Source organism: Ascaphus truei, chromosome 6 (assembly GCF_040206685.1).
Source record: "Ascaphus truei isolate aAscTru1 chromosome 6, aAscTru1.hap1, whole genome shotgun sequence".
NCBI lineage: Eukaryota > Metazoa > Chordata > Amphibia > Anura > Ascaphidae > Ascaphus > Ascaphus truei.
The window spans coordinates 48,276,470-48,342,362 of record NC_134488.1 but is presented as its reverse complement, the minus strand read 5'-3'; the positions used below and the strand labels follow the sequence as shown (position 1 = coordinate 48,342,362).

Sequence of the window (65,893 nt, the reverse complement as noted above, 5' to 3'; positions counted from 1 at the left end):
GAGCAGAGCGCCGCTGAGCTGTATTAGGAGCAGAGCGTAGGTGCAGAGCGCTGCAGAGCTGTATTAGGAGCAGAGCGCTGCGGAGCTGTGTTAGGCGCAGAGCGCTGCGGAGCTGTATTAGGAGCAGAGCGCTGCGGAGCTGTATTAGGAGCAGAGCGCTGCGGAGCTGTGTTAGGAGCAGAGCGCTGCAGAGCTGTGTTAGGAGCAGAGCGCTGCGGAGCTGTTTTAGGAGCAGAGCGCTGCGGAGCTGTATTAGGAGCAGAGCGCTGCGGAGCTGTGTTAGGAGCAGAGCGCTGCAGAGCTGTATTAGGAGCAGAGCGCTGCGGAGCTGTGTTATGAGCAGAGCGCTGCAGAGCTGTATTAGGAGCAGAGCGCTGCAGAGCTGTATTAGGAGCAGAGCGCTGCGGAGCTGTGTTAGGAGCAGAGCGCTGCAGAGCTGTATTAGGAGCAGAGCGCTGCGGAGCTGTGTTAGGAGCAGAGCGCTGCGGAGCTGTATTAGGAGCAGAGCGCTGCAGAGCTGTATTAGGAGCAGAGCGCTGCGGAGCTGTATTAGGTGCAGAGCGCTGCGGAGCTGTATTAGGAGCAGAGCGCTGCTGAGCTGTGTTAGGAGCAGAGCGCTGCGGAGCTGTATTAGGAGCAGAGCGCTGCGGAGCTGTGTTAGGAGCAGAGCGCTGCGGAGCTGTATTAGGAGCAGAGCGCTGCAGAGCTGTATTAGGAGCAGAGCGCTGCGGAGCTGTATTAGGTGCAGAGCGCTGCGGAGCTGTATTAGGAGCAGAGCGCTGCTGAGCTGTGTTAGGAGCAGAGCGCTGCGGAGCTGTGTTAGGAGCAGAGCGCTGCGGAGCTGTGTTAGGAGCAGAGCGCTGCGGAGCTGTATTAGGAGCAGAGCGCTGCAGAGCTGTATTAGGAGCAGAGCGCTGCGGAGCTGTATTAGGTGCAGAGCGCTGCGGAGCTGTATTAGGAGCAGAGCGCTGCTGAGCTGTGTTAGGAGCAGAGCGCTGCGGAGCTGTATTAGGAGCAGAGCGCAGCGGAGCTGTATTAGGAGCAGAGCACTGCGGAGCTGTGTTAGGAGCAGAGCGCTGCGGAGCTGTGTTAGGAGCAGAGCACTGCGGAGCTGTGTTAGGAGCAGAGCGCTGCGGAGCTGTATTAGGAGCAGAGCACTGCGGAGCTGTGTTAGGAGCAGAGCGCTGCGGAGCTGTGTTAGGAGCAGAGCGCTGCGGAGCTGTATTAGGAGCAGAGCACTGCGGAGCTGTGTTAGGAGCAGAGCGCTGCGGAGCTGTATTAGAAGCAGAGCGCTGCGGAGCTGTGTTAGGAGCAGAGCGCTGCGGAGCTGTATTAGGAGCAGAGCGCTGCGGAGCTGTATTAGAAGCAGAGCGCTGCGGAGCTGTGTTAGGAGCAGAGCGCTGCGGAGCTGTATTAGGAGCAGAGCGCTGCGGAGCTGTATTAGAAGCAGAGCGCTGCGGAGCTGTGTTAGGAGCAGAGCGCTGCGGAGCTGTGTTAGGAGCAGAGCGCTGCGGAGCTGTATTAGAAGCAGAGCGCTGCGGAGCTGTGTTAGGAGCAGAGCGCTGCGGAGCTGTGTTAGGAGCAGAGCGCTGCGGAGCTGTATTAGGAGCAGAGCACTGCGGAGCTGTATTAGAAGCAGAGCGCTGCGGAGCTGTGTTAGGAGCAGAGCGCTGCGGAGCTGTGTTAGGAGCAGAGCGCTGCGGAGCTGTATTAGAAGCAGAGCGCTGCGGAGCTGTGTTAGGAGCAGAGCGCTGCGGAGCTGTGTTAGGAGCAGAGCGCTGCGGAGCTGTATTAGGAGCAGAGCACTGCGGAGCTGTATTAGAAGCAGAGCGCTGCGGAGCTGTGTTAGGAGCAGAGCGCTGCGGAGCTGTGTTAGGAGCAGAGCGCTGCGGAGCTGTGTTAGGAGCAGAGCGCTGCGGAGCTGTGTTAGGAGCAGAGCGCTGCGGAGCTGTGTTAGGAGCAGAGCGCTGCGGAGCTGTGTTAGGAGCAGAGCGCTGCGGAGCTGTATTAGAAGCAGAGCGCTGCGGAGCTGTGTTAGGAGCAGAGCGCTGCGGAGCTGTGTTAGGAGCAGAGCGCTGCGGAGCTGTGTTAGGAGCAGAGAGCTGCGGAGCTGTATTAGGAGCAGAGCGTGCGGAGCTGTGTTAGGAGCAGAGCGCTGCAAAGCTGTGTTAGGAGCAGAGCACTGCGGAGCTGTGTTAGGAGCAGAGCGCTGCAGAGCTGTGTTAGGAGCAGAGCGCTGCAAAGCTGTGTTAGGAGCAGAGCGCTGCGGAGCTGTGTTAGGAGCAGAGCGCTGCGGAGCTGTGTTAGGAGCAGAGCGCTGCGGAGCTGTGTTAGGAGCAGAGCGCTGCGGAGCTGTGTTAGGCGCAGAGCGCTGCGGAGCTGTATTAGGAGCAGAGCGCTGCGGAGCTGTGTTAGGAGCAGAGCACTGCGGAGCTGTGTTAGGAGCAGAGCGCTGCAAAGCTGTATTAGGAGCAGAGCGCTGCGGAGCTGTGTTAGGAGCAGAGCGCTGCGGAGCTGTGTTAGGAGCAGAGCGCTGCGGAGCTGTGTTAGGCGCAGAGCGCTGCGGAGCTGTATTAGGAGCAGAGCGCTGCGGAGCTGTGTTAGGAGCAGAGCGCTGCGGAGCTGTGTTAGGAGCAGAGCGCTGCGGAGCTGTGTTAGGAGCAGAGCGCTGCGGAGCTGTGTTAGGAGCAGAGCGCTGCGGAGCTGTGTTAGGAGCAGAGCGCTGCGGAGCTGTGTTAGGAGCAGAGCGCTGCAGAGCTGTATTAGGAGCAGAGCGCTGCAGAGCTGTATTAGGAGCAGAGCGCTGCGGAGCTGTGTTAGGAGCAGAGCGCCGCTGAGCTGTATTAGGAGCAGAGCGTAGGTGCAGAGCGCTGCAGAGCTGTATTAGGAGCAGAGCGCTGCGGAGCTGTGTTAGGCGCAGAGCGCTGCGGAGCTGTATTAGGAGCAGAGCGCTGCGGAGCTGTATTAGGAGCAGAGCGCTGCGGAGCTGTGTTAGGAGCAGAGCGCTGCAGAGCTGTGTTAGGAGCAGAGCGCTGCGGAGCTGTTTTAGGAGCAGAGCGCTGCGGAGCTGTATTAGGAGCAGAGCGCTGCGGAGCTGTGTTAGGAGCAGAGCGCTGCAGAGCTGTATTAGGAGCAGAGCGCTGCAGAGCTGTATTAGGAGCAGAGCGCTGCGGAGCTGTGTTATGAGCAGAGCGCTGCAGAGCTGTATTAGGAGCAGAGCGCTGCAGAGCTGTATTAGGAGCAGAGCGCTGCGGAGCTGTGTTAGGAGCAGAGCGCTGCAGAGCTGTATTAGGAGCAGAGCGCTGCGGAGCTGTGTTAGGAGCAGAGCGCTGCGGAGCTGTATTAGGAGCAGAGCGCTGCAGAGCTGTATTAGGAGCAGAGCGCTGCGGAGCTGTATTAGGTGCAGAGCGCTGCGGAGCTGTATTAGGAGCAGAGCGCTGCTGAGCTGTGTTAGGAGCAGAGCGCTGCGGAGCTGTATTAGGAGCAGAGCGCTGCGGAGCTGTGTTAGGAGCAGAGCGCTGCGGAGCTGTATTAGGAGCAGAGCGCTGCAGAGCTGTATTAGGAGCAGAGCGCTGCGGAGCTGTATTAGGTGCAGAGCGCTGCGGAGCTGTATTAGGAGCAGAGCGCTGCTGAGCTGTGTTAGGAGCAGAGCGCTGCGGAGCTGTATTAGGAGCAGAGCGCTGCGGAGCTGTGTTAGGAGCAGAGCGCTGCGGAGCTGTATTAGGAGCAGAGCGCTGCAGAGCTGTATTAGGAGCAGAGCGCTGCGGAGCTGTATTAGGTGCAGAGCGCTGCGGAGCTGTATTAGGAGCAGAGCGCTGCTGAGCTGTGTTAGGAGCAGAGCGCTGCGGAGCTGTATTAGGAGCAGAGCGCAGCGGAGCTGTATTAGGAGCAGAGCACTGCGGAGCTGTGTTAGGAGCAGAGCGCTGCGGAGCTGTGTTAGGAGCAGAGCGCTGCGGAGCTGTGTTAGGAGCAGAGCGCTGCGGAGCTGTATTAGGAGCAGAGCGCTGCGGAGCTGTGTTAGGAGCAGAGCGCTGCGGAGCTGTGTTAGGAGCAGAGCGCTGCGGAGCTGTGTTAGGAGCAGAGCACTGCGGAGCTGTGTTAGGAGCAGAGCGCTGCGGAGCTGTATTAGAAGCAGAGCGCTGCGGAGCTGTGTTAGGAGCAGAGCGCTGCGGAGCTGTATTAGGAGCAGAGCGCTGCGGAGCTGTATTAGAAGCAGAGCGCTGCGGAGCTGTGTTAGGAGCAGAGCGCTGCGGAGCTGTATTAGGAGCAGAGCGCTGCGGAGCTGTATTAGAAGCAGAGCGCTGCGGAGCTGTGTTAGGAGCAGAGCGCTGCGGAGCTGTGTTAGGAGCAGAGCGCTGCGGAGCTGTATTAGAAGCAGAGCGCTGCGGAGCTGTGTTAGGAGCAGAGCGCTGCGGAGCTGTGTTAGGAGCAGAGCGCTGCGGAGCTGTATTAGGAGCAGAGCACTGCGGAGCTGTATTAGAAGCAGAGCGCTGCGGAGCTGTGTTAGGAGCAGAGCGCTGCGGAGCTGTGTTAGGAGCAGAGCGCTGCGGAGCTGTATTAGAAGCAGAGCGCTGCGGAGCTGTGTTAGGAGCAGAGCGCTGCGGAGCTGTGTTAGGAGCAGAGCGCTGCGGAGCTGTATTAGGAGCAGAGCGCTGCGGAGCTGTATTAGAAGCAGAGCGCTGCGGAGCTGTGTTAGGAGCAGAGCGCTGCGGAGCTGTGTTAGGAGCAGAGCGCTGCGGAGCTGTGTTAGGAGCAGAGCGCTGCGGAGCTGTGTTAGGAGCAGAGCGCTGCGGAGCTGTGTTAGGAGCAGAGCGCTGCGGAGCTGTGTTAGGAGCAGAGCGCTGCGGAGCTGTATTAGAAGCAGAGCGCTGCGGAGCTGTGTTAGGAGCAGAGCGCTGCGGAGCTGTGTTAGGAGCAGAGCGCTGCGGAGCTGTGTTAGGAGCAGAGAGCTGCGGAGCTGTATTAGGAGCAGAGCGTGCGGAGCTGTGTTAGGAGCAGAGCGCTGCGGAGCTGTGTTAGGAGCAGAGCGCTGCGGAGCTGTGTTAGGAGCAGAGCGCTGCGGAGCTGTGTTAGGAGCAGAGCGCTGCGGAGCTGTGTTAGGAGCAGAGCGCTGCGGAGCTGTGTTAGGAGCAGAGCGCTGCGGAGCTGTGTTAGGAGCAGAGCGCTGCGGAGCTGTGTTAGGAGCAGAGCGCTGCGGAGCTGTGTTAGGAGCAGAGCGCTGTGGAGCTGTGTTAGGAGCAGAGCGCTGCGGAGCTGTGTTAGGAGCAGAGCGCTGCGGAGCTGTGTTAGGAGCAGAGCGCTGCGGAGCTGTGTTAGGAGCAGAGCACTGCGGAGCTGTGTTAGGAGCAGAGCAGTACCTTTTCGAACATTGCTTTGTACTTCCTGTAGGCCGCGTGGTTGGTTCTGACCCAGTTCTGAGCCAGCGAGAAGGCGATTTCCTGAGCCCTGAGGGACCCTGACTTTGCCAAACCTGCAAGGGGTCAAACGAGACCATTTAACCCCTTCCTGCCAGAGGGTCCCGCATTGGAGCTATAGGGAGCGGGTATATGGGGTAATAGGAGGAGTTATAGGGAGCGGTTATATGGGGTAATAGGAGGAGTTATAGGGAGGGGTATATGGGGTAATAGGAGGAGTTATAGGGAGCGGTTATATGGGGTAATAGGAGGAGTTATAGGGAGGGGTATATGGGGTAATAGGAGGAGTTATAGGGAGAGGTTATATGGGGTAATAGGAGGAGTTATAGGGAGCGGGTATATGGGGTAATAGGAGGAGTTATAGGGAGTGGGTATATGGGGTAATAGGAGTTATAGGGAGGGGTATATGGGGTAATAGGAGGAGTTATAGGGAGGGGTTATATGGGGTAATAGGAGGAGTTATAGGGAGGGGTTATATGGGGTAATAGGAGGAGTTATAGGGAGCAGTTATATGGGGTAATAGGAGGAGTTATAGGGAGGGGTTATATGGGGCATTAGGGAGGGGTTATAGGGACCGGTTATATGGGGTAATAGGAGGAGTTATAGGGAGGGGTTATATGGGGCATTAGGAGGAGTTATAGGGACCGGTTATATGGGGTAATAGGAGGAGTTATAGGGAGGGGTTATATGGGGCATTAGGGAGGGATTATATGGGGTAATAGGAGGAGTTATAGGGAGCAGTTATATGGGGTAATAGGAGGAGTTATAGGGAGGGGTTATATGGGGCATTAGGGAGGGATTATAGGGACCGGTTATATGGGGTAATAGGAGGAGTTATAGGGAGGGGTTATATGGGGCATTAGGGAGGGGTTATATGGAGTAATAGGAGGAGTTATAGGGAGGGGTTATATGGGGAAATAGGAGGAGTTATAGGGAGGGGTTATATGGGGTAATAGGAGGAGTTATAGGGAGCGGGTATATGGGGTAATAGGAGGAGTTATAGGGAGCGGTTATATGGGGTAATAGGAGGAGTTATAGGGAGGGGTTATATGGGGTAATAGGAGGAGTTATAGGGAGGGGTTATATGGGGCATTAGGGAGGGGTTATATGGGGTAATAGGAGGAGTTATAGGGAGGTGTTATATGGGGTAATAGGAGTTATAGGGAGGGGTTATATGGGGTAATAGGAGGAGTTATAGGGAGCAGTTATATGGGGTAATAGGAGGAGTTATAGGGAGCGGTTATATGGGGTAATAGGAGGAGTTATAGGGAGGGGTTATATGGGGCATTAGGGAGGGGTTATATGGGGTAATAGGAGGAGTTATAGGGAGGGGTTATATGGGGTAATAGGAGGAGTTATAGGGAGCGGGTATATGGGGTAATAGGAGGAGTTATAGGGAGGGGTTATATGGGGCAATAGGAGGAGTTATAGGGAGGGATTATATGGGGTAATAGGAGGAGTTATAGGGAGCGGTTATATGGGGTAATAGGAGGAGTTATAGGGAGCGGTTATATGGGGCAATAGGAGGAGTTATAGGGAGAGATTATATGGGGTAATAGGAGGAGTTATAGGGAGCGGTTATATGGGGTAATAGGAGGAGTTATAGGGAGAGATTATATGCGGTAATAGGAGGAGTTATAGGGAGCGGTTATATGGGGTAATAGGAGGAGTTATAGGGAGCGGTTATATGGGGTAATAGGAGGAGTTATAGGGAGCGGTTATATGGGGTAATAGGAGGAGTTATAGGGAGGGGTTATATGGGGCATTAGGGAGGGGTTATAGGGACCGGTTATATGGGGTAATAGGAGGGGTTATAGGGACCGGTTATATGGGGTAATAGGAGGAGTTATAGGGAGGGGTTATATGGGGTAATAGGAGGAGTTATAGGGAGCGGTTATATGGGGTAATAGGAGGAGTTATAGGGAGCGGTTATATGGGGTAATAGGAGGAGTTATAGGGAGGGGTTATATGGGGTAATAGGAGGAGTTATAGGGAGGGGTTATATGGGGCATTAGGGAGGGGTTATATGGGGTAATAGGAGGAGTTATAGGGAGGGGTTATATGGGGTAATAGGAGTTATAGGGAGGGGTTATATGGGGTAATAGGAGGAGTTATAGGGAGCAGTTATATGGGGTAATAGGAGGAGTTATAGGGAGCGGTTATATGGGGTAATAGGAGGAGTTATAGGGAGGGGTTATATGGGGCATTAGGGAGGGGTTATATGGGGTAATAGGAGGAGTTATAGGGAGGGGTTATATGGGGTAATAGGAGGAGTTATAGGGAGCGGGTATATGGGGTAATAGGAGGAGTTATAGGGAGGGGTTATATGGGGCAATAGGAGGAGTTATAGGGAGGGATTATATGGGGTAATAGGAGGAGTTATAGGGAGCGGTTATATGGGGTAATAGGAGGAGTTATAGGGAGCGGTTATATGGGGCAATAGGAGGAGTTATAGGGAGAGATTATATGGGGTAATAGGAGGAGTTATAGGGAGCGGTTATATGGGGTAATAGGAGGAGTTATAGGGAGAGATTATATGGGGTAATAGGAGGAGTTATAGGGAGCGGTTATATGGGGTAATAGGAGGAGTTATAGGGAGCGGTTATATGGGGTAATAGGAGGAGTTATAGGGAGCGGTTATATGGGGTAATAGGAGGAGTTATAGGGAGCGGTTATATGGGGCAATAGGAGGAGTTATAGGGAGCGGTTATATGGGGTAATAGGAGGAGTTATAGGGAGCGGTTATATGGGGTAATTGGAAAGTTATAAGGATTAAAAGGAGGAGGTACAGGGGGGGTACTATGCATCTAATTCCCCCTCCTCCCCCTCCTTAAGTCTGGGGGTTCACACCTTCCATCACCATGTGCTGCAGGGGGGGCCAGGCGTTCGGGAAATCCCACTGCTGCCCCGAGTTTGTTAGCGATGTGGGGATCCCGTTCTTATAGGATAACCCTCCGCTCGTCTGCGGGAAACGCAACAGGAACATTATCCCCTAATGTACCCCCATGTACTTACATAAATACCCCACGCTGCCGCCCGCTCGCATAAATACCCCATCGCTGCCACCCCGCTCACATAAATACCCCCACGCTGCCGCCCCGCTCGCATAAATACCCCATCGCTGCCGCCCCGCTCGCATAAATACCCCAACACTGCCGCCCCGCTCGCATAAATACCCCCACGCTGCCGCCCCGCTCGCATAAATACCCCATCGCTGCCGCCCCGCTCGCATAAATACCCCATCCCTGCCGCCCCGCTCGCATAAATACCCCCACGCTGCCGCCCGCTCGCATAAATACCCCCACGCTGCCGCCCGCTCGCATAAATACCCCCACGCTGCCGCCCCGCTCGCATAAATACCCCATCGCTGCCGCCCGCTCGCATAAATACCCCATCGCTGCAGCCCCGCTCGCATAAATACCCCCACGCTGCCGCCCCGCTCGCATAAATACCCCACGCTGCCGCCCCGCTCGCATAAATACCCCATCGCTGCCGCCCGCTCGCATAAATACAACCACGCTGCCGCCCCGCTCGCATAAATACCCCATCGCTGCCGCCCCGCTCGCATAAACACCCCCACGCTGCCGCCCCGCTCGCATAAATACCCCCACGCTGCCGCCCCGCTCGCATAAATACCCCATCGCTGCCGCCCCGCTCGCATAAATACCCCCACGCTGCCTCCCCGCTCGCATAAATACCCCACGCTGCCGCCCCGCTCGCATAAATACCCCATCGCTGCCGCCCGCTCGCATAAATACCCCATCGCTGCCGCCCCACTCGCATAAATACCCCCACGCTGCCGCCCGCTCGCATAAATACCCCCACGCTGCCGCCCGCTCGCATAAATACCCCCACTCTGCCGCCCCGCTCGCATAAATACCCCATCGCTGTCGCCCCGCTCGCATAAATACCCCATCGCTGCCGCCCGCTCGCATAAATACCCCCACGCTGCCGCCCCGCTCGCATAAATACCCCCACGCTGCCGCCCCGCTCGCATAAATACCCCCACGCTGCCGCCCCGCTCGCATAAATACCCCATCGCTGCCGCCCCGCTCGCAGAGACAGAGAGCGCCAGAAAGAAAGAGCGCACGAGACAGAGAGAGAGTGCGCGCGAGACGACAGACAGAGAGAACGCGCGAGATGACAGACAGAGAGAACGCGCGAGACAGACAGAGAGAGCGCGCGAGAGACAGACAGAGAGAGCGTGCGCGAGACAGACAGAGAGAACGCGCGCGAGACAGACAGAGCGCGCGCGAGACAGACAGAGAGAGAGCGCGCGCGACAGACAGAGAGAGCGCGCGCGAGACAGACAGAGAGAGCGCGCGCAAGACAGACAGAGAGAGCCCGCGCGAGACAGACAGAGCGCGCGCAAGACAGACAGAGAGAGCACGCGAGACAGACAGAGAGAGCACGCGAGACAGACAGAGAGAGCACGCGAGACAGACAGAGAGAGCACGCGAGACAGAGAGAGAGAGCACGCGAGACAGAGAGAGCTTGCGAGACAGAGAGAGAGAGCACGCGAGGGGTTATAGAATTGGGGGTGGGGCAGTAATTAGAGGAAGGGATTAGTGAACCTCCAGGTAGGAGACAGCTCTGTCCAGGTAACCGGCGTCCGGGAAGCACTCAGCCCACAGCGGGGCCAGGTTAGTGGGGTAGAACTGTGGGTTTCTGCGCTGAGTGTCCATATTATAATCCAGCCAGACCCCGAGCTGCTCATCCCACAGCAAAGACTGTACGGCCTGCAGCCGCAGGGACCGCGCCGAGCGGAAACGCTGCGCTTTCTCCGGGACACCTACAGAGAGGGGGGGGGGGGGAATAGGAGGAGGTATAAGGCGCGGTGTATGGGGGAATAGGAGTTATAGGCAGGGGGTATATGGGGTAATAGAAGGAGTTATAGGGAGGGGTTATATGGGGTAATAGGAGGAGTTATAGGGAGTGGGTATATGGGGTAATAGAAGGAGTTATAGGGAGCAGTTATATGGGGTAATAGGAGGAGTTATAGGGATGGGTTATATGGGGTAATAGGAGGAGTTATAGGGAGTGGGTATATGGGGTAATAGAAGGAGTTATAGGGAGCGGTTATATGGGGTAATAGGAGGAGTTATAGGGAGGGGGTATATGGGGTAATAGAAGGAGTTATAGGGAGCGGTTATATGGGGTAATAGGAGGAGTTATAGGGAGCGGTTATATGGGGTAATAGGAGGAGTTATAGGGAGGGGTTATATGGGGTAATAGGAGGAGTTATAGGGATGGGTTATATGGGGTAATAGGAGGAGTTATAGGGAGCGGTTATATGGGGTAATAGGAGGAGTTATAGGGGGCAGTTATATGGGGTAATAGGAGGAGTTATAGGGAGGGGTTATATGGGGTAATAGGAGGAGTTATAGGGATGGGTTATATGGGGTAATAGGAGGAGTTATAGGGAGCAGTTATATGGGGTAATAGGAGGAGTTATAGGGAGCGGTTATATGGGGTAATAGGAGGAGTTATAGGGAGCGGTTATATGGGGTAATAGGAGGAGTTATAGGGAGCGGTTATATGGGGTAATAGAAGGAGTTATAGGGAGCGGTTATATGGGGTAATAGGAGGAGTTATAGGGAGCGGTTATATGGGGTAATAGGAGGAGTTATAGGGAGGGGTTATATGGGGTAATAGGAGGAGTTATAGGGATGGGTTATATGGGGTAATAGGAGGAGTTATAGGGAGCAGTTATATGGGGTAATAGGAGGAGTTATAGGGAGCGGTTATATGAGGTAATAGGAGGAGTTATAGGGAGCGGTTATATGGGGTAATAGGAGGAGTTATAGGGAGAGGTTATATGGGGTAATAGGAGGAGTTATAGGGAGGGGGTATATGGGGTAATAGGAGGAGTTATAGGGAGGGGGTATATGGGGTAATAGGAGGAGTTATAGGGAGGGGGTATATGGGGTAATAGGAGGAGTTATAGGGAGCGGTTATATGGGGCAATAGGAGGAGTTATAGGGTGGGGGTATATGGAATAATAGGAGGAGTTATAGGGTGGGGGTATATGGAGTAATAGGAGTTATAGGGTGGGGTTTATGGGGTAATACGAGGGGTTATAGGGTGGGGGGTATATGGAGTTATAGGGTGGGGGTATTTGGAGTAATAGGAGGGTTATAGTGTGTGGGAGTATATTGCTGTTACCCAGCTCCTGGTAGAATTTCGCCAGCGTCCCCTCCACACGGCACAGGATGGCGTTCAGATCCACAGGGATCACCGAGCTGCTTTTGGTGTCTTGCAGAGGGTCCGCACCGCTGTGCGCCGTCCCCGCGAACCAGCGAGACGAAAAGTCCCACCCTGACTCTGCAGCGGTCTGCAGCTCCGTATAGAGAGACTGCCGGGAGTCTAAAGAGACAGGCAGAGAGACTAAAGAGTAAGGCAGAGAGACTGCCGAGAGACTAAAGAGATACGCAGAGAGACTGCCGAGAGACTAAAGAGACAGGCAGAGAGACTAAAGAGTAAGGCAGAGAGACTGCCGAGAGACTAAAGAGATACGCAGAGACTGCCGAGAGACTAAAGAGATAGGCAGAGAGACTGCCGAGAGACTAAAGAGATACGCAGAGAGACTGCCGAGAGACTAAAGAGATACGCAGAGACTGCCGAGAGACTAAAGAGACAGGCAGAGAGACTAAAGAGATAGGCAGAGAGACTGCCGAGAGACTAAAGAGATAGGCAGAGAGACTGCCGAGAGACTAAAGAGATAGGCAGAGAGACTGCCGAGAGACTGCCGAGAGACTAAAGAGACAGGCAGAGAGACTAAAGAGTCAGGCAGAGAGACTGCCGAGAGACTAAAGAGTTAGGCAGAGAGACTGCCGAGAGACTAAAGAGATAGGCAGAGAGACTGCCGAGAGACTAAAGAGTTAGGCAGAGAGACTGCCGAGAGACTAAAGAGATAGGCAGAGAGACTGCCGAGAGACTAAAGAGATAGGCAGAGAGACTGCCGAGAGACTAAAGAAATAGGCAGAGAGACTGCCGAGAGACTAAAGAAATAGGCAGAGAGACTGCCGAGAGACTAAAGAGACAGGCAGAGAGACTGCCGAGAGACTAAAGAGACAGGCAGAGAGACTGCCGAGAGACTAAAGAGACAGGCAGAGAGACTGCCGAGAGACTAAAGAGATAGGCAGAGAGACTGCCGAGAGACTAAAGAGATAGGCAGAGAGACTGCCGAGAGACTAAAGAGATAGGCAGAGAGACTGCCGAGAGACTAAAGAGATAGGCAGAGAGACTGCCGAGAGACTAAAGAAATAGGCAGAGAGACTGCCGAGAGACTAAAGAGATAGGCAGAGAGACTGCCGAGAGACTAAAGAGATAGGCAGAGAGACTGCCGAGAGACTGACCACTGGGAGATGGAAGGGACAGGCAGAGAGAGAGAGAGAGAGAGAGAGAGATAACCCGCGTGAGTTGCACCTTCTGTGAGGTTTTCAGCCAATTGATAATCATCGGTATAAGACTCCGGCCTGCGGGGAGACAGATTAGAGGGAGGGGGGGACATATTAGCAGGAGGGGGAGGGCTGCAGGGGGTTACGGGGGCAGGGCAGCACGGGGTTACGGGGGGAGGGAAGCACGAGGTTACAGGGAGAGGGAAGCACGGGGTTACGGGGGGAGGGTAGCAGGGGGTTACGGGGGGGGAGGGCAGCAGGGGTTACGGGGGGAGGGCAGCACGGGGTTATGGGGGGAGGGCAGCACGGGGTTACGGGGGGAGGGCAGCACGGGGTTACGGGGGGAGGGAAGCACGGGGTTACGGGGGGAGGGAAGCACGGGGTTACGGGGGGAGGGAAGCACGGGGTTACGGGGGGAGGGAAGCACGGGGTTACGGGGGGAGGGAAGCACGGGGTTATGTTGGGAGGGCAGCAGGGGTTACGGGGGGGAGGGCAGCAGGGGTTATGTTGGGAGGGCAGCACGGGGTTACGGGGGGAGGGCAGCACGGGGTTACGGGGGGGAGGTGGTCTCACCTGGGTCCCCCAGCTTGTACGTGGTAGCGGTTCAGGGTGTGGTTGCTTCCCCCCAGTGTCACGGTCACACTGCGATTCCTCATCCAGAAATCGTACTCTTTCTCCAGGAGGGGGACGCTCTCCCTGTGCAGGGGGGGACATTAACCCTTTCATATACCACACAGCAATGCAATGCCCCTGCCAGCAAAGGGTTAAATGTTATACTCCATACTCCACATTATGTGGCTTTTTATTAATGTGGTGATCATTACAGTTCTGTATCTGCTTGTCAATGTTAGTTTTAGTTTTCTGGGAGATTACAATATGGCCGCCACAGATACGTGTGGTCTGAGGACAGGGGCCCAGTGCCGTACCTGAGGAAGGTGAGGTTATTGTGATTGGTTAGATAGCTGTCCATCATCAGGGTGAGGAACGGTGGTTGGCTCCTGCGCAGGTAATAGACCCGCCCTCCATTGGGGATAAAACCGATTCTAAGAGGTTCATAAAAGATCAGATAATCACAGGTCAACGTGTTCATATAACAGGCAGGGGGCAGCAGTCTGTGTCAGGGGGCAGGAGGGGGCAGGAGGGGGCAGCAGTCTGTGTCAGGGGGCAGGAGGGGGCAGGAGGGGGCAGCAGTCTGTGTCAGGGGGCAGGAGGGGGCAGGAGGGGGCAGCAGTCTGTGTCAGGGGGCAGGAGGGGGCAGCAGTCTGTGTCAGGGGGCAGGAGGGGGAAGCAGTCTGTGTCAGGGGGCAGGAGGGGGCAGGAGGGGGCAGGAGGGGGCAGGAGTCTGTGTCAGGGGGCAGGAGGGGGCAGCAGTCTGTGTCAGGGGGCAGGAGGGGGCAGCAGTCTGTGTCAGGGGGCAGGAGGGGGAAGCAGTCTGTGTCAGGGGGCAGGAGGGGGCAGCAGTCTGTGTCAGGGGGCAGGAGGGGGCAGCCGTCTGTGTCAGGGGGCAGGAGGGGGCAGCAGTCTGTGTCAGGGGGCAGGAGGGGGCAGCAGTCTGTGTCAGGGGGCAGGAGGGGGCAGCAGTCTGTGTCAGGGGGCAGGAGGGGGCAGCAGTCTGTGTCAGGGGGCAGGAGGGGGCAGCAGTCTGTGTCAGGGGGCAGGAGGGGGCAGCAGTCTGTGTCAGGGGGCAGGAGGGGGCAGCAGTCTGTGTCAGGGGGCAGGAGGGGGCAGCAGTCTGTGTCAGGGGGCAGGAGGGGGCAGCAGTCTGTGTCAGGGGGCAGGAGGGGGCAGCAGTCTGTGTCAGGGGGTAGGAGGGGGCAGCAGTCTGTGTCAGGGGGCAGGAGGGGGCAGCAGTCTGTGTCAGGGGGCAGGAGGGGGCAGCAGTCTGTGTCAGGGGGCAGGAGGGGGAAGCAGTCTGTGTCAGGGGGTAGGAGGGGGCAGCAGTCTGTGTCAGGGGGCAGGAGGGGGCAGCAGTCTGTGTCAGGGGGCAGGAGGGGGCAGCAGTCTGTGTCAGGGGGTAGGAGGGGGCAGCAGTCTGTGTCAGGGGGTAGGAGGGGGAAGCAGTCTGTGTCAGGGGGCAGGAGGGGGCAGCAGTCTGTGTCAGGGGGCAGGAGGGGGCAGCAGTCTGTGTCAGGGGGTAGGAGGGGGCAGCAGTCTGTGTCAGGGGGCAGGAGGGGGCAGCAGTCTGTGTCAGGGGGCAGGAGGGGGCAGCAGTCTGTGTCAGGGGGCAGGAGGGGGCAGCAGTCTGTGTCAGGGGGTAGGAGGGGGAAGCAGTCTGTGTCAGGGGGCAGGAGGGGGCAGCAGTCTGTGTCAGGGGGCAGGAGGGGGCAGCAGTCTGTGTCAGGGGGCAGGAGGGGGCAGCAGTCTGTGTCAGGGGGTAGGAGGGGGAAGCAGTCTGTGTCAGGGGGCAGGAGGGGGAAGCAGTCTGTGTCAGGGGGCAGGAGGGGGCAGCAGTCTGTGTCAGGGGGCAGCAGTCTGTGTCAGGGGGCAGGAGGGGGCAGCAGTCTGTGCCAGGGGGTAGGAGGGGGAAGCAGTCTGTGTCAGGGGGCAGGAGGGGGAAGCAGTCTGTGTCAGGGGGCAGGAGGGGGCAGCAGTCTGTGTCAGGGGTTAGGAGGGGGCAGCAGTCTGTGTCAGGGGGCAGGAGGGGGAAGCAGTCTGTGTCAGGGGGCAGGAGGGGGCAGCAGTCTGTGTCAGGGGGCAGGAGGGGGCAGCAGTCTGTGTCAGGGGGCAGGAGGGGGAAGCAGTCTGTGTCAGGGGGCAGGAGGGGGAAGCAGTCTGTGTCAGGGGGCAGGAGGGGGAAGCAGTCTGTGTCAGGGGGCAGGAGGGGGCAGCAGTCTGTGTCAGGGGGCAGGAGGGGGCAGCAGTCTGTGTCAGGGGGCAGGAGGGGGAAGCAGTCTGTGTCAGGGGGCAGGAGGGGGAAGCAGTCTGTGTCAGGGGGCAGGAGGGGGCAGCAGTCTGTGTCAGGGGGCAGGAGGGGGAAGCAGTCTGTGTCAGGGGGCAGGAGGGGGAAGCAGTCTGTGTCAGGGGGTAGGGCTTGTCTTATGGCACGGGCGAGGGGGTAATACCGGTATACACATACACGCCCAGAGAGGTAATACCGGTATACACATACACGCCCAGAGAGGTAATACCGGTATACACATACACGCCCAGAGAGGTAATACCGGTATACACACACACACCCAGAGAGGTAATACCGGTATACACATACACGCCCAGAGAGGTAATACCGGTATACACATACACGCCCAGAGAGGTAATACCGGTATACAGATACACGCCCAGAGAGGTAATACCGGTATACACATACACGCCCAGAGAGGTAATACCGGTATACACGTACACGCCCAGAGAGGTAATACCGGTATACACATACACGCCCAGAGAGGTAATACCGGTATACACGTACACGCCCAGAGAGGTAATACCGGTATACACGTACACGCCCAGAGAGGTAATACCGGTATACACATACACGCCCAGAGAGGTAATACCGGTATATACATACACACCCAGAGAGGTAATACCGGTATATACATACACACCCAGAGAGGTAATACCGGTATACACATACACACCCAGAGAGGTAATACAGGTATACACATACACACCCAGAGAGGTAATACCGGTATACACATACACACCCAGAGAGGTAATACCGGTATACACATACACGCCCAGAGAGGTAATACCGGTATACACATACACGCCCAGAGAGGTAATACCGGTATATACATACACACCCAGAGAGGTAATACCGGTAAATACATACACACCCAGAGAGGTAATACCGGTATACACATACACACCCAGAGAGGTTATACCGGTATACACATACACACCCAGAGAGGTAATACCGGTATACACATACACACCCAGAGAGGTAATACCGGTATACACATACACGCCCAGAGAGGTAATACCGGTATATACATACACACCCAGAGAGGTAATACCGGTATACACATACACACCCAGAGAAGGTAATACCGGTATACACATACACGCCCAGAGAGGTAATACCGGTATACACATACACACCCAGAGAGGTAATACCGGTATACACATACACGCCCAGAGAGGTAATACCGGTATACACATACACGCCCAGAGAGGTAATACCGGTATATACATACACACCCAGAGAGGTAATACCGGTATACACATACACGCCCAGAGAGGTAATACCGGTATACACATACACGCCCAGAGAGGTAATACCGGTATACACGTACACACCCAGAGAGGTAATACCGGTATACACGTACACGCCCAGAGAGGTAATACCGGTATACACATACACACCCAGAGAGGTAATACCGGTATACACATACACGCCCAGAGAGGTAATACCGGTATACACATACACACCCAGAGAGGTAATACCGGTATATACATACACACCCAGAGAGGTAATACCGGTATACACATACACGCCCAGAGAGGTAATACCGGTATACACATACACGCCCAGAGAGGTAATACCGGTATACACGTACACACCCAGAGAGGTAATACCGGTATACACGTACACGCCCAGAGAGGTAATACCGGTATACACATACACGCCCAGAGAGATAATACCGGTATACACATACACACCCAGAGAGGTAATACCGGTATACACGTACACGCCCAGAGAGGTAATACCGGTATACACATACACGCGCAGAGAGGTAATACCGGTATACACATACACGCCCAGAGAGGTAATACCGGCATACACATACACGCCCAGAGAGGTAATATCGGTATACACGTACACGCTCAGAGAGGTAATACCGGTATACACATACACGCCCAGAGAGATAATACCGGTATACACATACACGCCCAGAGAGGTAATACCGGTATACACATACACATACACACCCAGAGAGATAATACCGGTATACACATACACGCCCAGAGAGGTAATACCGGAATACACATACACACCCAGAGAGATAATACCGGTAAACACATACACGCCAAGAGAGGTAATACCGGTATACACATACACGCCCAGAGAGGTAATACCGGTATACACGCCCATAGAGGTAATACCGGTATACACATACACGCTCAGAGAGGTAATACCGGTATACACGTACACGCACAGAGAGGTAATACCGGTATACACGTACACGCCCAGAGAGGTAATACCGGTATACACATACACGCCCATAGAGGTAATACCGGTATACACGTACACGCCCAGAGAGGTAATACCGGTATACACATACACGCCCAGAGAGGTAATACCGGTATACACATACACGCCCAGAGAGGTAATACCGGTATACACATACACGCCCAGAGAGGTAATACCGGCATACACGTACACGCCCAGAGAGGTAATACCGGTATACACATACACGCCCAGAGAGGTAATACCGGTATACACGTACACGCCCAGAGAGGTAATACCGGTATACACATACACGCCCATAGAGGTAATACCGGTATACACGTACACGCCCAGAGAGGTAATACCGGTATACACATACACGCCCAGAGAGGTAATACCGGTATACAGACACACATACATGCCCAGAGAGGTAATACCGGTATACACGTACATGCCCAGAGAGGTAATACCGGTATACACATACACGCCCAGAGAGGTAATACCGGTATACACATACACGCCCAGAGAGATAATACCGGTATACACATACACGCCCAGAGAGGTAATACCGGTATACACGTACACGCCCAGAGAGGTAATACCGGTATACAAGTACACGCCCAGAGAGGTAATACCGGTATACACATACACGCCCAGAGAGGTAATACCGGTATACACACACACATACACGCCCAGAGAGGTAATACTGGTATACACGTACATGCCCAGAGAGGTAATACTGGTATACCCATACACGCCCAGAGAGGTAATACCGGTATACAGACACACATACATGCCCAGAGAGGTAATACCGGTATACACGTACACGCCCAGAGAGATAATACCGGTATACAGACACACATACATGCCCAGAGAGGTAATACCGGTATACACATACACGCCCAGAGAGGTAATACCGGTATACACATACACGCCCAGAGAGGTAATACCGGTATACACATACACGCCCAGAGAGGTAATACCGGTATACACATACACGCCCAGAGAGGTAATACCGGTATACACATACACGCCCAGAGAGGTAATACTGGTATAAACATACACGCCCAGAGAGGTAATCTCGGTATACAAGTACACGCCCAGAGAGGTAATACCGGTATACACGTACACGCCCAGAGAGGTAATACCGGTATACACGTACACGCCCAGAGAGGTAATACCGGTATACACATACACGCCCAGAGAGGTAATACCGGTATACACATACACGCCCAGAGAGGTAATACCGGTATACACATACACGCCCAAAGAGGTAATACCGGTATACACATACACGCCCAGAGAGGTAATACCGGTATACACATACACGCCCAGAGAGGTAATACCGGTATACACATACACGCCCAGGGAGGTAATACCAGTATACACATACACGTCCAGAGAGGTAATACCGGTATATACATACACACCCAGAGAGGTAATACCGGTATACACATACACGCCCAGAGAGGTAATACCGGTATACACGTACACGCCCAGGGAGGTAATACCGGTATACACGTACACGTACACGCCCAGAGAGGTAATACCGGTATACACGTACACGCCCAGAGAGGTAATACCGGTATACACGTACACGCCCAGGGAGGTAATACCGGTATACACATACACGTCCAGAGAGGTAATACCGGTATACACGTACACACCCAGAGAGGTAATACCGGTATACACATACACGCCCAGAGAGGTAATACCGGTATACACGTACACGCCCAGAGAGGTAATACCGGTATACACATACACGCCCAGAGAGGTAATACCGGTATATACATACACGCCCAGAGAGGTAATACCGGTATACACATACACGCCCAGAGAGGTAATACCGGTATATACATATACACCCAGAGAGGTAATACCGGTATACACATACACGCCCAGAGAGGTAATACCGGTATACACATACACGCCCAGAGAGGTAATACCGGTATACACGTACACGCCCAGAGAGGTAATACCGGTATACACATACACACCCAGAGAGGTAATACCGGTATACACGTACACGCCCAGAGAGGTAATACCGGTATACACATACACGCCCAGAGAGGTAATACCGGTATACAGACACACATACATGCCCAGAGAGGTAATACCGGTATACACGTACACGCCCAGAGAGGTAATACCGGTATACACATACACGCCCAGAGAGGTAATACCGGTATACACATACACGCCCAGAGAGATAATACCGGTATACACATACACGCCCAGAGAGGTAATACCGGTATACACGTACACGCCCAGAGAGGTAATACCGGTATACAAGTACACGCCCAGAGAGGTAATACCGGTATACACATACACGCCCAGAGAGGTAATACCGGTATACACACACACATACACGCCCAGAGAGGTAATACTGGTATACACGTACATGCCCAGAGAGGTAATACCGGTATACCCATACACGCCCAGAGAGGTAATACCGGTATACAGACACACATACATGCCCAGAGAGGTAATACAGGTATACACACACACATACACGCCCAGAGAGGTAATACTGGTATACACGTACATGCCCAGAGAGGTAATACCGGTATACCCATACACGCCCAGAGAGGTAATACCGGTATACAGACACACATACACGCCCAGAGAGGTAATACCGGTATATACATATACACCCAGAGAGGTAATACCGGTATACACATACACGCCCAGAGAGGTAATACCGGTATACACATACACGCCCAGAGAGGTAATACCGGTATACACGTATACGCCCAGAGAGGTAATACCGGTATACACATACACGCCCATAGAGGTAATACCGGTATACACGTACACGCCCAGAGAGGTAATACCGGTATACAGACACACATACATGCCCAGAGAGGTAATACCGGTATACACGTACACGCCCAGAGAGGTAATACCGGTATACACATACACGCCCAGAGAGGTAATACCGGTATACACATACACGCCCAGAGAGATAATACCGGTATACACATACACGCCCAGAGAGGTAATACCGGTATACACGTACACGCCCAGAGAGGTAATACCGGTATACAAGTACACGCCCAGAGAGGTAATACCGGTATACACATACACGCCCAGAGAGGTAATACCGGTATACACACACACATACACGCCCAGAGAGGTAATACTGGTATACACGTACATGCCCAGAGAGGTAATACCGGTATACCCATACACGCCCAGAGAGGTAATACCGGTATACAGACACACATACATGCCCAGAGAGGTAATACCGGTATACAGACACACATACATGCCCAGAGAGGTAATACCGGTATACACATACACGCCCAGAGAGGTAATACCGGTATACACATACACGCCCAGAGAGGTAATACCGGTATACACATACACGCCCAGAGAGGTAATACCGGTATACACATACACGCCCAGAGAGGTAATACCGGTATACACATACACGCCCAGAGAGGTAATACCGGTATACACATACACGCCCAGAGAGGTAATACTGGTATAAACATACACGCCCAGAGAGGTAATCTCGGTATACATGTACACGCCCAGAGAGGTAATACCGGTATACACGTACACGCCCAGAGAGGTAATACCGGTATACACGTACACGCCCAGGGAGGTAATACCGGTATACACGTACACGTCCAGAGAGGTAATACCGGTATACACGTACACACCCAGAGAGGTAATACCGATATACACATACACGCCCAGAGAGGTAATACCGGTATACACGTACACGCCCAGAGAGGTAATACCGGTATACACGTACACGCCCAGAGAGGTAATACCGGTATATACATACACGCCCAGAGAGTTAATACCGGTATACTAATACACGCCCAGAGAGGTAATACCGGTATATACATACACGCCCAGAGAGGTAATACCGGTATACACATACACGCTCAGAGAGGTAATACCGGTATATACATATACACCCAGAGAGGTAATACCGGTATACACATACACGCCCAGAGAGGTAATACCGGTATACACATACACGCCCAGAGAGGTAATACCGGTATACACATACATGCCCAGAGAGGTAATACCGGTATACACATACACGCCCAGGGAGGTAATACCGGTATACACGTACACGCCCAGAGAGGTAATACCGGTATACACATACACGCCCAGGGAGGTAATAACGGTATACACATACACACCCAGAGAGGTAATACCGGTATTGTCATGGAACAGGTATACCCGTCTACACTTCTGTTTCACCCCCCCCTTTTTCCTCGCAGCCCTGCTTGTCAGCTTATTAGTGCCAGCTGTATGTGTTTGGTTCTGCACACAAACACAGTGCCATTTCCCCTCTCCCAGCAGCTTGCTGTATTAGAGATGCTACATTATTGCTACATGTTGTAGCTTCCCCAGACACTCCTGTGAGTTGCCATGGCAGCCCCAGCCTTTCTCTCAAATGGGCTAGTCTGCTATCTCCCCCTCTGCTCTGCCTACAGATGGTCTGTCCCCAGACTATCTTACTGCCCAGCATACATTGCTTTTTCCTTTCCCACCATTCCTCTGGACTCGTGAGTACCTCGCTGTAACCCCTGTAATGGTGCTGCAGGATTATCTTTTCACCTCCCTTTACTACTAAGCACACACAGAGATTTAGACCTACACCTCTACACAAGCAACTGTATTTACCTGCTTTCCCCAAAATAAAGTAAGAAAAGAAACAGACCTTGTCGTGCTTGGAAAAGAGGGCGAGTTGACACTATCTGAGCTAAGTCATCACCACGTGACCCTCTGGCTTCCAGAATAGTGAAATGATACCGTGTGCCTTACAGACACTTACAGGAGCTGCTACTCCAGACTCCATGACAATATAGAGCAGCCTCTACAGCAGTACAAGCAAGCAGCATACACAGCTAATACAGAGCAGCCTCTACAGCAGACAAAGGAAACACCAAGTAGCTCAAACTGCACACAGCCTACAGCCTGCAGCCTTAACAGCCATGCAGCAGCCTACACTGCACAGCAGCCTTGCAACAAACAGTGCTTCTTACACAATACCTAACTGCCTTTTTCTCTGTCTGAGTCCACCCCCTGCACAGCCCCACAGTGAGGAGCCACCTTCCCACCTACCCCTGCGCACGTCCCCACGGCCAGCGCCATCAAGGGCCACGCCTCCGGACACCCGCCAGGACACGGGTCAGAGCCACCGGACACCTGTGAGTACAGCTACCCCCACGCTGCACGCTGCAGGACACCGCTCGGCATCATCTGAGACAGACGCCCATCGTTGACAAGGTAAAAGACCGCACGCCACACTCACTGGCAAAAGGCCTACACACACCTACAGCATGGCAGAACTCAGAGCCTCACCAGACATCACGCAGGAAAGCGATCACTCAGACACAGAGACCGCTGCGCAAGTGCAACAGGCGCGGGCAGGCGCAAGGCCCAAATGGACAGTCACACTGACACAAAAGGCCCGCGAAAAATATGAGACTGACATTGAAGCACACCGCGAAAGGTTAGAGAAGGCCTGGGAGGACACTGGTCGTGAAATATGTAACGTTGCAAGTACTAGTGATCAGGAGAAATAAATTAGGCAAGCTATAGCCCAATTGAGGTCAAGTCACAAACGTTACCAAATGCTGTCACAAACATATCTCGCATACCTAAAAAGAATTAACACGGAAGAAAGCCTCAGCGAACGTGACCAGCAGGAGGCAACTGACCTGGAGCGTGACGGCTTCGTGCAGACCACTATCACTGAGGCCGAAGACCAGAGAAAGGACCTTTTGCTGGAAACTGCATCACAGCGCTCCAGCACATCCAGACACTCATCAAGGTCAGCAAGATCAGCGCAATCTAACGCGTCCAGCGCAAGCACAAACGCTACCAAGGCGCGAGCCACTGCAGAGGCCGCACGTGCCAGGGCCGAATATAGTCGCAGAGAGGCAGCCATAAGAGCAGGAAGAGCGCGCATAGAAGAGGAGGAACAGACAGCCGCCGCTAATGCTGCCATTGCTGCCGCTAATGCCGCTACGCGTAGGAAAGCCGAATTTGATGCGGAACTAGAGGCACTTAATCAAGAGAAGGAAGCCGCTGCCGCCATAGCCCAAGCCGAAGTCCTAGAAGCAGCCACGCAACAGGATGGCGGGGAGCAACCGTACAGACGGATTGCCTCAGAGGATCCAGTCCGACACACTGAAGACTACGTAAGGAGCCTCTTCAGTGTAAACACCAGCGCACCATCTCAACACGAAGGGAGTGACTCCACAGACACCGAAGACTCGCTAGGACCACGAGGAGAAGACGCTGCTCCGTCAATGGCACATGCTGCCTGGGATAGCCACGGCCGCAACAGTGATCCACACGCCAGAGCGCACACGGATGCACCACAACATGCTCGCAATCCAGGTACACCCACACGGGAGAAAACAGCCCCTCACACTAGCCAGCAGCCATCACGCGTCCACGCCAAGGAAGAGGCGACCGCACAGACCGTCCCAGCAACTACCTCAGAACGGGACAAAGACGCCGATGCCTCAGGTCTGACAGACATAGCCAAGTACATGATCCGGCGTGACCTGGTGCACGCAGGACTCATCGGCTTCAACGACCACCCTGAGAACTACCGGACGTGGAAGTTCACGTTCAAGGATGCAATCGACAGCTTGGACTTCTCAGCAAGGGAAGAGCTCAACCTGTTAGTCAAGTTCCTGGGGAACGAATCCAGAGAGTACGCAAAAAGACTGCATACCACAAACGCGCGTCAACCCCAAGTATGTCTGGACCTAGTGTGGGAAAGGCTGGAAGAGTCCTACGGCAGACCCGAAGCAGTCGAGGATTCGCTCTTCAAAAGAGTCGAAAGCTTCCCCAAGATCACAACTAAAGACTACTCGAAGTTACGAGATCTTGGAGACCTGCTGCAAGAACTGGAGTTCACAAGGAAAGACCATTCCTTAATAGGTCTCAACGTCCTAGACTCAGCTCGTGGAGTGAGACCCATCCTGGAGAAGCTACCCTTCAACCTCCAAGAAAAATGGATCTCACAAGGCTCCAAATACAAAAGGGAGAAGCAAGTCGTCTACCCCCATTCTCCGTTTTCTTGAGCTTCATTCGCGAAGCAGCAAGGACGAGGAACGACTCCAGCTTCTTCTTAGGTGCGCAAACCACATACAGTGCAAGCAGCCTGAGGAACGAGAGACCAGCGACGAGATATGGTAACCCCCAAACACCCATCTCGACTCGCAGGACGGACGTGCCTCCCACGACCCAAACTACTCCCGATCAGTCGGTCGCCGGAGACAAGGAACCAAGGGACCCAAACAGGGAATGTCCCATACACAAGAAGCCACACCCACTCAACAAGTGCTTTGGGTTCAGGATGAAGTCCCTAGAGGAACGCAAGAGGTTACTTGGAGAATTCGGAGTTTGCTTCAAGTGCTGCGGTTCCACGACTCACCTAGCCAGGGACTGTAAGGAAGAGATCAAATGCACAGAGTGCGAAAGTGACAAGCACGTGACAGCGTTACACCCAGAGGCGATGACACTCCACCAACTCAAGAACCCATCCTCCATAGCGGAGCATGGCGGGGAGAAAGAAGAAGGAGAGTCAACGTCCGTCACATCTCAGCGCACTGAGGTTTGCGGAAAAGAAGGTGACAAAATGTCCTGCTCCAAAATATGCCTTGGCGCAGTGCACCCCCAGGGACAACCTGAGAAGGCCATTCGGATGTACGCAATCCTCGACGACCAGAGCAACCGATCGCTGGTCAGGTCAGAGTTCTTCGACATGTTTAACATACAAGACGGTGCTTCTCTTTACACTCTCAGAACGTGCGCAGGGCGAATGGAGACCACAGGGAGAAGAGTGAATGGCTACACCATATGCTCAATAGACGGCAAAGTGAACATGCCCCTTCCCACACTCATCGAGTGCAACCACATGGCCACAAACAGGGACGAGATTCCCACACCAGACGTGGCACTCCATTACCCCCACCTCAAAAGAATAGCCAACCACATCCGGCCGATAGAACAAGGCGCCAAGATCCTGCTGCTGCTCGGTAGGGACATCATGAGGGTACATAAAGTCCGTAAACAGCATAATGGACCCCACAACGCGCCATACGCCCAAAGACTTGACCTAGGATGGATGATAGTGGGCAACTCGTGCACCAACAAAGAGCACGGGCAAGACTACGTTGATGCCCGCAGAACGGTGGTGACAGAATGTGGACACACATCTCTCTCTGAACCATGTCTTGGCCATCTCCAAGTGACCGAAGGGCCAAGTGAAGAGAAAAGACAAGGTCATACCCCTGAGACCAACAAAGACATCCTCACGCCGATGGGATGCGACAATGGCTTAGGATGCTCAGCAGTCCAGACAGCCAAGGATGATGAGTCGATTCCACCGAAGGAAGAGAGTAACCTCCCAAAGGTGACCGACAAAGGGATCGTCCAAAAAACAATAAACAATCAGACAATACTCCCGCGAGCAATGGCACAACTAAGACGTACAGTTGTTCCTCTCCACAGAGTATCAAGCAACAGAGCAACCAACTGCCACGGCTGGCATAGCCGCAAAAGATTGCGCCCCACAGGTGAAGCCACAGTGTCAAAAGGACTGTCCTCTCACACATAAAGGGTTTTACTAGGGCAAAAGAGACTGTTCTTCGTTATGTCCGGGGAGACAATAACCTCCCGATGGTAGTCAACAAAGAGACACGAAAGCGCTTAACCAAATTACGGGGAGATGTTCTCGTGCAAGAGGAATGCACCAATGACCTACGGTGCACAGCGTTCCAGACAACAAGGGACGATGACAAGCAAACATCATCAAGGGAAGATAGAGGATTCCCGAAGTTAACAGTCAAGGAGCTCTCTAAAGACGGACTAAGCAGTTGGGTGACTCCGCTACCATTCCGTTCACCAAGAAGGCGCTTCCCAAACAATGGAGAACGTGCCATCTCTAGGTTCACTTCGCACCTCTGCGACCTACAAAGGGAACCAGAGACCAAAAACAACCTTGTGGCCTTCATCCAAAAGATATTCCTCACCGGCCACGCAAAGCCAGCACCTCTAATGGAGGAAGGTGAAGAATGTCGGTACCTCCAATCACCTGGGGCCTACCACCATCAGGAACCCGATCAAATCCGGGTAATGTTCAACCCCAGCACTCAGCTTCAGGGAGTCTCTCTGAGAGACGCCCTCTTTACTGGACTAGATTCGACAACCAGTCTTCAAGAAGTGTTGTTCCGCTTCCGCAAGGAACCAAACGCCATCTCCTTCTGCCGAACGCCAGGCGATAGAGCGACAAGCTACCACGACTGGTGCACTTACAAGGGGATGTGCTCTGTGGATAAAACTACAGAGAAAAAAGAACTGTTTTCTCACAAGGCTAAAAGGAAACAGTGCCAGAGACTCTTACAAAAGACATTGCGTTGCATCAAGCTAACCAAGAGCTGTGCATCCACCCGGCTTCCCTTACTGGAAGGTTGGCCAAAGGACTTTGACGCCAGTGGTAACGGCCGGTATCACCTTGCTATGAGAATATGGACCTTTGCATTGTTATATTATGTTTGCATTGCACATATGTTCCACATAGCTTGTTATATAGTGGTATCTACAGATACCAGACGGGGAGTGTCATGGAACAGGTATACCCCTGTCTACACTTCTGTTTCACCCCCCCTTTTTCCTCGCAGCCCTGCTTGTCAGCTTATTAGTGCCAGCTGTATGTGTTTGGTTCTGCACACAAACACAGTGCCATTTCCCCTCTCCCAGCAGCTTGCTGCATTAAAGATGCTACATTATTGCTACATGTTGTAGCTTCCCCAGACACTCCTGTGAGTTGCCATGGCAGCCCCAGCCTTTCTCTCAAATGGGCTCGTCTGCTTTCTCCCCCTCTGCTCTGCCCACAGATGGTCTGTCCCCAGACTATCTTACTACCCAGCATACATTGCTTTTTCCTTTTCCACCATTCCTCTGGACTCGTGAGTACCTCGCTGTTACCCCTGTAATGGTGCTGCAGGATTATCTTTTCACCTCCCTTTACTACTAAGCACACACAGAGATTTAGACCTACACCTCTACACAAGCAACTGTATTTACCTACTTTCTCCAAAATAAAGTAAGAAAAGAAACAGACCTTGTCGTGCTTGGAAAAGAGGGCGAGTTGACACTATCTGAGCTAAGTCATCACCACGTGACCCTATGGCTTCCAGAATAGGTATACACATACACGCCCAGAGAGGTAATACCGGTATACACATACACGCCCAGAGGTTATACCGGTATACACATACACACCCAGAGAGATAATACCGGTATAAACATACACGCCCAGAGAGGTAATACCGGTATACACATACACGCCCAGAGAGATAATACCGGTATACACATACACGCCCAGAGAGGTAATACCGGTATACACATACACGCCCAGAGAGGTAATACCGGTATACACACACGCCCAGAGAGGTAATACCGGTATACACATACACTCCCAGAGAGATAATACCGGTATACAAATACACGCCCAGAGAGGTAATACCGGTATACACATACACTCCCAGAGAGGTAATACCTGTATACACATACACGCCCAGATATGTAATACCGGTATACACATACACGCCCAGAGAGGTAATACCGGTATACACGTACACGCCCAGAGAGGTAATACCGGTATACACGTACACGCCCAGAGAGGTAATACCGGTATACACGTACACGCCCAGAGAGGTAATACCGGTATACACATACACGCCCAGAGAGGTAATACCGGTATACACGTACACGCCCAGAGAGGTAATACCGGTATACACGTACACGCCCAGAGAGGTAATACCGGTATACACGTACACGCCCAGAGAGGTAATACCGGTATACACGTACACGCCCAGAGAGGTAATACCGGTATACACATAAACGCCCAGAGAGGTAATACCGGTATACACGTACACGCCCAGAGAGGTAATACCGGTATACACATACACGCCCAGAGAGGTAATACCGGTATACACGTACACGCCCAGAGAGGTAATACCGGTATACACGTACACGCCCAGAGAGGTAATACCGGTATACACGTACACGCCCAGAGAGGTAATACCGGTATACACATACACGCCCAGAAAGGTAAGACCGGTATACACATACACGCCCAGAGAGGTAATACCGGTATACACGTACACGCCCAGAGAGGTAATACCGGTTTACACGTACACGCCCAGAGAGATAATACCGGTATACACGTACACGCCCAGAGAGGTAATACCGGTTTACACGTACACGCCCAGAGAGATAATACCGGTATACACATACACGCCCAGAGAGGTAATATCGGTATACACGTACACGCCCAGAGAGGTAATACCGGTATACACGTACACGCCCAGAGAGATAATACCGGTATACACATACACGCCCAGAGAGGTAATATCGGTATACACGTACACGCCCAGAGAGGTAATACCGGTATACACATACACGCCCAGAGAGGTAATACCGGTATACACATACACGCCCAGAGAGGTAATACCGGTATACACGTACACGCCCAGAGAGGTAATACCGGTATACACATACACGCCCAGAGAGGTAATACCGTTATACACACACACGCCCAGAGAGGTAATACCGGTATACACATACACGCCCAGAGAGGTAATACCGGTATACACGTACACGCCCAGAGAGGTAATACCGGTATACACACACATACACCCAGAGAGGTAATACCGGTATACACGTACACGCCCAGAGAGGTAATACCGGTATACACGTACACGCCCAGAGAGGTAATACCGGTATACACATACACGCCCAGAGAGGTAATACCGGTATACACGTACACGCCCAGAGAGGTAATACCGGTATACACGTACACGCCCAGAGAGGTAATACCGGTATACACGTACACGCCCAGAGAGGTAATACCGGTATACACGTACACGCCCAGAGAGGTAATACCGGTATACACGTACACGCCCAGAGAGGTAATACCGGTATACACATACACGCCCAGAGAGATAATACCGGTATACACGTACACGTCCAGAGAGGTAATACCGGTATACACATACACGCCCAGAGAGGTAATACCAGTATACACGTACACGCCCAGAGAGGTAATACCGGTATACACGTACACGCCCAGAGAGGTAATACCGGTATACACGTACACGCCCAGAGAGGTAATACCGGTATACACGTACACGCCCAGAGAGGTAATACCGGTATACACGTACACGCCCAGAGAGGTAATACCGGTATACACATACACGCCCAGAGAGGTAATATCGGTATACACGTACACGCCCAGAGAGGTAATACCGGTATACACATACACGCCCAGAGAGGTAATACCGGTATACACATACACGCCCAGAGAGGTAATACCGGTATACACGTACACGCCCAGAGAGGTAATACCGGTATACACATACACGCCCAGAGAGGTAATACCGTTATACACACACACGCCCAGAGAGGTAATACCGGTATACACATACACGCCCAGAGAGGTAATACCGGTATACAAGTACACGCCCAGAGAGGTAATACCGGTATACACATTCACGCCCAGAGAGGTAATACCGGTATACACATACACGCCCAGAGAGGTAATATCGGTATACACGTACACGCCCAGAGAGGTAATACCGGTTTACACGTACACGCCCAGAGAGATAATACCGGTATACACATACACGCCCAGAGAGGTAATACCGGTATACACATACACGCCCAGAGAGGTAATACCGATATACACATACACGCCCAGAGAGGTAATACCGGTATACACATACACGCCCAGAGAGGTAATACCGGTATACACACACATACACCCAGAGAGGTAATACCAGTATACACATACACGTCCAGAGAGGTAATACCGGCATACACATACACGCCCAGAGAGGTAATACCGGTATACACATACACGCCCAGAGAGGTAATACCGGTATACACATACACGCCCAGAGAGGTAATACCGGTATACACATACACGCCCAGAGAGGTAATACCGGTATACACATACACACCCAGAGAGGTAATACCGGTATACACATACACGCCCAGAGAGGTAATACCGGTATACACATACACGCCCAGAGAGGTAATACCGGTATACACACACATACACCCAGAGAGGTAATACCGGTATACACATACACGCCCAGAGAGGTAATACCGGCATACACGTACACGCCCAGAGAGGTAATACCGGTATACACATACACGCCCAGAGAGGTAATACCGGTATACACGTACACGCCCATAGAGGTAATACCGGTATACACATACACGCCCAGAGAGGTAATACCGGTATACACATACACGCCCAGAGAGGTAATACCGGTATACACACACACGCCCAGAGAGGTAATACCGGTATACACATACACGCCCAGAGAGGTAATACCGGTATACACATACACGCCCAGAGAGGTAATACCGGTATATACATACACACCCAGAGAGGTAATACCGGTATATACATACACGCCCAGAGAGGTAATACCGGTATACACATACACACCCAGAGAGGTAATACCGGTATACACATACACTCCCAGAGAGGTAATACCGGTATACACATACACTCCCAGAGAGGTAATACCGGTATACACATACACTCCCAGAGAGGTAATACCGGTATACACATACACGCCCAGAGAGGTAATACCGGTATACACATACACTCCCAGAGAGGTAATACCGGTATACACATACACGCCCAGAGAGGTAATACCGGTATACACATACACGCCCAGAGAGGTAATACCGGTATACACACACGCCCAGAGAGGTAATACCGGTATACACATACACGCCCAGAGAGGTAATACCGGTATACACATACACGCCCAGAGAGGTAATACCGGTATACACATACACTCCCTGAGAGGTAATACCGGTATACACATACACGCCCAGAGAGGTAATACCGGTATACACATACACGCCCAGAGAGATAATACCGGTATACGCGTACACGCCCAGAGAGGTAATACCGGTATACACATACACTCCCAGAGAGGTAATACCGGTATACACATACACGCCCAGAGAGGTAATACCGGTATATACATACACACCCAGAGAGGTAATACCGGTATACACATACACGCCCAGAGAGGTAATACCGGTATACACATACACACCCAGAGAGGTAATACCGGTATACACATACACGCCCAGAGAGATAATACCGGTATATACACATACACACCCAGAGAGGTAATACCGGTATACACATACACGCCCAGAGAGGTAATACCGGTATATACATACACACCCAGAGAGGTAATACCGGTATACACATACACGCCTAGAGAGGTAATACCGGTATACACATACACACCCAGAGAGGTAATACCGGTATACACATACACGCCCAGAGAGATAATACCGGTATATACACATACACACCCAGAGAGGTAATACCGGTATACACATACACGCCCAGAGAGGTAATACCGGTATACACATACACGCCCAGAGAGGTAATACCGGTATACACATACACGCCCAGAGAGGTAATACCGATATACACATACACGCCCAGAGAGATAATACCGGTATACACGTACACGTCCAGAGAGGTAATACCGGTATACACATACACACCCAGAGAGGTAATACCGGTATACACACACACGCCCAGAGAGGTAATACCGGTATACACACACACGCCCAGAGAGGTAATACCGATATATACACATACACACCCAGAGAGGTAATACCGGTATACACATACACGCCCAGAGAGGTAATACCGGTATACACACACACGCCCAGAGAGGTAATACCGATATATACACATACACACCCAGAGAGGTAATAACGGTATACACATACACGCCCAGAGAGGTAATACCGGCATACACATACACGCCCAGAGAGGTAATACCGGTATACACATACACGCCCAGAGAGGTAATACCGGTATATACATACACACCCAGAGAGGTAATACCGGTATACACGTACACGCCCAGAGAGCTAATACCGGTATACACGTACACGTCCAGAGAGGTAATACCGGTATACACATACACACCCAGAGAGGTAATACCGGTATACACACACACGCCCAGAGAGGTAATACCGGTATACACACACACGCCCAGAGAGGTAATACCGATATATACACATACACACCCAGAGAGGTAATACCGGTATACACATACACGCCCAGAGAGGTAATACCGGTATATACATACACACCCAGAGAGGTAATACCGGTATACACGTACACGCCCAGAGAGCTAATACCGGTATACACGTACACGTCCAGAGAGGTAATACCGGTATACACATACACACCCAGAGAGGTAATACCGGTATACACACACACGCCCAGAGAGGTAATACCGGTATACACACACACGCCCAGAGAGGTAATACCGATATACACATACACGCCCAGAGAGGTAATACCGGTATACACACACACGCCCAGTATTACCTCATTTGTTACTCGACAGTGTCCATATACAGGACAGTTCGGTTCAATACTGGACACCTGATACCTGGCACTCCCCCCCTCCCCCTTGCTCCCCCCCTCCCCCTTGCTCCCCCCAGCTCCCCCCCTCCCCCTAGCTCCCCCCCTCCCCCTAGCTCCCCCCACCCCCTTGCTCCCCCCCATGCTTTCCCACTCTCTCCACCTCACTCTCCCCCCCCCTTGCTCCCCCTCCCTGTCCCCATGCTCTCCATCTCGCTCCCCACCCCCCTCCCCCTGATTTCCCTCCCCTTCTCACCTTTCCACCATGTACAGAAAGTTTTCGATCATCCCTCTGGCCGTGTTGCTCATCTCAGAGAGGAGAAGTCCGTTAATGACCCAATAAGAATCCCTGAGGAGGAGGAGGGGGGGGGGGAATTAGAGATAAGCCCCACCCTGTATTGTAAGACAAACCCAAGGGGGGCCACCCACCTACCTCATTTAAACCTGATCGAATGTAGCGTGACCTCCTGGCTGCAGTGTATCAGGGACAGGCTCACACAGTCCTGGGTGCATATATAATGTAGCGTGACCTCCTGGCTGCAGTGTATCAGGGACAGGCTCACACAGTCCTGGGTGTATATAAAATGTAGGGTGACCCTGACTGCAGAGTATTAGGGACAGGCTCACACAGTCCTGGGTGTATATGTAACGTAGTGTGATCTGCTGACTGCAGAGTATCAGGGACAGGCTCAGACAGTCCTGGGTATTTAGAAAATGACACCCCGTTATCACCCACCAGTAGTAAAACTCCCTGAAGCGGCCCCCCGGTACGATGAAAGCATTGGGGACGTAGATTTGTGAGTGATGGTCCGGTTGGGTCTCCACCTCCTTTTTGATCTGTAGGACATGAATATAGTTATGGGTCAGTACATGCGAGCTAGATATATCACTATATATCAGTGTACACAGCACTGCGCGTAGTGTAATAACACAGGCATACTGTTCCCCGGTGCTGCAAGTGCCCTATAATGTCCCCCGACACGCCCCACCCCATACCTCCCTCCCACCCCTCCATACCTTCCTCCCCCTCCCCCCCATACCTTACTCCCTCCCCTCCATACCTTCCTCCCCCTCCCCCCCATACCTTACTCCCCTCCCTCCCGCCCCCCCCCCATACCTTACTCCCTCCCCTCCATACCCTTCCCCCCCCTCCCCATACCTTCCTCCCCCCCCATACCTTCCTCCTCCCACCCCATACGATCCTCCCCCCCCCCCCCCCATACCTTCCTCCCCAAAGACTTCCAGAGAGAGTGGAGCTCCGCAGCCCAGCCCCGCAGTTCTGAATCGGAGATACGCGACAGGATGCGCGGACTGCGGACAAAAGAGCAACACGGGGTGTGGGTCAGAGGTTAGCATGGGGTGACCTCCTAACTGCAGAGTATCAGGGACAGGCTCACACAGTCCTGGGTGTATATGTAATGTAGGGTGACCCCTGACTGCAGAGTATCAGGGACAGGATCATGACCCTCTTTTGTTAGAAGGCGGCCTCATCTCCATGTCCTGTGAAGCTATAGGTTTATCACTTTTACGGTCTGTCTTTGGGGTAACGGTTGTACCTATGACAGTGGATCCTGCGGGTTGTTCCACCTCCATTCTGTTGATGTTTTGAGGAGATGGTTCCTCCTGGGAATTCCTCGTTGCTTCTGCATCTGGGGCTTCGTGGGTACTCGGTTCCTCTGTTTCCAGCTGTTCCTCTTCTTCCTGATCTCCCACCCTATCAGCCCAGGACTTTTTTAGTGGCTGAAACATGTTACGTATCTTTAGGCGGTCAATCACTGCAGTAAGGTCATTTTTTTGAATTCTTGGACAAGCTCAGCTGCACGAGGGTTGTCCTTACTTGCTGACTTTGCAGCTGTGGGAATTTTCTTTCTGGACTTCTGAACCTCCCACGTGGATCCTCCTGCTTCCTCACCATCAGCCTCTGCTTCTAGATGTTCTGGAGCAGGGAGTGCCTTCTGGCTTTGTTCTATTTTATTTTCTTATTTATCTTATGCACTTAAAGTGCACCAACGGGCCCCAACACAGGGAAGCGCAGTTCCTTACACACACACCCTGACTTCATAGCTGGCGGACACTAAGAGGTTAAGTGCCCTGGCACAGTGGTACACCAGGGACTAAGGTGATAAGGGACTGATACCAAGTCACACTCAGTGATACATATGGTGATTATATACATGCTGTGTCTGCATACTAATGCTATGTTGGTTATGTACCCAGGGTTACTATTATTCTGATCAGTAAATGCTGTTATCCAATCACGTGTGGTATTGTATATGTGGGTTCTGATAAGGGCACACTCCCACCACAGTGGGATCCCTCATCAGTGGAGGCGCTGCACCGAGTGTAAGTACACCCCAGGCTCCCAGCGGCGGAGGCTCAGGACTCAGGGTAGCCTCACAGGTGAACGCAGCATCAGTAGTACCGTACCCCAGGGGTACACCCCCTACACCAGTACTCACCATTGTAGAGCTTCCTTGGTCCTTTGAGTATGTCACACTGGCGCTTCAGCCAGTACTCAATGTCAGCCACTGGGATAGATTCGTGGTCAAAGATGATATTCACCATCTCAGTCTCAGGCTTAGATATCGCTGTGGCCTCAAAAGACTTCCACTCAGGGCTCTACTCACTGCTTTGTATCTCTCCCAGAATTTCTCAAGGTGGGTGGAGGTTATAAAACTGATATCGTAGTATGGTGAATAAGGGCCATGCAGGAGGTGTAAACATCCTCTGGGTCAGAGCGCAAAGATTTCTTTATGAGTGTATTCCCCACATAATCAAAACCTGGATCTTTATCTCTTGGTCCCAGAAATGTCAGTCTCACCACATTCCTTCTTCTTAAAGGGTTTCTTATGGGAATAGTGGGAAAGAATCTCAAACCTTTCAGTGATTTCCATGCGTTTTGCTCTGAATCGCTGGGTTTTGCTGGTTCTGTATTTTCCTGGCAGTCTGAGCCCCCGGCAGCTTTGGGCACTTTGCTATAAGGCTTGTTTGTCCGCCTACGCTCTCTTGCCGCCCGCCTCCTCTTTTCCAGCTCAGCCTCCCTTCCTTCCTTTTCCTCTGTTATAACATTACTTTGCTGCTGGGATTTACTGCTCTGGGTTTGTATGTTACTTTCCCCGGACAGAACCAGCACCTCTCCTGTTCCCTGTGTCTCTTCCTCCATTCCTTCCTGCTCAGCAATCTCTTTCTCTCTCGTCTTTTCTCTCTGAATTCTCCTCAATTCTCTTTCCGTATGCAGAAGATCCTCAGTGTCAGTAACATCCAGGCCACAGCCCCTGGGGTTCCCAGGTTCACCTGCCCCAGCACCACCACCCCCTCCTGGGTCTGAGGCCACGCTGTAAGCCCCTAGTGGGAGCTCAACCAGACACAGCCTGTGTCTGCAAGGGTGACCTCCTGACTGCAGAGTATCAGGGACAGGATCACACAGTCCTGGGTGTATATGTAATGGTCTTGTTTTAAATATAAAAAGTACATACTTTTCATGCCAATCAGGGGGGTCCCAGCGTTCAAATTCCTGCCCGGGAGGGTTGAACGACCTGTTGACAAATTCATTCAGCTGATCCCGGGGAACATTTACTCCGGGAGACCCCGAAACCAAAGCCTGGAACGCTGCCAGGACATTCTCTGAGGACAAAGCAGAGATTTAAAAACAAGTCCTAAACATCAATTATATCTGAAAAAGTATCTGCTGAATCTTACAGTGGGTTATACAGCCATTAGGTCACTTTGCTCCTATGTGGGACTGACCCTTTAACCCATTAAACACGTCCCTGTCATTAGGTCACTTTGCTCCTATGTGGGACTGTCCCTTTAACCCATTAAACACGTCCCTGTCATTAGGTCACTTTGCTCCTATGTGGGACTGACGTTTTAACCCATTAAACACGTCCCTGTCATTAGGTCACTTTGCTCCTATGTGGGACTGACGCTTTAACCCATTAAACACGTCCCTGTCATTAGGTCACTTTGCTCCTATGTGGGACTGACGCTTTAACCCATTAAACACGTCCCTGTCATTAGGTCACTTTGCTCCTATGTGGGACTGACGCTTTAACCCATTAAACACGTCCCTGTCATTAGGTCACTTTGCTCCTATGTGGGACTGACGCTTTAACCCATTAAACACGTCCCTGTCATTAGGTCACTTTGCTCCTATGTGGGACTGACGCTTTAACTCATTAAACACGTCCCTGTCATTAGGTCACTTTGCTCCTACGTGGGACTGACCCTTTAATCCATTAAACACGTCCCTGTCATTAGGTCACTTTGCTCCTACGTGGGACTGACCCTTTAATCCATTAAACACGTCCCTGTCATTAGGTCACTTTGCTCCTATGTAGGACTGTCCCTTAAAGGCAGTAGCTCTTTATTGTAGCGGGATATAAATATAGTGATACAGAGTATGAACAGAAGAGTGGGCAGATGAAGCAATGACTGAGGGAGATTTAGGAGGGGGGGGGGGGGGATGGAGGGAACAGCCGGGATGTGTGAGAATCCGCCAGCTCAGAACTAACCAGGTGACTCCCGGAGACCCATATCCACAAAGTGTTTGTCATCATCAAAGAACTTCGCCTGCTGCACCTGTCGGAGGAGCTCTCCTGTGCAGTAAATCTGACTGAGAGGGGAGGGGGAAGGGAAGGGGGAGGGGGAAGGGAAGGGGGAGGGGGAAGGGCAGGGGTGGAGGGAGGATAGGAGGGGTGGAGGGAGCAGAGGGGGGGGGGAGAGGGAGCAGAGGGGGGGGGAGAGGGAGCAGAGGGGGGGGAGAGGGAGGGGGGGGGAGAGGGAGGAGAGGGGGGGAGGGAGGAGAGGGGGGGAGGGAGGAGAGGGGGGGAGGGAGGAGAGGGGGGGAGGGAGGAGAGGGGGGGAGGGAGGAGAGGGGGGGGGGGAGGGAGGAGAGGGGGGGGGGAGGGAGGAGAGGGGGGGGGGGAGGGAGGAGAGGGGGGGGGGAGGGAGGAGAGGGGGGGGGGAGGGAGGAGAGGGGGGGGGGAGGGAGGAGAGGGGAGGGGGGGGAGGAGAGGGGGGGGGAGGGGAGGGGGGGAGGGGGGAGGGGAGGGGGGGGGAGGGAGGAGAGGAGGGGGGGGGGGGAGGAGGAGAGGGGGGGGGAGGGAGGAGAGGGGGGGGAGGGAGGAGAGGGGGGGGGAGGGAGGAGAGGGGGGGGAGGGAGGAGAGAGGGGGGAGAGAGGGGGGAGGGAGGAGAGAGGGGGGGAGGGAGGAGAGAGGGGGGGAGGGGGGGGGAGGGGGAGAGGGGGGGAGGGGGAGAGGGGGGGAGGGGGGGAGGGGGGAGAGGGGGGGAGGGGGGGAGAGGGGAAAGGGGGGGAGGGAGGAGAGGGGGAGGGAGGAGAGGGGGGGAGGGAGGAGAGGGTGAGGATGGAGGGGGGAAGGGAGGAGAGGGGGGAGGGAGGAGAGGGGGGGAGGGAGGAGAGGGTGAGGATGGAGGGGGGAAGGGAGGAGAGGGGGGAGGGAGGAGAGGGGGGGAGGGAGGAGAGGGGGGAGGGAGGAGAGGGGGGAGGGAGAGAGGGGGGAGAGAGGAGAGGGGGGAGGGAGGAAGGGGGGGAGGGAGGAAAGGGGGGGAGGAGAGGGGGGTGAGGGGGGAGAGGGGGGAGAGGAGAGGGGGGAGAGGAGAGGGGGGAAGGGAGGAGGGGGGGGAAGGGAGGAGGGGGGGGAAGGGAGGAGGGGGGAAAGGAAGGAGGGGGGGGAAGGGAGGAGGGGGGGAAGGGAGGGAGGGGGGGGAAGGAAGGAGGGGGGAAGGGAGGAGGGGGGGGAAGGGAGGAGGGGGGAAGGAGGAGGGGGGGAAGGAAGGAGGGGGGGAAGGAAGGAGGGGGGGGAAGGGGGGGGAAGGGGGGAGGGAGGAGGGGGGGGAGGGAGGAGAGGGGGAGAGAAACGAGAGAGAAACAGAGACCAGAGAAACAGCGACCGGTAAAAAGGGGAGGACGTAGAGAGAGACCGAGAAGGGGGAGGAAGAGAGGGAAGAGGACAAGTGAGAGAGGGGAAAGGAATGAGAAGGGGGAAAGAAAAAATGGGAGGGAGAAAGAAAGGGGAGGAGGGAGAGAGGGAGAAAGAAAGGGGAGGAGGAGGGAGAGAGGGAGAAAGAAAGGGGAGGAGGAGGGAGAGAGGGAGAAAGAAAGGGGAGGAGGAGGGAGAGAGGGAGAAAGAAAGGGGAGGAGGAGGGAGAGAGGGAGAAAGAAAGGGGGAGGAGGGAGAGAGGGAGAAAGAAAGGGGAGGAAGAGAGAGAGGGAGAAGAAAGGGGAGGAGGAGGGAGAAAGGGAGAAAGAAAGGGGAGGAAGAGGGAGAGAGGGAGAAAGGGGAGGAAGAGGGAGAGTGGGAGAAAGAAAGGGGAGGAGGAGGAGGGAGAGAGGGAGAAAGAAAGGGGTGGGGAGGAGGGAGAGAGGGAGAAAGAAAGGGGGGAGGAGGAGGAGGGAGAGAGGGAGAAGAAAGGGGGAGGAGGAGGGAGAAGAAAGGGGGGGGGGAGGGAGAAGAAAGGGAGGAGGAGGGAGAGAGGAGAAGAAAGGGGAGGAAGATGGAGAGAGGGAGAAAGAAAGGGGAGGAAGATGGAGAGAGGGAGAAAGAAAGGGGAGGAAGAGGAGAGAGGAGAAAGAAAGGGGAGGAAGAGGGAGAGAGGGAGAAAGAAAGGGGAGGAGGAGGGAGAGAGGGAGAAAGAAAGGGGGGAGGAGGGTGAGAGGGAGAAAGAAAGGGGGGGAGGAGGGGAGAGAGAAAGAAAGGGGGGAGGAGGGAGAGTGGGAGAAGAAAGGGAGGAGAGAGGGAGAAAGAAAGGGGGGAGCAGGAGGGAGAGAGGGAGAAAGAAAGGGGGGAGGAGGGAGAGAAGGAGAAAGAAAGGGGGGAGGAGGAGGAGGAGAAAGAAAGGGGAGGAGGAGGGAGAGAGGGAGAAAGAAAGGGGAGGAAGATGGAGAGAGGGAGAAAGAAAGGGGAGGAAGAGGGAGAGAGGGAGAAAGAAAGGGGAGGAGGAGGGAGAGAGGAGAAGAAAGGGGGGAGGAGGGTGAGAGGGAGAAAGAAAGGGGGGGAGGAGGGAGAGAGAGAGAAAGAAAGGGGGGAGGAGGGAGAGTGGGAGAAGAAAGGGGGGAGGAGGAGGGAGAGGGAGAAGAAAGGGGGGAGGAGGAGGGAGAGAGGAGAAAGAAAGGGGGGAGGAGGAGGGAGAGAGGGAGAAAGAAAGGGGTGAGGAGGAGGGAGAGAGGGAGAAAGAAAGGGGGGAGGAGGAGGGAGAAAGAAAGGGGGGGAGGAGGAGGGAGAAAGATAGAGGTGGAGGAGGAGGGAGAGGGGGAGAAGAAATAAAGGGAAGGAGGGCGAGAGGGAGACAGAAAGGAGTAGGGGGAGAGGGGGAAACAAAGAGGAGGAGGGTGAGTAGAAATCATAAAATTAAGAAAATGAACAATTATTTCAATTAATCTGTAATTGAGGCACCTAATGAATCACAAACAAACACTGACAGTGACACAGACACACACTGCTCTGCGAAACACTGCTCTGCGAAACACAGCTCTGCGGGCGACAGACACACACTGCTCTGCGATATACGGCCTCTGCGGGCGACAGACACACACTGCTCTGCGATATAAGGCTCTGCGGGCGACAGACACAGACTGCTCTGCGATACACAGCTCTGCGTGTGACAGACACACACTGCTCTGCGATACACTGCTCTGCGTGCTATAGACACGCCCCACTCCGAAAGACGCACACTGCTCTGCAGGGCGTGTGCAAATATACAGTGCCCGCCTCCTGACACCCTGTCACACCCACTCCCTAACACAGGGCGTGTGCAAATATACAGTGCCCGCCTCCTGACACCCTGTCACACCCACTTCCTAACGCAGGGCGTGTGCAAATATACAGTGCCCACCTCCTGACACCCTGTCACACCCACTTCCTAACGCAGGGCGTGTGCAAATATACAGTGCCCGCCTCCTGACACCCTGTCACACCCACTTCCTAACGCAGGGCGTGTGCAAATATACAGTGCCCCGCCTCCTGACACCCTGTCACACCCACTTCCTAACGGAGGGCGTGTGTGCAAATATACAGTGCCCGCCTCCTGACACCCTGTCACACCCTTTTCCTAACGCAGGGCGTGTGTGCAAATAAACAGTGCCCGCCTCCTGACACCCCGTCACACCCACTCCCTAATGCAGGGCGTGTGCAAATATACAGTGCCCGCCTCCTGACACCCTGTCACACCCACTTCCTAACGCAGGGCGTGTGTGCAAATATACAGTGCCCGCCTCCTGACACATCCACTTCCTAACGCAGGGCGTGTGTGCAAATATACAGTGCCCGCCTCCTGACACCCTGTCACACCCACTTCCTAACGCAGGGCGTGTGTGCAAATATACAGTGCCCGCCTCCTGACACCCTGTCACACCCACTTCCTAACGCAGGGCGTGTGGGCAAATATACAGTGCCCGCCTCCTGACACCCCATCACACCCACTTCCTAACGCAGGGCGTGTGTGCAAATATACAGTGCCCGCCTCCTGACACCCCGTCACACCCACTTCCTAATGCAGGGCGTGTGTGCAAATATACAGTGCCCGCCTCCTGACACCCTGTCACACCCTCTTCCTAACGCAGGGCGTGTGTGCAAATATACAGTGCCCGCCTCCTGACACCCCTGTCAAACCCACTTCCTACGCAGGGCGTGTGCAAATATACAGTGCCCGCCTCCTGACACCCTGTCACACCCACTTCCTAACGCAGGGCGTGTTTGCAAATATACAGTGCCCGCCTCCTGACACCCTGTCATACCCTCTTCCTAACGCAGGGCATGTGGGCAAATATACAGTGCCCGCCTCCTGACAACCCCGTCACACCCTCTTCCTAACGCAGGGCGTGTGTGCAAAATATACAGTGCCCGCCTCCTGACACCCTGTCACACCCACTTCCTAACGCAGGGCGTGTGTGCAAATATACAGTGCCCGCCTCCTGACACCCTGTCACATCCACTTCCTAACGCAGGGCGTGTGTGCAAATATACAGTGCCCGTCTCCTGACACCCTGTCACACCTACTTCCTAACGCAGGGCGTGTGTGCAAATATACAGTGCCCGCCTCCTGACACCCCATCACACCCACTTCCTAACGCAGGGCGTGTGTGCAAATATACAGTGCCCGCCTCCTGACACCCTGTCACACCCACTCCCTAACGCAGGGCGTGTGCAAATATACAGTGCCCGCCTCCTGACACCCTGTCACACCCCACTTCCTAACGCAGGGCGTGTGTGCAAATATACAGTGCCCGCCTCCTGACACCCTGTCACATCCACTTCCTAACGCAGGGTGTGTGTGCAAATATACAGTGCCCGCCTCCTGACACCCCGTCACACCCACTTCCTAACGCAGGGCGTGTGTGCAAATATACAGTGCCCGCCTCCTGACACCCCGTCACACCCACTTCCTAACGCAGGGCGTGTGTGCAAATATACAGTGCCCGCCTCCTGACACCCTGTCACACCCACTTCCTAACGCAGGGCGTGTGTGCAAATATACAGTGCCCGCCTCCTGACACCCTGTCACACCCTCTTCCTAACGCAGGGCGTGTGTGCAAATATACAGTGCCAGCCTCCTGACACCCTGTCACACCCACTTCCTACGCAGGGCGTGGTGCGCAAATATACAGTGCCCGCCTCCTGACACCATGTTACACCCACTTCCTAACGCAGGGCGTGTGTGCAAATATACAGTGCCCGCCTCCTGACACCCCGTCACACTCACTTCCTAATGCAGGGCGTGTGTGCAAATATACAGTGCCCGCCTCCTGACACCCTGTCACACCCACTTCCTAACGCAGGGCGTGTGCAAATATACAGTGCCCGCCTCCTGACACCCTGTCACACCCACTTCCTAACGCAGGGCGTGTGTGCAAATATACAGTGCCCGCCTCCTGACACCCTGTCACACCCACTTCCTAACGCAGGGCGTGTGTGCAAATATACAGTGCCCGCCTCCTGACACCCTGTCACACCCACTTCCTAACGCAGGGCGTGTGTGCAAATATACAGTGCCCGCCTCCTGACACCCTGTCACTCCCACTTCCTAACGCAGGGCGTGTGCAAATATACAGTGCCCGCCTCCTGACACCCCGTCACACCCCACTCCCTAACGCAGGGCGTGTGCAAATATACAGTGCCCGCCTCCTGACACCCTGTCACACCCACTTCCTAACGCAGGGCGTGTGTGCAAATATACAGTGCCCGCCTCCTGACACATCCACTTCCTAACGCAGGGCGTGTGTGCAAATATACAGTGCCCGCCTCCTGACACCCTGTCACACCCACTTCCTAACGCAGGGCGTGTGTGCAAATATACAGTGCCCGCCTCCTGACACCCTGTCACACCCACTTCCTAACGCAGGGCGTGTGGGCAAATATACAGTGCCCGCCTCCTGACACCCCATCACACCCACTTCCTAACGCAGGGCGTGTGTGCAAATATACAGTGCCCGCCTCCTGACACCCCCGTCACACCCACTTCCTAATGCAGGGCGTGTGTGCAAATATACAGTGCCCGCCTCCTGACACCCTGTCACACCCTCTTCCTAACGCAGGGCGTGTGTGCAAATATACAGTGCCCGCCTCCTGACACCCTGTCAAACCCACTTCCTACGCAGGGCGTGTGCAAATATACAGTGCCCGCCTCCTGACACCCTGTCACACCCACTTCCTAACGCAGGGCGTGTTTGCAAATATACAGTGCCCGCCTCCTGACACCCTGTCATACCCTCTTCCTAACGCAGGGCATGTGGGCAAATATACAGTGCCCGCCTCCTGACACCCCGTCACACCCTCTTCCTAACGCAGGGCGTGTGTGCAAATATACAGTGCCCGCCTCCTGACACCCTGTCACACCCACTTCCTAACGCAGGGCGTGTGTGCAAATATACAGTGCCCGCCTCCTGACACCCTGTCACATCCACTTCCTAACGCAGGGCGTGTGCAAATATACAGTGCCCGTCTCCTGACACCCTGTCACATCCACTTCCTAACGCAGGGCGTGTGCAAATATACAGTGCCCGCCTCCTGACACCCTGTCACACCCACTTCCTAACGCAGGGCGTGTGTGCAAATATACAGTGCCCGTCTCCTGACACCCTGTCACACCTACTTCCTAACGCAGGGCGTGTGTGCAAATATACAGTGCCCGCCTCCTGACACCCCATCACACCCACTTCCTAACGCAGGGCGTGTGTGCAAATATACAGTGCCCGCCTCCTGACACCCTGTCACACCCACTCCCTAACGCAGGGCGTGTGCAAATATACAGTGCCCGCCTCCTGACACCCTGTCACACCCACTTCCTAACGCAGGGCGTGTGTGCAAATATACAGTGCCCGCCTCCTGACACCCTGTCACATCCACTTCCTAACGCAGGGTGTGTGTGCAAATATACAGTGCCCGCCTCCTGACACCCCGTCACACCCACTTCCTAACGCAGGGCGTGTGTGCAAATATACAGTGCCCGCCTCCTGACACCCCGTCACACCCACTTCCTAACGCAGGGCGTGTGTGCAAATATACAGTGCCCGCCTCCTGACACCCTGTCACACCCACTTCCTAACGCAGGGCGTGTGTGCAAATATACAGTGCCCGCCTCCTGACACCCTGTCACACCCTCTTCCTAACGCAGGGCGTGTGTGCAAATATACAGTGCCAGCCTCCTGACACCCTGTCACACCCACTTCCTACGCAGGGCGTGTGCGCAAATATACAGTGCCCGCCTCCTGACACCATGTTACACCCACTTCCTAACGCAGGGCGTGTGTGCAAATATACAGTGCCCGCCTCCTGACACCCCGTCACACTCACTTCCTAATGCAGGGCGTGTGTGCAAATATACAGTGCCCGCCTCCTGACACCCTGTCACACCCACTTCCTAACGCAGGGCGTGTGCAAATATACAGTGCCCGCCTCCTGACACCCTGTCACACCCACTTCCTAACGCAGGGCGTGTGTGCAAATATACAGTGCCCGCCTCCTGACACCCTGTCACACCCACTTCCTAACGCAGGGCGTGTGTGCAAATATACAGTGCCCGCCTCCTGACACCCTGTCACACCCACTTCCTAACGCAGGGCGTGTGTGCAAATATACAGTGCCCGCCTCCTGACACCCTGTCACTCCCACTTCCTAACGCAGGGCGTGTGCAAATATACAGTGCCCGCCTCCTGACACCCTGTCACACCCACTTCCTAACGCAGGGCGTGTGTGCAAATATACAGTGCCCGCCTCCTGACACCCTGTCACACCCACTTCCTAACGCAGGGCGTGTGTGCAAATATACAGTGCCCGTCTCCTGACACCCTGTCACACGCACTTCCTAACGCAGGGCGTGTTTGCAAATATACAGTGCCCGCCTCCTGACACCCCGTCACACCCACTCCCTAACGCAGGGCGTGTGTGCAAATATACAGTGCCCGCCTCCTGACACCCCGTCACACCCTCTTCCTAACGCAGGGCGTGTGGGCAAAAATACAGTGCCCGCCTCCTGACACCCCGTCACACCCACTTCCTAACGCAGGGCGTGTGTGCAAATATACAGTGCCCGCCTCCTGACACCCCGTCACACCCACTTCCTAACGCAGGGCGTGTGTGCAAATATACAGTGCCCGCCTCCTGACACCCTGTCACACCCACTTCCTAACGCAGGGCGTGTGTGCAAATATACAGTGCCCGCCTCCTGACACCCTGTCACACCCACTCCCTAACGCTGGGCGTGTGCAACTATACAGTGCCCGCCTCCTGACACCCTGTCACACCCACTCCCTAACGCAGGGCGTGTGCAAATATACAGTGCCCGCCTCCTGACACCCTGTCACACCCTCTTCCTAACGCAGGGCGTGTGTGCAAATATACAGTGCACGCCTCCTGACACCCTGTCACACCCACTTCCTAACGCAGGGCGTGTGTGCAAATATACAGTGCCCGCCTCCTGACACCCTGTCACACCCACTTCCTAACGCAGGGCGTGTGTGCAAATATACAGTGCCCGTCTCCTGACACCCTGTCACACCCACTTCCTAACGCAGTGCGTGTGTGCAAATATACAGTGCCGCCTCCTGACACCCCATCACACCCACTTCCTAACGCAGAGCGTGTGCAAATATACAGTGCCCGCCTCCTGACACCCCGTCACACCCACTTCCTAACGCAGGGCGTGTGTGCAAATATACAGTGCCCGCCTCCTGACACCCCGTCACACCCACTTCCTAACGCAGGGCGTGTGCAAATATACAGTGCCCGCCTCCTGACACCCCGTCACACTCACTTCCTAACGCAGGGCGTGTGTCCAAATATTCAGTGCCCGCCTCCTGACACCCTGTCACACCCACTTCCTAACGCAGGGCGTGTGTGCAAATATACAGTGCCCGCCTCCTGACACCCCGTCACACCCTCTTCCTAATGTAGGGTGTGTGTGCAAACATACAGTGCCCGCCTCCTGACACCCTGTCACACCCACTTCCTAATGTAGGGTGTGTGTGCAAACATACAGTGCCCGCCTCCTGACACCCTGTCACACCCACTTCCTAACGCAGGGCGTGTGTGCAAATATACAGTGCCTGCCTCCTGACACCCCGTCACACCCACTTCCTAACGCAGGGCGTGTGTACAAATATACAGTGCCCGCCTCCTGACACCCTGTCACACCCACTTCCTAACGCAGGGCGTGTGTGCAAACATACAGTGCCCGCCTCCTGACACCCTGTCACACCCACTTCCTATCGCAGGGCGTGTGTGCAAATATACAGTGCACGCCTCCTGACACCCCGTCACACCCACTTCCTAACGCAGGGCGTGTGTGCAAATATACAGTGCCCGCCTCCTGACACCCCGTCACACCCACTTCCTAACGCAGGGCGTGTGCAAATATACAGTGCCCGCCTCCTGACACCCTGTCACACCCACTTCCTAATGCAGGGCGTGTGTGCAAATATACAGTGCCCGCCTCCTGACACCCTGTCACACCCTCTTCCTAACGCAGGGCGTGTGTGCAAACATACAGTGCCCGCCTCCTGACACCCTGTCACACCCACTTCCTAACGCAGGGCGTGTGTGCAAATATACAGTGCCCGCCTCCTGACACCCTGTCACCCCCACTTCCTAACGCAGGGCGTGTGTGCAAATATACAGTGCCCGCCTCCTGACACCGTCACACCCTCTTCCTAACGCAGGGCGTGTGCAAACATACAGTGCCCGCCTCCTGACACCCTGTCACACCCTCTTCCTAACGCAGGGCGTGTGTGCAAACATACAGTGCCCGCCTCCTGACACCCTGTTCACACCCTCTTCCTAACGCAGGGCGTGTGTGGAAATATACAGTACCGGGAAAGCCTGATTCTGGATCCTGTTTGACTGAAGCAGTGATACCCTGAAAACCTGACCTGTTGCTGGCCCTTGAGGACTGGAGTTGGCCGCACCTGAGCTAGATCTTGGTGAAATTATAGGGACAGGGACAGCAGTGCAGAGCAATAGCAAAGCACTACAAATAATCTGTTAGTGACTGCTCTGCACCTCACACACACTGCTCTGCACCACACACACTGCTCTGCACCACACACACTGCTCTGCACCACACACACACTGCTCTGCACCACACACTGCTCTGCACCACACACACACTGCTCTGCACCTCACACACACACTGCACCACACACACACTACTCTGCACCTAACACACTGCTCTACACCTCTCTCTCACACACACACTGCTCTGCACCACACGCACCTGCTCTGCACCACATACACACACACACACTGCACCACACACACTGCTCTGCACCCCACACACACTGCTCTGCACCCCACACACACTGCTCTGCACCACACACACACTGCTCTGCACCACATACACACACACACTGCACCACACACACTGCTCTGCACCTAACACACACACTGCTCTGCACCCCACACACTGCTCTGCACCTCTCACACACACATCTCTGCCCCTCACACACTCTGCTCTGCGCCTCACACACACTGCTCTGCGCCTCACACACACTCTGCTCTGCACCTTACACACACACACACACACACATATTAAACGTTACAGATACACATTTCATATTACACATACACACGTTCTGCACATATTACACCTACACGTTTCCACACATTACAATATATTACATTCCAAGTTGTGCGCGCGCGCACACACACACACACACACACACACACACACACACACACACACACACACACACACACACACACACTTTGGCATTGCAGAGCAGTGTCTTCATGTAACCCTGTGTATTTACCTGTCACAGGGAGGAGGTAATTCTGCTGCCAGATCCCCCCTCAGGGCCCCGCAGGTGAGCACGCAGAGCGCCCCCCACCACGCTGCCCCCTGCATTGTGTGCCCACGACTGTCTGAGAAGCAGAGAGCTTGGCACAGCCGAACCTGCCAGTCAGCGTCCAAAAGTCCGCAGAGCAGAGAGCGTGCCAGGGAAAGGGTTTAATTAATAGGTTATTAGTAGGGTGCGGGAGAGTTACCCTCTGCATCTAGGACCCCGCCTACCTTTGCACCTCTCCCCTGTCCCGGGGCATTGTTATCTGCACCCACACACTGGCAGACTCTGCCCTCTGTGCGAAGGTCCCATATACTGAGATACAGTATCTCTGGGCACAAGCACTTTCAACCCATTCATTGGAGACATGCAGCAGTGATACCGAGTACCACTATACAGAAATAAGCCGCACGCTAGTCTCCCTGTACCACTAGAACAGCTGTGGAGATCAGGCATGTTACCCAGTGTATATATAGCCATATGTGCAACACACCCGCACATACTGCCCTGCATAATTATATATAGAGAGTCCATAGGACCGAAACAAATTGACGATTTTGGTAACTACAATTTTTAAAGCCCAAAAATGCTAAATAAAGCACTTCGGTAATAAAAAAAACACACAGGCGGGATACAGAATACTATAACCCCCCGAGCCCCGGCCGCAGCACTTTGTTAGCTGAGATAACCCCTCCCGCTGCGGCCGGGGCTTGGGGATTACATATCCGAGGCCGCAGCCATAGAGACAGACAAGCCCCTGAATGTCTCCAAGGACTCCCCTGGCTGCTCGTTGACCGCGTGACCTCATCCAGCAGCGACGCAGGCTGCCCCCGCGCGGGCTCCAGGCAGAGCATTTCCCAGACGCCTCCTCTGAAGCCGGCGACTGACTCCCTGGCAGCTCCGATCCCTGCAGCGGCAAAGCGAGGAAGCGATCGTGGCCCCTACTACATGCAGCGCCACGGAGTCCAACAGGCCTGGTTTTGCTATGCACAGAGAAAAACAAACTTTAAGGCAGAGGTGGCCAAACTCAGTCTTTGACTGCACCCCCTGCGCTGAAGCAGGGATAGAAGCCAAAAGCTGCTGCGCCGCACCACCAAAATATTGGAGAGGAGAGGGTGACTGAGAGAAAAAAATATTAAATTTATTGAAGCACTAGCTGAGAGCCCCGGCGTTGCCCGGGATGTTTGTGGTGTGGGTGTGGCATTTGGGTGAGGAGTGGTCAACGCGGCCCATGTGCGGTGGTAGTGCTGCTGTGGCTGTACTGATGGTGATTGTATCGGTGTGCTGATTTGGGAGGGTTTGGTGCTGATGTGGGGGTGCGGATGTGGTGTGCCGATGGGGGAGGTGCAAAGGTGCCGATGTGTGGGTGCTGATGGTGTTGATGGGGGCTGAGAATGGCAGGGAGCCGAGAATGCCAGTGTGCTGGGGGGGCATGGGATAGCGGTGTGCTGATGTGGTGGTGCTGGGGATAGTGTGTGTGTGTATACACGTGTGTGTGTGTGTGTATACATGTGTGTGTATACACGTGTATGTGTGTGTATACGTGTGTGTATACACATGTGTGTGTGTATACATTATGTGTATGTATACGTGTGTGTATACGTGTGTGTGTATGTCTACATGTGTGTGTGTGTATGTCTACATGTGTGTGTGTACGTGTACATGTGTGTGAGTATACGTGTACATGTGTGTGTGTACGTGTCTACGTGTACATGTGTGTGTGTCTACGTGCGTGTATGTTTCTACGTGTGTGTGTGTGTGTGTCTATGTGTGTGTGTGTATACGTGTGTGAATACGTGTGTGTGTGTACGTGTGTGTGTGTGTGTCTACGTGTGTGTGTGTCTACGTGTGCCTGTGTGTATACGTGTGTGAATACGTGTGTACACGTGTGTGTTTGTACGTGTGTGTACATGTGTGTGTATACGTGTGTCTACGTGTGTGTGTATGCGTGCGCCTACGTGTGTGTGTGTATACGTGTACGTGTGTATACGTGTGTGTATATACGTGTGTATACGTGTGTGTGTAAACGTGTGTCTGTGTGTATACGTGTGTCTGTGTGTATAGGTGTGTGTGTGTATAGGTGTCTGTGTGTGTACGTGTGTCTGTGTGTGTACGTGTGTCTGTGTGTGTACGTGTGTCTGTGTGTGTACGTGTGTACGTGTGTGTGTGTACGTGTATCTACGTGTCTGTGTGTCTACGTGTGTCTGTGTGTCTACGTGTGTCTGTGTGTGTCTACGTGTGTGTGTGTGTGTGTGTGTGTGTGTGTATAGCTGTGTGTATGTATAGGTGTGTGTGTGTGTCTACGTGTGTGTGTGTGTCTGTCTACGTGTGTGTGTCTGTCTACATGTGTGTGTGTGTGTGTCTGTCTACATGTGTGTGTGTCTACATGTGTGTGTCTGTGGACATGTGTGTGTGTGTCTGTCGACGTGTGTGTGTGTGCCTACATGTGTGTGTGTGTGCTTACGTGTGTGTGTGTGTGCCTACGTGTGTGTGTGTGTGTCTGCCTACATGTGTGTGTGTCTACATGTGCGTGTGTGTGTGTGCCTACATGTGTGTGTGTGTCTACGTGTGTGTGTGTGTGTGTGTGTGTGTGTGTGTGTGTGTGTGTGTGTGTGTGTGTGCCTACATGTGTGTGTGTCTACATGTGCGTGTGTGTGTGTGTCTACATGTGTGTGTGTGCGCGTGTGTGTGCGTGTGCGTGTGTAGCTAAGAGACCCGGCGTTGCCCGTGAGTTAAATTTCCCGCTGGAGGAGGGGGAGAGCGGACGGAAGGAGAGGGAGAGCGGACGGAAGGAGAGGGAGAGCGGACGGAGAGCGGACGGGAGGGCGGACGGAGAGCGAGCGGGAGGGCGGACATAGAGCGGACGGGAGGGCGGACGGAGAGCGGACGGGAGGGCGGACGGAGAGCGGACGGAGAGCGGACGGGAGGAGGAGGAGGGGGGGAGAGCGGACGGGAGGAGGAGGAGGGGGGGGAGAGCGGACGGGAGGAGGAGGAGGGGGGAGAGCGGACGGGAGGAGGAGGGGGGGAGAGCGGACGGGAGGAGGAGGAGGGGGGGAGAGCGGACGGGAGGAGGAGGAGGGGGGGAGAGCGGACGGGAGGAGGAGGAGGGGGGGGAGAGCGGACGGGAGGAGGAGGAGGGGGGGGAGAGCGGACGGGAGGAGGAGGAGGGGGGGGAGAGCGGACGGGAGGAGGAGGGGGGGAGAGCGGACGGGAGGAGGAGGGGGGGGGGAGAGCGGACGGGAGGAGGAGGAGGAGGAGGGGGAGAGCGGACGGGAGGAGGAGGAGGGGGGGAGAGCGGACGGGAGGAGGAGGAGGGGGGGGAGAGCGGACGGGAGGAGGAGGAGGGGGGGGAGAGCGGACGGGAGGAGGAGGGGGGGGAGAGCGGACGGGAGGAGGAGGAGGGGGGGGAGAGCGGACGGGAGGAGGAGGAGGGGGGGGAGAGCGGACGGGAGGAGGAGGAGGGGGGGGAGAGCGGACGGGAGGAGGAGGAGGGGGGGGGAGAGCGGACGGGAGGAGGAGGGGGGGAGAGCGGACGGGAGGAGGAGGGGGGGAGAGCGGACGGGAGGAGGATGGGGGGGAGAGTGGACGGGAGCAGGAGGAGGGGGGGAGAGCGGACGGGAGGAGGAGGAGGGGGGGGGAGCGCGGACGGGAGGGGGGGGAGAGCGGACGGGAGGAGGAGGGGGGAGAGCGGACGGGAGGAGGAGGGGGGGAGAGCGGACGGGAGGAGGAGGGGGGGGAGAGCGGACGGGAGGAGGAGGGGGGGGAGAGAGCGGACGGGAGGAGGAGGGGGGGAGAGAGCGGACGGGAGGAGGAGGGGGGGGAGAGAGCGGACGGGAGGAGGAGGGGGGGGAGAGAGCGGACGGGAGGAGGAGGGGGGGGAGAGAGCGGACGGGAGGAGGAGGGGGGGGAGAGAGCGGACGGGAGGAGGAGGGGGGGGAGAGTGGACAGGAGGGGGGTGGGTTGGTTAAAATTTCCGGGTCTCTCCTCTCCACTCCCCCTGTATGTTTCTCCGCTCCCCCCCTCTCTCTCCCCTCCTGCCCCCCCCATGTGACACAGACACACACACACAGTGACACACACAGTGAGAGACACACACACACACACAGTGTCACACACACACAGTGAGAGACACACACACAGTGAGAGACACACACAGTGTCACACACACACACACACACACACAGTGAGACACACACACACACACACACACACACACACAGTGACACACACACACACACACACACACACAGTGACACACACAGTGACACACACACACACACACACACAGTGGCACACACACACACACACACACACACACACAGTGACACACACACGTCACCTCTCCTTCGGGGCGCCGCCATCTTAGGTGCCGCGTGTCCCCCCGCCGGGGAGGTGAGTGCGGGAGGGAGTAGAGCGGGAGGGAGGTGAGTGCGGGAGTGGAGCGGGAGGGAGGTGAGTGCGGGAGGGAGTGGAGCGGCTTCCGGCCGCCTCTTAGGTGCCGCGTGTGCCAACCCCCGCCAGGGAGGGAGTGGAGCGGGAGGGAATGGAGCGGCTTCCGGGCGCCTCTTAGGTGGGCGCGTGTCCCCCCGCCGGGGAGGGACTGGGAGGGAATGGAGTGGGAGGTGAGTGGAGCGGGAGGGAATGGAGTGAGAGGGAGGTGAGTGGAGCGGGAGGGAGTGGAGCGGCTTCCGGCCGCCTCTTAGGTGGGCGCGTGTCCCCCCGCCGGGGAGGGACTGGGAGGGAATGGAGTGGGAGGTGAGTGGAGCGGGAGGGAATGGAGTGAGAGGGAGGTGAGTGGAGCGGGAGGGAGTGGAGCGGCTTCCGGACGCCTCTTAGGTGGGCGCGTGTCCCCCCGCCGGGGAGGGAATGGAGTGGGAGGTGAGTGGAGCGGGAGGGATTGGAGTGAGAGGGAGGTGAGTGGAGCGGGAGGGAATGGAGTGGGAGGTGAGTGTGATGGGGGGGGGAGAGGACAGAGAGGTGTGTGTGTGTGTGTGTGTGTGTGTGTGTGTGACACACTGTGTGTGTGTGTGACACACTGTGTGTGTGTGACACTGTGTGTGTGTGTTTTTTTTTTTTTTTTTTGTGGACCTTTGGCCCGTCACTCCGCCTCAGGCCAATGCGAGGTGTGGGGGGCGGGCCAAGGGGGTGGTGTGAGTGTGTGAGGCCAATGCGAGGTGTGGGGGGCGGGCCAAGGGGGTGGTGTGAGTGTGTGAGGCCAATGAGAGGTGTGCGGGGGTGGGCGGCCCAAGGGACCAATGAGATTGCCGCTAGGGACACCGGACATCCAGACAGGCAGGCAAACATACAGTGCTTTCACTAATATAGTATATAAGATGGTGTAAAAAACAACAAAAAAAACCACGAAGAGCAGCAGCAGCAGCAGCAGCGCAATGACACGCAGAATAAACTGATCAGGCTGGCAAAGAGCAGCCACCACAAGGGGGCGATCTTTTCTTCTGATTCACAGGAATGTAACCCCATTGATAAGGTCCCAGTCTCTCCAAGAGCGGTGCGCAAACTGGCAAGGAATTAATCGTTAAATGGTGGGACACGCTCCTTTAGGATAGGTGCTGAACCCCCTCTCCCCCAACAAGTTTTTAGGATATCCCAGCTTCAGTACAGGTGGTCCAGTTAGTTCCTGGTTCAGCACAGGTGGCTCAATCAGAGGCTCAGTCTTCGACGGAGCCACCTGTGCTGAAGCTGGGATATGCTGAGGAACATAAATGATGTGTGGGCTGCGCCAACATGTGTTCAGACCCCACAGTTGGCAGACCCAGGAAAGTGCATGGCGTTTGGGTGATGTCACTTTTATTCCCTGGGTCCGGGTCTGAAGCTCGGCATAGCACGAGGTTTGGTAAGAGGGGTATGCGTGCTGGTAAGATGTATTACTAACCCTGGTAAAAAGCTCTGGCTGGAGGCGCAGACGCATGCACAGAAAGGCGCCGGCTGTACGGTCGGGTCTGTGGTTACGCCGGGCTGGAGGCGCAGACAAGCACAGAAAGGCGCCGGCTGTACGGTTGGGTCTGTGGTTACGCCAGGCTGGAGGCGCAGACGCATGCACAGAAAGGCGCCGGCTGTACGGTCGGGTCTGTGGTTACGCCAGGCTGGAGGCGCAGACGCATGCACAGAAAGGCGCCGGCTGTACGGTCGGGTCTGTGGTTACGCCGGGCTGGAGGCGCAGACAAGCACAGAAAGGCGCCGGCTGTACGGTCGGGTCTGTGGTTACGCCGGGCTGGAGGCGCAGACAAGCACAGAAAGGCGCCGGCTGTACCGTCGGGCCTGTGGTTACGCCGGGCTGGAGGCGCAGACAAGCACAGAAAGGCGCCGGCTGTACCGTCGGGCCTGTGGTTACGCCGGGCTGGAGGCGCAGACAAGCACAGAAAGGCGCCGGCTGTACGGTCGGGTCTGTGGTTACGCCGGGCTGGAGGCGCAGACAAGCACAGAAAGGCGCCGGCTGTACGGTCGGGTCTGTGGTTACGCCGGGCTGGAGGCGCAGACGCATGCACAGAAAGGTGCCGGCTGTACGGTCGGGTCTGTGGTTACGCCGGGCTGGAGGCGCAGACACAAGCACAGAAAGGCGCCGGCTGTACGGTCGGGTCTGTGGTTACGCCGGGCTGGAGGCGCAGACACAAGCACAGAAAGGCGCCGGCTGTACGGTCGGGTCTGTGGTTACGCCGGGCTGGAGGCACAGACAAGCACAGAAAGGCGCCGGCTGTACGGTCGGGTCTGTGGTTACGCCGGGCTGGAGGCGCAGACGCATGCACAGAAAGGCGCCGGCTGTACGGTCGGGCCTGTGGTTACGCCGGGCTGGAGGCGCAGACAAGCACAGAAAGGCGCCGGCTGTACCGTCGGGCCTGTGGTTACGCCGGGCTGGAGGCGCAGACACAAGCACAGAAAGGCGCCGGCTGTACGGTCGGGTCTGTGGTTACGCCGGGCTGGAGGCGCAGACAAGCACAGAAAGGCGCCGGCTGTACCGTCGGGCCTGTGGTTACGCCGGGCTGGAGGCGCAGACACAAGCACAGAAAGGCGCCGGCTGTACGGTCGGGTCTGTGGTTACGCCGGGCTGGAGGCGCAGACACAAGCACAGAAAGGCGCCGGCTGTATGGTCGGGTCTGTGGTTACGCCGGGCTGGAGGCGCAGACACAAGCACAGAAAGGCGCCGGCTGTACCGTCGGGCCTGTGGTTACGCCGGGCTGGAGGCGCAGACAAGCACAGAAAGGCGCCGGCTGTACGGTCGGGTCTGTGGTTACGCCGGGCTGGAGGCGCAGACACAAGCACAGAAAGGCGCCGGCTGTACCGTCGGGCCTGTGGTTACGCCGGGCTGGAGGCGCAGACAAGCACAGAAAGGCGCCGGCTGTACGGTCGGGTCTGTGGTTACGCCGGGCTGGAGGCGCAGACACAAGCACAGAAAGGCGCCGGCTGTACGGTCGGGTCTGTGGTTACGCCGGGCTGGAGGCGCAGACACAAGCACAGAAAGGCGCCGGCTGTACGGTCGGGTCTGTGGTTACGCCGGGCTGGAGGCGCAGACACAAGCACAGAAAGGCGCCGGCTGTACGGACGCCCCTGGCTGCTCGTTGACCGCGTGACCTCATCCAGCAGCGACGCAGGCTGCCCCCGCGCGGGCTCCAGGCAGAGCATTTCCCAGACGCCTCCTCTGAAGCCGGCGACTGACTCCCTGGCAGCTCCGGTCCCTGCAGCGGCAAAGCGAGGAAGCGATCGTGGCCCCTACTACATGCAGCGCCACGGAGTCCAACAGGCCTGGTTTTGCTATGCACAGAGAAAAACAAACTTTAAGGCAGAGGTGGCCAAACTCAGTCTTTGACTGCACCCCCTGCGCTGAAGCAGGGATAGAAGCCAAAAGCTGCTGCGCCGCACCACCAAAATATTGGAGAGGAGAGGGTGACTGAGAGAAAAAAAATATTCAATTTATTGAAGCATGGTGTAAAAAACAACAAAAAACCCACGAAGAGCAGCAGCAGCAGCAGCGCAATGACACGCAGAATAAACTGATCAGGCTGGCAAAGAGCAGCCACCACAAGGGGGCGATCTTTTCTTCTGATTCACAGGAATGTAACCCCATTGATAAGGTCCCAGTCTCTCCAAGAGCGGTGCGCAAACTGGCAAGGAATTAATCGTTAAATGGTGGGACACGCTCCTTTAGGATAGGTGCTGAACCCCCTCTCCCCCAACAAGTTTTTAGGATATCCCAGCTTCAGTACAGGTGGTCCAGTTAGTTCCTGGTTCAGCACAGGTGGCTCAATCAGAGGCTCAGTCTTCGACGGAGCCACCTGTGCTGAAGCTGGGATATGCTGAGGAACATAAATGATGTGTGGGCTGCGCCAACATGTGTTCAGACCCCACAGTTGGCAGACCCAGGAAAGTGCATGGCGTTTGGGTGATGTCACTTTTATTCCCTGGGTCCGGGTCTGAAGCTCGGCATAGCACGAGGTTTGGTAAGAGGGGTATGCGTGCTGGTAAGATGTATTACTAACCCTGGTAAAAAGCTCTGGCTGGAGGCGCAGACGCATGCACAGAAAGGCGCCGGCTGTACGGTCGGGTCTGTGGTTACGCCAGGCTGGAGGCGCAGACGCATGCACAGAAAGGCGCCGGCTGTACCGTCGGGTCTGTGGTTACGCCGGGCTGGAGGCGCAGACAAGCACAGAAAGGCGCCGGCTGTACCGTCGGGCCTGTGGTTACGCCGGGCTGGAGGCGCAGACAAGCACAGAAAGGCGCCGGCTGTACGGTCGGGTCTGTGGTTACGCCGGGCTGGAGGCGCAGACAAGCACAGAAAGGCGCCGGCTGTACGGTCGGGCCTGTGGTTACGCCGGGCTGGAGGCGCAGACACAAGCACAGAAAGGCGCCGGCTGTACCGTCGGGCCTGTGGTTACACCGGGCTGGAGGCGCAGACACAAGCACAGAAAGGCGCCGGCTGTACGGTCGGGTCTGTGGTTATGCCGGGCTGGAGGCGCAGACACAAGCACAGAAAGGCGCCGGCTGTACGGTCGGGTCTGTGGTTACGCCGGGCTGGAGGCGCAGACACAAGCACAGAAAGGCGCCGGCTGTACCGTCGGGCCTGTGGTTACGCCGGGCTGGAGGCACAGAAAGGCGCCGGCTGTACGGTCGGGCCTGTGGTTACGCCGGGCTGGAGGCACAGAAAGGCGCCGGCTGTACGGTCGGGTCTGTGGTTACGCCGGGCTGGAGGCGCAGACACAAGCACAGAAAGGCGCCGGCTGTACGGTCGGGCCTGTGGTTACGCCGGGCTGGAGGCGCAGACACAAGCACAGAAAGGCGCCGGCTGTACGGTCGGGTCTGTGGTTACGCCGGGCTGGAGGCGCAGACACAAGCACAGAAAGGCGCCGGCTGTACGGTCGGGTCTGTGGTTACGCCGGGCTGGAGGCGCAGACACAAGCACAGAAAGGCGCCGGCTGTACCGTCGGGCCTGTGGTTACGCCGGGCTGGAGGCGCAGACACAAGCACAGAAAGGCGCCGGCTGTACGGTCGGGTCTGTGGTTACATTGGGCTGGAGGCGCAGACAAGCACAGAAAGGCGCCGGCTGTACCGTCGGGTCTGTGGTTACGCCGGGCTGGAGGCACAGACAAGCATAGAAAGGCGCCGGCTGTACCGTCGGGCCTGTGGTTACACCGGGCTGGAGGCGCAGAAAGGCGCCGGCTGTACGGTCGGGTCTGTGGTTACGCCGGGCTGGAGGCGCAGACACATGCACAGAAAGGCGCCGGCTGTACGGTCGGGCCTGTGGTTACGCCGGGCTGGAGGCGCAGACACATGCACAGAAAGGCGCCGGCTGTACCGTCGGGTCTGTGGTTCCATTGGGCTGGAGGCGCAGTCACAAGCACAGAAAGGCGCCGGCTGTACGGTCGGGTCTGTGGTTACGCCGGGCTGGAGGCGCAGACACAAGCACAGAAAGGCGCCGGCTGTACCGTCGGGCCTGTGGTTACGCCGGGCTGGAGGCGCAGACACAAGCACAGAAAGGCGCCGGCTGTACGGTCGGGTCTGTGGTTACATTGGGCTGGAGGCGCAGACAAGCACAGAAAGGCGCCGGCTGTACCGTCGGGTCTGTGGTTACGCCGGGCTGGAGGCACAGACAAGCATAGAAAGGCGCCGGCTGTACCGTCGGGCCTGTGGTTACACCGGGCTGGAGGCGCAGAAAGGCGCCGGCTGTACGGTCGGGTCTGTGGTTACGCCGGGCTGGAGGCGCAGACACATGCACAGAAAGGCGCCGGCTGTACGGTCGGGCCTGTGGTTACGCCGGGCTGGAGGCGCAGACACAAGCACAGAAAGGCGCCGGCTGTACGGTCGGGCCTGTGGTTACGCCGGGCTGGAGGCGCAGACACAAGCACAGAAAGGCGCCGGCTGTACCGTCGGGTCTGTGGTTACGCCGGGCTGGAGGCGCAGACACAAGCACAGAAAGGCACCGGCTGTACCGTCGGGCCTGTGGTTACGCCGGGCTGGAGGCGCAGACACAAGCACAGAAAGGCGCCGGCTGTACCGTCGGGTCTGTGGTTACGCCGGGCTGGAGGCGCAGACACAAGCACAGAAAGGTGCCGGCTGTACCGTCGGGTCTGTGGTTACGCCGGGCTGGAGGCGCAGACACAAGCACAGAAAGGCGCCGGCTGTACCGTCGGGCCTGTGGTTACACCGGGCTGGAGGCACAGAAAGGCGCCGGCTGTACCGTCGGGTCTGTGGTTACATTGGGCTGGAGGCGCAGACACAAGCACAGAAAGGCGCCGGCTGTACCGTCGGGCCTGTGGTTACACCGGGCTGGAGGCACAGAAAGGCGCCGGCTGTACCGTCGGGTCTGTGGTTACGCCGGGCTGGAGGCGCAGACACAAGCACAGAAAGGCGCCGGCTGTACGGTCGGGTCTGTGGTTACGCCGGGCTGGAGGCGCAGACACAAGCACAGAAAGGCGCCGGCTGTACCGTCGGGTCTGTGGTTACGCCGGGCTGGAGGCGCAGACACAAGCACAGAAAGGTGCCGGCTGTACGGTCGGGTCTGTGGTTACATTGGGCTGGAGGCGCAGACACAAGCACAGAAAGGCGCCGGCTGTACCGTCGGGTCTGTGGTTACACCGGGCTGGAGGTGCAGACACATGCACAGAAAGGTGCCGGCTGTACCGTCAGGTCTTTGGTTACATTGGGCTGGAGGCGCAGACACAAGCACAGAAAGGCGCCGGCTGTACCGTCGGGTCTGTGGTTACGCCGGGCTGGAGGCGCAGACACAAGCACAGAAAGGCGCCGGCTGTACCGTCGGGTCTGTGGTTACACCGGGCTGGAGGTGCAGACATATACACAGAAAGGTGCCGGCTGTACCGTCAGGTCTTTGGTTACATTGGGCTGGAGGCGCAGACATATGCACAGAAAGGCGCCGGCTGTACGGTCGGGTCTGTGGTTACGCCGGGCTGGAGGCGCAGACACAAGCACAGAAAGGCGCCGGCTGTACCGTCGGGCCTGTGGTTACGCCGGGCTGGAGGCACAGAAAGGCGCCGGCTGTACGGTCGGGCCTGTGGTTACGCCGGGCTGGAGGCACAGAAAGGCGCCGGCTGTACGGTCGGGTCTGTGGTTACGCCGGGCTGGAGGCGCAGACACAAGCACAGAAAGGCGCCGGCTGTACGGTCGGGCCTGTGGTTACGCCGGGCTGGAGGCGCAGACACAAGCACAGAAAGGCGCCGGCTGTACGGTCGGGTCTGTGGTTATGCCGGGCTGGAGGCGCAGACACAAGCACAGAAAGGCGCCGGCTGTACGGTCGGGTCTGTGGTTACGCCGGGCTGGAGGCGCAGACACAAGCACAGAAAGGCGCCGGCTGTACCGTCGGGCCTGTGGTTACGCCGGGCTGGAGGCACAGAAAGGCGCCGGCTGTACGGTCGGGCCTGTGGTTACGCCGGGCTGGAGGCACAGAAAGGCGCCGGCTGTACGGTCGGGTCTGTGGTTACGCCGGGCTGGAGGCGCAGACACAAGCACAGAAAGGCGCCGGCTGTACGGTCGGGCCTGTGGTTACGCCGGGCTGGAGGCGCAGACACAAGCACAGAAAGGCGCCGGCTGTACGGTCGGGTCTGTGGTTACGCCGGGCTGGAGGCGCAGACACAAGCACAGAAAGGCGCCGGCTGTACCGTCGGGCCTGTGGTTACGCCGGGCTGGAGGCGCAGACACAAGCACAGAAAGGCGCCGGCTGTACGGTCGGGTCTGTGGTTACATTGGGCTGGAGGCGCAGACAAGCACAGAAAGGCGCCGGCTGTACCGTCGGGTCTGTGGTTACGCCGGGCTGGAGGCACAGACAAGCATAGAAAGGCGCCGGCTGTACCGTCGGGCCTGTGGTTACACCGGGCTGGAGGCGCAGAAAGGCGCCGGCTGTACGGTCGGGTCTGTGGTTACGCCGGGCTGGAGGCGCAGACACATGCACAGAAAGGCGCCGGCTGTACGGTCGGGCCTGTGGTTACGCCGGGCTGGAGGCGCAGACACATGCACAGAAAGGCGCCGGCTGTACCGTCGGGTCTGTGGTTCCATTGGGCTGGAGGCGCAGTCACAAGCACAGAAAGGCGCCGGCTGTACGGTCGGGTCTGTGGTTACGCCGGGCTGGAGGCGCAGACACAAGCACAGAAAGGCGCCGGCTGTACCGTCGGGCCTGTGGTTACGCCGGGCTGGAGGCGCAGACACAAGCACAGAAAGGCGCCGGCTGTACGGTCGGGTCTGTGGTTACATTGGGCTGGAGGCGCAGACAAGCACAGAAAGGCGCCGGCTGTACCGTCGGGTCTGTGGTTACGCCGGGCTGGAGGCACAGACAAGCATAGAAAGGCGCCGGCTGTACCGTCGGGCCTGTGGTTACACCGGGCTGGAGGCGCAGAAAGGCGCCGGCTGTACGGTCGGGTCTGTGGTTACGCCGGGCTGGAGGCGCAGACACATGCACAGAAAGGCGCCGGCTGTACGGTCGGGCCTGTGGTTACGCCGGGCTGGAGGCGCAGACACAAGCACAGAAAGGCGCCGGCTGTACGGTCGGGCCTGTGGTTACGCCGGGCTGGAGGCGCAGACACAAGCACAGAAAGGCGCCGGCTGTACCGTCGGGTCTGTGGTTACGCCGGGCTGGAGGCGCAGACACAAGCACAGAAAGGCACCGGCTGTACCGTCGGGCCTGTGGTTACGCCGGGCTGGAGGCGCAGACACAAGCACAGAAAGGCGCCGGCTGTACCGTCGGGTCTGTGGTTACGCCGGGCTGGAGGCGCAGACACAAGCACAGAAAGGTGCCGGCTGTACCGTCGGGTCTGTGGTTACGCCGGGCTGGAGGCGCAGACACAAGCACAGAAAGGCGCCGGCTGTACCGTCGGGCCTGTGGTTACACCGGGCTGGAGGCACAGAAAGGCGCCGGCTGTACCGTCGGGTCTGTGGTTACATTGGGCTGGAGGCGCAGACACAAGCACAGAAAGGCGCCGGCTGTACCGTCGGGCCTGTGGTTACACCGGGCTGGAGGCACAGAAAGGCGCCGGCTGTACCGTCGGGTCTGTGGTTACGCCGGGCTGGAGGCGCAGACACAAGCACAGAAAGGCGCCGGCTGTACGGTCGGGTCTGTGGTTACGCCGGGCTGGAGGCGCAGACACAAGCACAGAAAGGCGCCGGCTGTACCGTCGGGTCTGTGGTTACGCCGGGCTGGAGGCGCAGACACAAGCACAGAAAGGTGCCGGCTGTACGGTCGGGTCTGTGGTTACATTGGGCTGGAGGCGCAGACACAAGCACAGAAAGGCGCCGGCTGTACCGTCGGGTCTGTGGTTACACCGGGCTGGAGGTGCAGACACATGCACAGAAAGGTGCCGGCTGTACCGTCAGGTCTTTGGTTACATTGGGCTGGAGGCGCAGACACAAGCACAGAAAGGCGCCGGCTGTACCGTCGGGTCTGTGGTTACGCCGGGCTGGAGGCGCAGACACAAGCACAGAAAGGCGCCGGCTGTACCGTCGGGTCTGTGGTTACACCGGGCTGGAGGTGCAGACATATGCACAGAAAGGTGCCGGCTGTACCGTCAGGTCTTTGGTTACATTGGGCTGGAGGCGCAGACATATGCACAGAAAGGCGCCGGCTGTACGGTCGGGTCTGTGGTTACGCCGGGCTGGAGGCGCAGACACAAGCACAGAAAGGCGCCGGCTGTACCGTCGGGCCTGTGGTTACGCCGGGCTGGAGGCACAGAAAGGCGCCGGCTGTACGGTCGGGCCTGTGGTTACGCCGGGCTGGAGGCACAGAAAGGCGCCGGCTGTACGGTCGGGTCTGTGGTTACGCCGGGCTGGAGGCGCAGACACAAGCACAGAAAGGCGCCGGCTGTACGGTCGGGCCTGTGGTTACGCCGGGCTGGAGGCGCAGACACAAGCACAGAAAGGCGCCGGCTGTACGGTCGGGTCTGTGGTTACGCCGGGCTGGAGGCGCAGACACAAGCACAGAAAGGCGCCGGCTGTACGGTCGGGTCTGTGGTTACGCCGGGCTGGAGGCGCAGACACAAGCACAGAAAGGCGCCGGCTGTACCGTCGGGCCTGTGGTTACGCCGGGCTGGAGGCGCAGACACAAGCACAGAAAGGCGCCGGCTGTACGGTCGGGTCTGTGGTTACATTGGGCTGGAGGCGCAGACAAGCACAGAAAGGCGCCGGCTGTACCGTCGGGTCTGTGGTTACGCCGGGCTGGAGGCACAGACAAGCATAGAAAGGCGCCGGCTGTACCGTCGGGCCTGTGGTTACACCGGGCTGGAGGCGCAGAAAGGCGCCGGCTGTACGGTCGGGTCTGTGGTTACGCCGGGCTGGAGGCGCAGACACATGCACAGAAAGGCGCCGGCTGTACGGTCGGGCCTGTGGTTACGCCGGGCTGGAGGCGCAGACACATGCACAGAAAGGCGCCGGCTGTACCGTCGGGTCTGTGGTTCCATTGGGCTGGAGGCGCAGTCACAAGCACAGAAAGGCGCCGGCTGTACGGTCGGGTCTGTGGTTACGCCGGGCTGGAGGCGCAGACACAAGCACAGAAAGGCGCCGGCTGTACCGTCGGGCCTGTGGTTACGCCGGGCTGGAGGCGCAGACACAAGCACAGAAAGGCGCCGGCTGTACGGTCGGGTCTGTGGTTACATTGGGCTGGAGGCGCAGACAAGCACAGAAAGGCGCCGGCTGTACCGTCGGGTCTGTGGTTACGCCGGGCTGGAGGCACAGACAAGCGTAGAAAGGCGCCGGCTGTACCGTCGGGCCTGTGGTTACACCGGGCTGGAGGCGCAGAAAGGCGCCGGCTGTACGGTCGGGTCTGTGGTTACGCCGGGCTGGAGGCGCAGACACATGCACAGAAAGGCGCCGGCTGTACGGTCGGGCCTGTGGTTACGCCGGGCTGGAGGCGCAGACACAAGCACAGAAAGGCGCCGGCTGTACGGTCGGGCCTGTGGTTACGCCGGGCTGGAGGCGCAGACACAAGCACAGAAAGGCGCCGGCTGTACCGTCGGGTCTGTGGTTACGCCGGGCTGGAGGCGCAGACACAAGCACAGAAAGGCACCGGCTGTACCGTCGGGCCTGTGGTTACGCCGGGCTGGAGGCGCAGACACAAGCACAGAAAGGCGCCGGCTGTACCGTCGGGTCTGTGGTTACGCCGGGCTGGAGGCGCAGACACAAGCACAGAAAGGTGCCGGCTGTACCGTCGGGTCTGTGGTTACGCCGGGCTGGAGGCGCAGACACAAGCACAGAAAGGCGCCGGCTGTACCGTCGGGCCTGTGGTTACACCGGGCTGGAGGCACAGAAAGGCGCCGGCTGTACCGTCGGGTCTGTGGTTACATTGGGCTGGAGGCGCAGACACAAGCACAGAAAGGCGCCGGCTGTACCGTCGGGCCTGTGGTTACACCGGGCTGGAGGCACAGAAAGGCGCCGGCTGTACGGTCGGGTCTGTGGTTACGCCGGGCTGGAGGCGCAGACACAAGCACAGAAAGGCGCCGGCTGTACGGTCGGGTCTGTGGTTACGCCGGGCTGGAGGCGCAGACACAAGCACAGAAAGGCGCCGGCTGTACCGTCGGGTCTGTGGTTACGCCGGGCTGGAGGCGCAGACACAAGCACAGAAAGGTGCCGGCTGTACGGTCGGGTCTGTGGTTACATTGGGCTGGAGGCGCAGACACAAGCACAGAAAGGCGCCGGCTGTACCGTCGGGTCTGTGGTTACACCGGGCTGGAGGTGCAGACACATGCACAGAAAGGTGCCGGCTGTACCGTCAGGTCTTTGGTTACATTGGGCTGGAGGCGCAGACACAAGCACAGAAAGGCGCCGGCTGTACCGTCGGGTCTGTGGTTACGCCGGGCTGGAGGCGCAGACACAAGCACAGAAAGGCGCCGGCTGTACCGTCGGGTCTGTGGTTACACCGGGCTGGAGGTGCAGACACATGCACAGAAAGGTGCCGGCTGTACCGTCAGGTCTTTGGTTACATTGGGCTGGAGGCGCAGACACAAGCACAGAAAGGCGCCGGCTGTACCGTCGGGTCTGTGGTTACACCGGGCTGGAGGTGCAGACACATGCACAGAAAGGTGCCGGCTGTACCGTCAGGTCTTTGGTTACATTGGGCTGGAGGCGCAGACATATGCACAGAAAGGCGCCGGCTGTACGGTCGGGTCTGTGGTTACGCCGGGCTGGAGGCGCAGACAAGCACAGAAAGGCGCCGGCTGTATGGTCGGGTCTATGGTTACATTGGGCTGGGAGGTGCAAACACAGTTGGGCTGGACCCCGGCCCAAGTCAGGTGGATAAAGTTGGGCATCAACCATGCGGTTAGGACTGGGTAGCCACAAAAGGTGGGGACACGGAGGCCAGCCTGTCAAGGGTCTGTACCCCCTCCTCCCCAATACTACATGCAGGACACATTATGTTGTTCAATAACAAAGCCATGACCTAATTCTACTTAAACGAGAAACCTGTGATGGCTCCAATTTTTAGGTGGGAGACAATGGAAGGTGAGGCATGTTAAGCCTTTAGGGGAGAAACGTTAAACAAGGTCATTCTCCGAGGATGGATGAGACAGGCCAAGGGGAAGTGTGAGGTGTTACTTCACAGAAGAGACTCGAGTGGTAATGGCCAATACAGTAATGCTGGGGTGCTTTAGTCCATTCCTCAAACTCACCCCAAAAAAGGTCAGGTTTTAAGGATATGCCAGCTTCAGCACAGGTGTGTCAAAGACTGAGCCATCTGTGCTTAAGCAGAGATATCC

The 65,893-nt window shown here is 56.2% G+C and overlaps 1 protein-coding gene across 1 annotated transcript; it reads right to left on the bottom strand.

The window, feature by feature from the left end:
- Positions 1-5,339: 5,339 nt before the first annotated feature.
- Positions 5,340-48,840, bottom strand: TREH (trehalase). The gene is made up of 13 exons (XM_075606599.1): positions 48,666-48,840; positions 37,917-38,017; positions 36,879-37,026; positions 34,626-34,713; positions 34,139-34,239; positions 33,659-33,751; positions 13,741-13,857; positions 13,388-13,510; positions 12,843-12,892; positions 11,580-11,780; positions 9,989-10,206; positions 8,265-8,376; positions 5,340-5,470 (listed from the first exon to the last, which is right to left on the bottom strand). Exons 1-13 carry the CDS (start codon positions 48,758-48,760, stop codon positions 5,340-5,342), a joined length of 1,578 nt encoding a protein of 525 aa, XP_075462714.1. The 5' UTR covers positions 48,761-48,840.
- Positions 48,841-65,893: the final 17,053 nt, after the last annotated feature.

Excerpts from the sequence above, each read along its gene's own strand:
- TREH (XM_075606599.1), bottom strand. The coding sequence starts at position 48,760 with ATGCAGGGGGCAGCGTGGTGGGGGGCGCTCTGCGTGCTCACCTGCGGG. Across the intron at positions 13,511-13,740 it reads AATAACCTCACCTTCCTCAG|GGAGAGCGTCCCCCTCCTGG; the intron begins GTACGGCACTGG and ends CCCCCTGCACAG. Across the intron at positions 12,893-13,387 it reads GTACAAGCTGGGGGACCCAG|GCCGGAGTCTTATACCGATG; the intron begins GTGAGACCACCT and ends GTCTCCCCGCAG.